Genomic DNA, 72,089 nt, shown 5'->3' with positions numbered 1-72,089 from the left:
CCAATAGGAAAAGGGTAAGAGTGATTGCCGATGAGAGGCGCACTCTAACTGGGACATTCAAGGGACTAGTTGGCTAAGCATGGGCACCCAAGTGTGAATGGGGTGAGCTCAAATAAAAGCCAACTAAACCTAAAATTCACTCATTCTCTCATTTGTGCAATAGAAGAGTGCTCATGCATCATCTCCATCTCCATCTTCTTCTTCTTCACCTCCTTGTGTGTGTGTGTATGTGTGAGAGAGAGAGAGAGAGCGCAATCGAGTATTGCGGCGGCACGATGGTTGTGAATCGGTTGAGTGCAACGTAGCGGCATCTCCTTCTTCTTTGCGACGAGGAATCCTCCACGGCAGGAGCATAGAGCGGTGAGTGACACACCATTGCCCTCTTTTGAGCTTACTAGTTAAGCTAGTTGTGTGCTTGGAGCCGTCTATGGCTCGCACACAGTGTTAGGCAAGGCCCTTGCTTCGATAGTGCGGCAAGGAGCGCACATTTTTGGCACCGCCGGGGAATCGCCCTGCACTAAGCCCAAGAGGCACTTTGTGCTTCTCCTATGAGTTGTTTGTAGTAGGAAAGAAGAGGAAGAGGAAGAGGAATGAGTTGTTTTTCTGCAAGTTGTTAATTTCTGTGTTGTCTGCAAGTTCTGTGATTTCTGCATAATGTTGTGTTTTCTGTTTGCACGCAGTCTTTGCACAATTAGTAGTCGTTAGCTTGTTTGCAGTGAATGAATAAGTAGGAAGGTAGTTAGCAATTTTTGCTTGCACACAGTCTGTACATAGTTTTCTATCAAGGTTTGCCTGCACACAAGTCTTTGCACAGTAAGGTATTGAGAGAGGAAGTAGGTGGACAGTTAGCTCACTGTCAGTAAGCAGTTAACAGATTAGTTAGTGGTTAGCAGCAGTGTTAGTAAGTAGATAAGGTAGTGAGCTGTCTGTGAGCTGTGAGCTGTTGACAGAGAGGTTAGGTAGGTGTTGACAGTGTGTGTGGCCAAGAAAGGGTGACCTAAACCGCGCGCGGTCGTCGCCTAAAAAAATTCTTTGAAAAAAAATAAAAAAAATAAAAAAAATAAATAAATAAATAAATAAATAAATAAATAAAAAATATATATATATATATATATGTATATATATTTATATTTATATTTATTTAAGCGTGAGTGACTGGGGGGCTACACTAAAATTCTGATCGAGATCGGGATCACAAGCCCAAGCCCATGCCTCAGTCCTCAGTCTTATGATATAAACTAGACTCACTCTTATATATATACCCTACCCCCTCAAGAGGGAATGAGAGCATGTGGGGCAAGTCCTCCACTCTCCTCCCTTCTCTTCCCACTTGCACCCTTAGACTTTCTAATTTGGGCCTAGTTCCCTACTAGAAATTGACGGTTTTAGGGAGTACGAGGGCATAAAGTGACCAAACGGAGGGCTGTAAAGCACGGCACGTCCCTCTGACCAAGACGCTTGTTTTGAGCTATCATACGTTCTATTCTATAGCTGGGTCAAAAAAAAAGGACCAAAAAATTAAAAAATAAAAAAAATTTAAGAAAAGACTTGGGTTGCAAAACACCTAAAAATACTAGGTGAGCAGCCTTCACGGGCACTCACAGACACTTCTAGGGGATCCAAGTCATATGAACCTACGCTCTGGACAAGTGTTAGAGCACGAGCATATTGGTAGTGCCTCCATTTACGCGGGCACCCATTATTCCTCCACCCTAGGTTCTGGACCTTCGGTCGGGACTCAAGGTAGCGCGACCCAAGATCCTCATATCGCGTCTAGTGATTCTTCCTCTGACTACAAAGTCATGGAGGGGTATCCTACACCAAACCCTGATAGTTCAATTCAAGACATGCATGCCATGGGCCCACGGCCCGGGTCCAGCGTGTTTAGCCACTTAAAAGAGACCCTTAGTAGAGCTACTCGCTCCGAACATGCGGTTAATGAAATAAATGAAGGGAGTGGGGAAGTAAATTCGTCATTCATGCCTAAAATAGACCCTATGCTTCTTGAGAGTGTGCATGTGAATGTTCCATCCAATGCACCTCCTGATCCTTTAGGACTATCTCCCTCTAAGGTTTTACTACCCGATGGTAGGAGTCTTGCCGAAGTACAAGAGATCGAACGCTATATGCAAGCAACAAGGGAGAGGGAAATTGAGAACCTACGAAGGCTAGAACAAAGTCGAGCCCTGAAAGCAAAGGATCCTATGACAACAATCATGCCAGCCGAGCAACCGAGTGCTCCCAAGGTAGCAGTCACGGAGGGGCAAGCGATTGGGAGAAATAATGCTTCCACTTCGAGGGAAACCTCTAGCATGCCAGGCCTAGATGGGATATTCCTAAACAAAAATTGGGAGTATGACCTACAAGCAGAAGCTTTAACTGATCGGTACACATGACACACCTATCATGTGGGTTGGTTAGATGTTCTACAATCCACATCGGGTGCTACTAGCATAGATGAGCAACAACAGAAAGTTTGTGATGTCCTCCATAGGATTGTCGAGTTAGAAAGACAGAACACAGGGATCAACATGCCTTCAACAGGCCTAATGAGATTCTTGGATACGGGAAAGGCCAACCAACCAACCCTATCACAAATGGAGACTCCCTCAGTGAGCCCCATTGATCCTCCATATGTTGTTTCGCCAGGGGCCTCAATACAATCTGAGCCCACAAGTGGCAGCTTTACGTTCCCAGATCTAGCTCATCTTTCTCTTAATGACACTACGGCTACCATGCATATCCCAGTGGTGAGCATGACAAGAAATACACCATGGAGTTCATTTGTTAACCCTGCGTCGATGCCTAGTAGCACAGTGCCCCCAACTATACCTACATGTATGTATCAATCATGTGCACCTGTCGTACCTCAGCCTCATGTAGCTCCTACACCTCCGATTATTCCAAGAGCTTACAATCCACAATGGAATTATCCAAGCTCTTATACAAGTGGAGCCATGCCATTTAATAATAACATGCCATATCAGGCACCCCCTATGCCTAGGGCCACGCCTGTAAACTTTGGACCACCGTCTGGTACACCACCATACGAAATATGGGACCCAAGAGCCGCGCGTATGCCAAGGCTTAGGCCAACTCCCATCTCACATGTGGTTCCAGGAGCACATACACCCATTATACCTGCTCAAATAGGAGATTTGGCAGCATTTGCTCAAACTATCGGTCGCTCTATTGCAGAAAACATGCGTAGTGCACCTGATAGAGAGCCTAGGAGCAAGACAGTTCAAGTAGCTAAGCTCACACAGAAATTCAGTGGAGATGGAGATGCTAGAAATCATATCGAAGTCTTTGAACATGTGTGCAATTCCTTGGAAGAGCACAATGAGCTACATAAGTGTAAGGCTTTGAGTTTGACCCTAAGCGGAAATGCTGGAGATTGGTATAGAACCTTAAGAGTAGAAGAGAAAACGATCTACTGTACTCTTAGGAGACTGTTCTTAAAAGAATACATACGAGAGGGAGTACTTTGGGGTGTAGCCTCTCAACTCCAAAAATCCCAACGAGAAGAAGGTGAATCCGTGAGAGACTTCATTAGTCACCTAAAGAATTTGAATTCTCGATGCAATCCAAACGAGCGATTCAACAACAACCAATTGCTCGATAGATTCATTAGGGGACTACGACATGAAAGTATCTATAATGGCCTAGTCATTAGAGGTATCACTACTTGGAAGCAGTCACCATGAATGCAATCCAATTGGAGGATAATTTAATGATTGCAGGAGAAAGAGTGTCTGCCGAATCGAAGTCTAGTAGCTCGCAAGCATCAGGGCATGAGCCAATGAAGATAAATCCAATCTTGAAAGATCAAAGGATATCTGAGATGACTTTGGAAGATCTCACCAAGGCCATCCAAGAAAGCCTTAGGGGTAATCGTGCTCCACAGAACACTCATATGTATCCAAGAAGGGAGCAACAATGGTGCTCAATTTTCTTGGGCCCACATACTACGAGTGAATGCCCTACTTTCAGAGTAAAGTTTAACGGGACTAGTAACGCGTGTGTTAGGTATGGCCATCAAGCGAAGGATTGCCTAATGCTTAAACGCATCATGGAAAATAGACCGCCTATAGCTTGGGCACACTCACCTCAAGTTCCTGCATTGATGCCTACCCCACCCATGGAGCAATAGTTTCCATTACAGCACATGGTCCCTAGAACCCAAAATGTGGTCCAAACCACACCGTTGCCACCTCCAGTGCTAGGACTACAACCCCCTCATCCAAGAGTTACACCTATGAACCAAATAGGTTGCGAGTCATCTAGTACTTATGTAGATTGCGAAGAGGACATAGACTCTAGTATCACCTATGGAGTTGACATGCTTGAGGAGTGTCCCATGTACTATATGGAAGACCATTGGGGACAAATCAAACTGGTATATCAAGCTACTGCGCTAGCAGCAAGAGGCCAAAACATTAATAGTTTTGCCAGGAGACCACCTCTTCAGTGCTACGAATGTGGTGGACCACATCGAGTAGCTGAGTGCCCCATTAGAATGCAAAAGAATGCCGCACTAATGCAAACAAGTCAAGGGAGTGCATTGGCAATGCCAATACTCACTTGTAATCGTTGTGGCATAGATCATTTGATCGCACAGTGTCCTAACAATCCAAAAGCACCGAAAATCACACCATTGAACATAATAGAGATTGTTGATGGGACACCACCAACTATAAACATAGCACTAGTGAATGCACTCACATGGTCAATGCTTCAAAAGAAAAATTACATCCTCGAAGAGAGAGATGCTGCATCCATTGGCCGAGCGAGAAAGAAGAAAACACGAAGAAAGAAATCCCTTAATGCTTCTAGCTCAACACCTAGTTCAAAGACTAACATAGGGACAGGAGAGGATCCCGTGTATATGAATGACCCTGAGGATGACTCAGATTCGATAGAGACCACGGAGACCAAAACTATTACTACAAAGGAAAAAGCCAGTGAGGAGGATCACGAGGGGGAATTACGACGAACACCAAAATAGTATTCAAAGTTAAACCACCCAGTTGCGAACTCCCAAGATAAGCCACGAGAGACAAAAAATGAGGATTGCAAGAGAAAGATTGGAACCTATCCAAACCCAACAGTGGAAATTGAATGAGTCCAACAACTGAGGGGTTTGGTGGAAGAAACTCAACGAACATTAGAACCTGAACCCAAACATATCCAGATGTCGGACACAATGTTTCCCACACAAGTTCAACCTCACAAGAACTACAGGCCGTTAGATATACCCAGTATCATTCGGGAAGAGAGTGAGGGTAGGACATCTGAAAGTGGACACACACCTTTCCTACTAGAGAGAATGTTTGGTGAGGGAATGCCCGACCCCCTTGAGGAAGTGGATATTCCATCTTCACCATTCTCTTGTCAGGGTCCTACGTCCCACAAGATGCCATTAAATGTTGCCAAATTGATGGATTTCATGTCTTCAGAAGTTAGAACCACCATCATGTCCAAACTATATAAAGACCCCGAGCTTGTCTCAGCTCTTCGAGCCTTCCTCAATGGAGAATTACAGGCCGGATTACCACAGTTTGCACATATGAACAAACCTGACTTGGTAATGAATGATGAGGAACATTTAGCACCACCATCTGACCTAGCGGGACATGAATCTGTAATTGAAGTACCCGTTAACAAGTTGGGGCAATACTTTGAAGGTGATGAATCTAATGCTACTCTACCAATCACTACTAAAGGATTAATTGTAAAGGGGGTCCTTGACGGTGGTGCAGGAGTCAGCATGGTGACAAAGAGTTGTTGGGAGTCTATGGGGCGACCTCACCTTGAAGCCACAAGCGTAGTGGTAAAAATGGCTAATGGATCTATTGTTACGCCTATTGGAATGCTAAAGGATCTCAGATCAAGGTCTTGGGACACAAGGTAAGTCAGACTTTCATTGTTATGGATTTTTCCAAGCATCCTATGTCATTTGAGATGATCTTAGGGCGTCCATTCATGAGGGAAACAAAAATGGTGCATGACTGGTCCAAAAACCACGTCTACTTACAGTTCCAAGACTCTGTCATTCGAGTTGATCTTTTAAGTGGTCGAACGCATCCTCTAGGAAATAAATTCATCATTGATAATCGATTAGACACAAAAATTCACTCAGCTCCATTACAGTATTGTTACACGTGTAACGAAGACACGGATATTGGGGAGAACTCTCCTTATATGGATATCCTACCCGGAATGGCTGAGTCAGACAATGTCGATTGGGTATACCTAGCGGCAACTATAGATACATGGGGAGCTAGAGAAACAACCTGGGTAACACTAGATGGGGAAGAGATACCACACATTGCACCAATAAACATGTTAGGTGTAGCGCATGTAACATCCGATGTTAAGAAAGAGGCACACCTACCTAAGAGTGAAACCGATGATTCCTCAAAGGCTTCAGGCCAATACACATCAGAAACGGAATCTCAGGGAGAAATGGATTCAGAACCTGAGGAAACATCGAGTGAGCCAAGTATAGAAACTCAACACTCAAGGCCTAGTATGACCATCTATGGTAATTTATATGAGAGTGAAGAAGATACAAGCGAAGACCTATCGAGCGAGTCGAGTTCAAACATTTACCAAAATCAAAACCTTAACAAGAAACAAAGGTCATATAAGAGACGAAGATATCGAGCAAATGTGAGAGATAGGATAAACAAGGAAAGATCTACTGCAGAATGGCTTAGCTATCTAGGGGCATGTGATGCTCATCGAAAGCTAGTAGACAATTGGGGTGAACATCTCCAGAGTGTCATGTGGTGCAGCCCGCGACCCATTGACCTCACTCAATTGGAGGTTACAAAGCCGAAATTGAGTCGAACTATAAGAAGACGTCAAAACCGAGAGTTAGCACAACAACAAAAGGAGGCAGAACTAAAAGAAAGGTCTGCGTCAGAACAAGAGCCTGTTGACTTACATACGGCTCCTGAAAATTTTAAATCTTATACCACGGGGGAGCGAAAGGTTGTGTATGCCAAAGCCCAACGAATACCTACCAATGGAAGCAGTGGAGTCTATGATGGTCCAGCGGTAGTTAAAGAGATAGAATTAGCAGAACCAGGTGAGGAGTCTAAACTAGTCTTTATTGCTCAAGACCTTACCGAAACTGAAGAGGCTGTACTTAAGGAGCTCCTCAAGGAATACAAGGATATCTTTGCTTGGACATATCATGACATGAAGGGCGTTCCACCTTCTGTGGTGCAACATACAATTCCCATGATCAACACTGCTAAACCCGTCCAGCAACGACCATATCCAATGAATCCTAAATACGCCAAAATTGTACAAGAGGAGATTGAAAAACTTATCCAATGTGGATTCATATACCCTATTGAGCACTCAGAATGGGTTTCTCCAATAGGCATTGTGCCAAAAAAGAATGGGAAACTAAGAGTGTGCGTGGACCTCAAGAAAGTTAATGCAACTACTAGGATAGATCATTATCCCTTGCCATATTCAGAACATGTGCTTGAAAGAGTTGCAGGCAAGGAAGCTAATAGCTTTTTAGATGGGTACTCTGGTTACAATCAAATCACAATTGCATTAGAGGACCAAAACTGCTTTTATCACAGAGTTTGGAGTGTTTGCATTTCGTGTTATGGCTTTTGGCTTAACAAATGCCCCTGCTACATTCCAACACTTAATAAACACTGCGTTCAAAGAATTTCTAAGGGAGTTTTGTGAAGCTTTCCTAGACGACCTTTGTGTTTATTCTTCTTGGGAGAAGCATTTGTTATATCTACGAAAAATATTTGAAAGGTGCAGATTTTATCGCATCTCATTGAACCCTTTCAAATGCCAATTTTGGGTTGAGCATGGAGTCATTCTAGGGCATATAGTGTCCAAGAACGGGATATCCACAGATGAGAGTAAGATTAAAGCCATTGCCGATTTTCCACCACCTACGAACTATAAAGGAGTTCAAAGATTTATGGGCCATGTTGGTTATTATCGAAGGTTTATTTTAAACTTTGTCGAGATAGCGCGTCCATTGTACAAGCTTCTTATCGAGTTTCACTGGACGAAAGAATGTCATCAATCTTATGAGTTATTAAAGAAGGCCCTAACAAGTGATCCAATCCTGCGAACACCTGATTGGAATGTACCTTTTCATGTGCATATTGATGCATCAAATTTTTCTATTGGGTGTGTTCTAACTCAACCAGGAGAACATAAATTGGACTACCCTATTAGCTTTGCAAGTCGCCAATTAAATGATGCCAAGATGAACTACACTACTACAGAGCGCGAAGGTCTAGCTATGATTTACGCAGTAAAGAAATTTTGCTATTACCTTCTTGCTACCAAGTTTGTGTTTTATGTTTATCATCAAGCATTGCTATATTTGGTAAACAAGCCGTGCTCCACAGGTCGAATTACATGATGGTTGTTAATTCTTCTTGAGTTTGACTTCACCGTTGTTGTGAGGCCTGGGAGGAAACATGTCATGGCGGATCATTTATCTCGTATCCCTAATGGTGAAGCTCCTACGGGGGTTGATGATGAATTGCCTGATACTCCTTTGTTCATTGTTGAGACAATGCCTGAATGGAGTGAAAAGATTGTTAACTTCTTAGTTAATGGTTTTCCACCCAAAGAGTTGCGAAAAGATATAGCTCGAAAATTAATCAAGGAATGCGAACCCTATTTCTTACTGGCTGGAACTCTCTATAAGAGAGGAAAAGATGATGTTCTTAGATGATGTGCCCGCGAGGATGAGTATTTATATATTCTACAAGAGGCACACATGGGCGTAGCTGGTGGTCACTTTTCAGGAAAGTTGACTGCCCGAAAGATCTTACAGTCAGGCTATTGGTGGCCCACTCTGTTTAAGGATGCATCACTTTTTGCAAAGGGATGTGATGAATGCCAACGCTTCAAGAAGCCACAAAGAAGTGATAGGATGCCTCTACATCCCATCAAGGTAACCCAACCATTTGAAAAGTGGGGCTTAGACTTTGTAGGACCGATTAGTCCGGCTGCACGTAACACGCAATCACGATATATCATTGTGGCTACCAACTATGTAACCAAATGGGGTGAAGCAAAAGCAACGCGAGAGGCAGATGCAAAAACAACAGCTAAGTTCCTCTTTGAGAACATTATCACACGTTTTGGATGCCCCTTTGAACTTGTGAGTGACAATGGAACTCATTTTATAAATGAAGTAATAAAAGAACTCACATCAAACTTCATGATATCTCACCACAAGTCTACACCCTATTATCCCCAAGCAAATGGACAAGCTGAGAGTACCAACAAAACTCTCATCTCCATTTTGACAACGACAGTCGAGGCTCATCGCACTGATTGGGACCTAAAGCTTACATCAGCTTTATGGGCTTATCGTACTGCATATAAAGTTTCTATTAATTGCACACCGTTTAAGATGGTGTATGTCCAAGAAGCAGTTATGCCATGGGAGTTTGTCATTCCTAGTCTTCGAGTAGCTTCTCAAGAAGGTTGGGATGGTAACCCTTAGTGGAGCGATTATATATCCTGGAAAGGCTAGATGAAGAGAGGCAATTAGCTGTGCGAAATGCTCTAGTGGAGAAGGATAGGAGAAAGAAGTGGTTTGATAGCCATTTAAAGGATAAAGACATCAAGGTTGGTGATAAAGTTCTTATGTATGGGGTACGTAATGAAAAGAAGAAATTGAAATACGCTGGTAAGGGACCATATCGAGTATGTGAAATTACCCCGCAAGGTACCATTCGTGTGGAGACTCTAGATGGAGTTGAAACCATTGGATTCCTTAATGGGAGTAAATTCAAAAGATATTATGATCCTCTAAGCCAGGAAGAGTTGCAAGCCATCCATCAAAAGAAGGCTGCCAAGGAACAAGCAGAGCTTTAAAAAATCCAAGCAAGAGTTGAGGCTCGAGAACGACAACAACATCTTAGACGCCAACGAGAGGCTAATCTGGGAATCACGCAAGCATTTTTCGAGGACACAGATGATGACTCATTAGAATCTGAGCCACCCCTACGATACCCAATTGAGCTAAGTAGCCCCTATGGGAAAGCACTATACAATGCCTTATTAGATACGGGAGCTAAACACAATTTGTTTTCCTATGGAGTTTGGTGTCAATTAGGGAAACCGACCCTATCCCCGAGTACGATGCAAGTCAAGGGCATTAATAAAAAGAAAACTGCTATTCTTGGAGTCCTTCAGACCCCTGTTGTCTATGAAAATGGAAGCATAGTGCAGAGGTTTCTAGTCATGCCCGCGGGAGCTATGGAAGGCAACGTAAACCTGGGATGCACGTGGATGTTGGCAACCAAATGCACTATTGATTGGGATACTGGTAGTGTCACGAAGCGACAACCGACTCTTACCCCTATCATTCAAGCAAAGTCACCTACGTTGCAAACTCTAGCAAAGTTGAAGGATAGCCAACATTCACAAGCCAAGGTGGTTAACTCGTCTTTGCCAGCTACCCATGAACCTAGCACTTCAACACTTGTAGTTGCAACAAGCAGTAATATTGCAAGTACTCAACCTGCACGACCTAAGAGTACATATCAATGGGTCCCCAAGGCCTTACTTCCAACTACCTCGACCCTCCCATCCATTCCAAGAAAAAATTTCCCTGGAAAACCAAGAGCACGCCCTAGGAGAGTCAAGACCAAATCACGATGGATTCCAAAACAACTATTAGAAGCCCAAGGCTACTATGATGGAAATGAGCAAATTTGGGTACCTAAACGTAAAATGTGTCCTTCCCTATCGACAACAAACCCATATGAGTCAAACAGTGTAACGCTAAAGCCAATGGCAGACCGTGGGAAGGGAAAGATCACAGAATGCTACACACCTAGTCCAGAGCTAGTTTGGGCTCCAAGGCAAAACCAATTTATTCCACCTAGCTCAGGAAGGGGGGAGTTCCATGAAGCTTCTAGCTCCTCATGTAATACATCCATAGAGGTAAAAGCTTCTACACAGCCTCCATCTATAGTAGTGGACCTCCATGAAGCTACAAAAAAATCCACACTTCCCAGTGTTCAAGAATCACCTGATGAACCACTTCAAGTTCGATCTTGGGAGAGTACCTTACCACCCTTGCAACTTGACGAGGCACCTAGGGTAATAGAAAACTACTGGCAAAAATCCTCACCTATTACCAACTGGAACAATTGGTTTCAAAGGGTGACGACATCATTTCAAACGGTATGATCTACCCAAGGAAGGGGGGAGTGTTTGTGGACATCCATCATTCACTTGCTTCCCTCTCAACCTTTCTCCCTGACCTCTTAATCTCCCATCTTAGGGAATGTATATATAAAGCCTTATACTCACAAAAACAAGATAAAAAAGTAAAAGAGCAAGAGCCATAACACAAATCATAAAAACAAATTAGGCACAAGAACACGACCCTTGTAATATTTGCACTCTAACCATCATCTATTTGCGTGTACAGATATGGCTAGTACGCTAGAGTCATCCACTCCTGCCTTGGGTGAGAGGTACCCTCGTTACTTTTCACAAATATTTCACATGGTATTTCCAGTGCTTGCATGTGAATGGGATTTGATAGGTACGCTAGCATGTGAGAGGAATTTTGAGGAGTTAAAATGGCTGATACGTCTCTTGACCACGTCTGATCCATACTTAGTAGAGAGAGTTTCTCCCATTGCACAAGCCTACCCTTTTGACTGTTAAGTATGGAGCCTTGATTTACCCTTGTAATTTTCTGTGGTAAAAACGCACATTTGTAAGGCCCCCATTATGAGGAGAAGCCATCGTGCGTGAAGGAAAATCACTCACCGGAAACCAAAATTTTCACGGACAAGAAATAGGGGCAACTTTAGAAGCCTTGGGGGCGGAGGCCCCCGAGACTTTTTTTCGCCGGAATCTTATGGCCGGACGACGGCCGGAAAGTGGTCGGAAAACAACCGGTCGGTTGGCCGGTGGCCGGTAGTCAATGGCCGATGGCCGGTGGTCGGAAGTCAATGGCCGGTGGCCGATGGCCGAATTCAAAAGCGGACTTGTCTTCTCAAGGGTGGCCACACATGGGCGGATTGGAGGGTCCGATTTAGACTTATTCGCACAAGGGCGGCTACACATGGCTGTCTCTCATAAGAGAGGGCAGCCCTTTTGGCCTATAAAAGGAGGCCATTTCTACACACATTTCATAGTGTGAAGTTGATGCAACAAGGTGAGTGTGAGGTGGTGAGAGTGAAGCAAAGCGGGAGCTCCATTAAGGGTATAATCCCTTTGTAAACTACTTCTTGTTTTGAAGTACTAAAGCCATTGAGTGGCTGCTTTCCCGTGGACGTAGCCCACATTGGGTGAACCACAAATATCGTGTGTACTCTCTCTCTCTCTCTCTACTCTATAATCTCGTGTATGTAAATCTGTCTCACTCCATTAAGTAATCTACTCAATTATCTATTTAGCTACGTCTTATTTCCTAACAACTGGTATCAGAGCAAGGTTTGCTCGTAGCTAAATTATCTCAAGGAAAGGATTCCTTGAATTGAGTGGGAGTTATGGCGGAGGAAGGGAAGCTCAAGATTGAGAAGTTCAACGGCAAAAACTACCAACATTGGAAGATGCAGATTGAAGACTATCTCTACCAAAAGGACCTCTATTTGCCACTAAGCGGTCTTGCGAAGAAGCCCGCAACAATGGCAGATGAAGCATGGATTGTCCTTGATCGAAAGGCACTGGGAACAATCCGGTTAAGGTTGGCGTCAACGGTGGCCTTCAATGTTTCGGAGATGAAGACCACGGAGGACTTGATGAAGTCACTTGACGACTTTTACGAGAAACCATCGGCATCCAATAAGGTATTTCTTATGAAGCGCTTGTTCAATCTAAAGATGGCAGAGAATGGTTCAGTTGCAGAACACCTAAATGACTTTAACACAAACATAAGTCAACTTCGATCAGTGAAAATCAATTTCGATGACGAAGTGTGAGCTCTCCTTATACTATCATCTCTACCGGATAGTTGGGACAGCCTTGTGATGGCTGTAAGTAATTCTATCTCTGGCACAAATACTCTTAAGTTTGATGATGTTGTGGGTGTTCTCCTACGCAAGGAAATGCGAAGGAGAAGCACAGGAGAATCATCAAGTGCTGCACTATCAGTGGAAACAAGAGGAAGGCTTAAGGAGAGGTTCAAAAACCAAAAGGGTCGTGATCGCTCAAGGCGGAGCAAGTCACGCACAAAGTCAGTTCTTGAATGTTGGAACTGCGGCAAGAAAGGCCACGTCAAGAAGGATTGTTGGTCCAAGAAGAAGAAGGAGACAGAGTCTCAAGACAACAAGCCAACATCGGAGGCCAATGTGGCAGGTAAAGTAGAGCAAGATGCTCTAATTCTCTCATTAGACAATGTGTCTAATTCCTGGATAGTAGATTCCGGGGCTTCATTCCATGCGACACCACACAAGAAACATTTCCAAGACTACACCAAAGGTAATTTTGGGTATGTATACTTGGGAGATGATGAAGCTTGTGAGATTGTCGGCAAGGTACAGTTTCTGTCAAAAATGCTAACAGAAATGAATGGAAGCTTAAAGATGTTAGGCATGTTCCTTCTCTTCATAAAAATTTGATCTCTACAGGACAATTGGACGATGAAGGTCACAACATTGCATTCGGAAACAAACGGTGGAAGATCTCAAAGGGATCTTTGGTGGTTGCCAAGGGTGAAAAAGTCGATACACTTTACTTGTGTACTGTTAGCACGCAACCTTCAACTTCTGCAACTACAGAAGTTGACAGTACGATATGGCACTACCGACTTGGGCATATGAGTGCCAAAGGAATGCAAATCCTTCAAACAAGGAAGCTTCTACCAGGTTTGAAAGAAGTGGACTTAGAGTTCTGTGAAGATTGTGTTTATGGTAAAGAAAAGAGGGTAAAATTTCAAAAATCAGGAAATGAAAGAAAAAATAAAAAACTTGAGTTGGTTCATTCTGATGTTTGGGGTCCTACAAGTACACCATCACTTGGTGGCTCATTGTACTATGTAACATTCATAGACGATGTGACTAGAAAAACATGGGTTTATGTCATGAAGAATAAATCTAATGTATTTTCCATATTTCAAAGGTGGAAAGCCTTTGTGGAGAATGAAACAGGTACCAAGGTTAAATGCCTCAGATCTGACAATGGAGGCGAATATTGCAGCCAAGATTTTGAAAGCTTTTGTGCTAGCAATGGCATTCGGAGGCAAAGGACAACCCCAAGGACACCTCAACAAAATGGGATTTCGGAAAGGATGAACAGGACAATCATGGAACGAGCACGAAGCATGCGGCTACATGCAGGCCTACCGCTTGAGCTTTGGGCGGAAGCTGTAAGTACGTCTGTGTACTTAATCAATCGGTCACCCTCAACGGCATTGGATGGGGGAGTTCTAGAAGAGCCATGGACAGGTAAACCGGTGAATTATGCATTTCTCAAAGTGTTTGGGTGTGAGGCTTTCATGCACATAGATAGAAGCCTAAGATCAAAGTTAGATGCAAAGTCCAAAAAGTGTTTCTTCATTGGCTATGGAGAAGGAGACTTTGGGTATCGCCTATGGAATCCTGAAGATGGTAAAATCTTAAGGAGTAGGGATGTAATTTTTAACGAACAAAATATGTACAAAGATTACTTGGAAAGAAAACAAACAAAAGAAACAGGTGATGAGTACATGGAGCTTGAGGACGGTGAAGACTCAAGGACTGCAAACGGTGACAATGTGCAACAACGTCAACCAAATGAGGAGCCTCAACCTATTCCCCGAAGATCTACAAGAGCAAGTAGACCTCCAGAAAGGTTTGTTCCTTCCTTCAACCATCTCTTGATCTCAGATTCTGGAGAGCCGGAATCATACGAAGAAGCTATGCAACATGAATCCAAAGAAGAATGGACGAAGAGCATGCAAGTGGAGATGGACTCACTACATCACAACCAAACATGGGAGTTGGTTGAGTTGCCTAAAGGTAAGCGGGCACTTCAAAACAAATGGGTGTACAAGCTAAAGGAAGAAGAAGGTGGGAAGAAAAGGTACAAGTCTAGGCTTGTGGTAAAAGGTTTTTCTCAAAAGAAAGGTATTGACTTCAATGAAATATTTTCTCCTGTTATAAAAATGAACTCAATTAGGCTTGTCTTAAGCCTTGTGGCTGCTCATGATCTAAATCTCGAGCAAATGGATGTAAATACGGCATTCCCTCACGGTGACTTAGAGGAGGAAATCTACATGCTTCAACCAAAGGGGTATGAAGTAAAAGGTAAGGAGAAAATAGTTTGCAGATTAAAGAAGAGCTTGTATGGTTTAAAGCAAGCATCAAGACAATGGTACTAGAAGTTTGATTGATGGATGTTGGATCATGGATTCACAAGATGCAACTCGGATCACTGCGTCTACACGGAGAATTTGGGAGATGGGAAATTCATCATCCCAATGTTGTATGTTGATGACATGTTGATTGCAAGTGCTAACATGCAGAACATCAAAGACCTAAAAGAGGAGCTGTACAAATCTTTTTCAATGAAAGATTTAGGTGCTGCAAAGAGGATACTTGGTATGAAAATATCAAGGGACAGGACAAAGAAGACAATAAAGCTATTTCAAGAAGATTACATCAAGAAGGTACTAGAAAGGTTTGCAATGCAAAATGCAAAACCAGTTTCTACACCTTTGGTTGGTCATTTTAAACTAACGAAGGATATGTATCCAAAGACACAAGAGGAGATACCCTATATGTCTAAAGTTCCATATGCTGCAGTGGTAGGTTCTCTAATGTATGCTATGGTCTGGACAAGGCCAGACATTGCACATGCAGTGGTAGTTGTGAGTAGGTTCATGGACAACCCAGGTAAAGAGCATTGGCAAGCTGTGAAGTGGATACTTAGGTATCTAAAAGGGACAACAACAAATGCTTTGTATTTTGGAGGAACTGATATTTTTCTAGAAGGGTATGCTGATGCAGATATGGCAGGTGACAAAGATACTCGAAGGATCACTACTGGCTATGTGTTCACGGTTGGAGGCACAACAATAAGCTGGGCTTCAAAGCTGTAGAAAGTGGTTTCACTTTCTACCACGGAAGCAGAGTATGTAGCAATGACGGAGGCAAGCAAAGAAATTCTGTGGCTTCACAGATTCTTAGAGGAGCTTGGATTCAAGACAATTGTGTCTTGTACAGTGGTTGCCAAAGCGCTATCCATCTTGCGAAGAACTCAGCCTTTCATTCAAGGACAAAGCACATTGAGGTGAGATATCACTTCATACGCACTCTTTTGGAAGAGGGACAACTAAAGCTAGGAAAGGTGCATACAAGTGAAAATCCTGCAGACATGTTTACAAAGGTGGTCAACAAGGAGAAGTTGAGCTTTTGCTCATCTTCAATCGGCATTCAAGGATAAGAAGCCAGAATGGAAAGCAGTCACAGGTTTGGTTTGGATATCAGTCTCCAAGTGGGAGATTGTTAAGTATGGAGCCTTGATTTACCCTTGTAATTTTCTGTGGTAAAAGCGCACATTTGTAAGGCCCCCATTATGAGGAGAAGCCATCGTGCATGAAGGAAAATCATTCACCGGAAACCAAAATTTTCACGGACAAGAATCAGGGGCAATTATGGCCGGACGGCGGCCGGAAAGTGGTCAGAAAACAACCAGTCGGTTGGCCGGTGGCCGGTAGTCAATGGCCGATGGCCGGTGGTCGGAAGTCAATGGCCGGTGGCCGATGGTCGGAAGTCAATGGCCGGTGGCCGGTGGCCGAATTCAAAAGCGGACTTGTCTTCTCAAGGGCGGCCACACATGGGCGGATTGGAGGGTCCAATTTGGACTTATTCGCACAAGGGCGGCTACACATGGCTGTCTCTCATAAGAGAGGGCAGCCCTTTTGGCCTATAAAAGGAGGCCATTTCTACACACATTTCATAGTGTGAAGTTGATGCAACAAGGTGAGTGTGAGGTGGTGAGAGTGAAGCAAGGCGGGAGCTCCATTAAGGGTATAATCCCTTTGTAAACTACTTCTTGTTTTGAAGTACTAAAGCCATTGAGTGGCTGCTGTCCCGTGGACGTAGCCCACATTGGGTGAACCACGTATATCGTGTGTACTCTCTCTCTCTCTCTCTCTCTCTCTCTCTCTCTCTCTCTACTCTATAATCTCGTGTATATAAATCTGTCTCTCTCCATTAAGTAATCTACTCAATTATCTATTTAGCTACGTCTTATTTCCTAACATTGACTAAGATGACTATAGGCGTCTAGTGACCTTCTTAGTAAACATGGGCACCTATGATGAAGAAGAAAATTTACAGGACTACACGGATGGCACATATGGTCTCATGGATGATGACTTTGTTTATCTCGACGACGAGAATAGGGGTTTAGCCTTAGGGTTTCCCCCCAACCTCTACAATATCCTATTCCCTTGACTCTCTAGGGGAGTGCAAATAATTAGGTTAGGGTTCCTTATGTTTTTTGTTGTGTTCAATAAGTGTTGGTACCTTTTCCCACTAATGTGCCTCCTGGAGGTATTCCTTTTGTTTCCTTGTGTGTACAGGAGCGTGTTGCTATTGATAGGATTTGGACCTTCATGGAATCTTTATCTCGACTCACTCTTCAAATCAAGCGCGACCATCGACACAAACGGGTGTTTCTTGTCCATTAGCATTGCCCCTTATCTTTTTTGGATCTATGATTGTCTGCTTTAATTGTGATTGGTAGGATAATATCCAACACATTTGCTTAGTAACAAACATTTAATTCAATGTAATTTTTTGTCATAATCACTTGTCTAGGTTTAAAAATCAAGCAGTCCAACTAAGCTAGTTTGACCAAGTTAGGTGTTAGAGATCTTCTCTTAATACCATGGGGAATGCCTTCCTAATAATCAATGGTTACTTAGGTTCTTAATCCGATTTAGGCAGCATTGTGTGAAATGTACTAGGGCTTTCTAGTGGGCTTGACCCTATTGAACTTTAGCTTAAGTATTATAAAGGGAGTTTACTAGTGTGATGAGCCTGGGCAGGTGTATCAGTGTTATATGACCCCCCAAAGTTACAAAATTAAAATGCTGAAAATGAACAAACAAAAAATCAAAGTGCCACACTGTAAAATCTTAAGCTGGAAGAGAAATCTCAGCTTGATTTGGTACTTCACTCATATGTATTGCCTATGGTACTAGAGCCCTAGAGGTTCCCAATGTGGGCGCTTTTCCTTGGAAAGCAAAAAACCCAAGGCATACAAAATAAGCACACACATCAAATTGAATCACTGTGAAAAGACTTTGGGGGGTCAAAGAAAAAGTAATCAGTCAGGCGATGATTTCATGAGAAATTCCTTTTATGGTAGCTTAACTACAAGGTCTTCTAGATATAGCCTCTAGTCAGCCCTCGAACATGAATACTTGGCTCTCGCGATTAAACAACTTAATTGACCATAGAAAATTAAGAAGCTTACCCATGGTATTAATATTCAATCTCTAGTGCCTTTCGACCGTCAAATTAGCGACCCCAGACTTTTTTAATTTCTTACCTTTACATCTGTTTATGCATTTGATTACATTGCAATTTAATGTTCATTGCTGACAAATTGTTTGAAATTCTTTTACCAATCAATTTGTCTACCTAAAACTGCATATGCTTTTTAATCACTTATGAGAATGCAATTACTGTGCCAATGTTGTTTGATTTTGCAGTGACTGAGACATTCATCTCAAATGCTCTTCCACCTTGACGAACGAGCTTCAACTCAATAGCTTCCGAGGACGGAATCTACATCAGGAAGGGGGGCATGTTAACCCTCACGGCTCACGGACACCCCATCACCTACGACGGACGTGTATTATGTATTTGGTAGAGTCAGGTACCGGGCTTGTCGGACCAATAGGAAAAGGGTAAGAGTGATCGCCGATGAGAGGTGCACTCTAACTAGGACATTCAAGGGATTAGTTGGCTAAGCATGGGCGCCCAACTGTGAATGGGGTGAGCTCATATAAAAGCCAACTAAACCTAAAATTCACTCATTCTCTCATTTGTGCAATAGAAGAGTGCTCTTGCTCCATCTTCTTCTTCTTCACCTGCTTGTGTGTGTGTGTATGTGTGTGTGAGAGAGAGAGAGAGTGCGCGATCGAGCATTGCGGCGGCACGATGGCGGTGAAGCGGTTGAGCGCGACGTAGCGGCGTCTCCTTCTTCTTTGCGGCGAGGAATCCTCCATGGCAGAAGCATAGAGCGGTGAGTGACACACCATTTCCCTCTTTTGAGCTTACTTGTTAAGCTAGTTGTGTGCTTGGAGCCGTCTATGGCTCGCACACAATGTTAGGCAAGGCCCTTGCTTCGACAGTGCGGCAAGGAGCGCACATAGAGCCTGATTCTAAATCTTGGACCTTGGAATTTAGAATTGTGGATTTAAGATTAATGCATGAGAGGCAAAAAACTCAATCTAGCACCCAAATTTCAATTATATTACAAAATGAAGTCTTGAGTTTCCAATAATTATTGAAACATTTTCAAATGGCTTGGGATCTGCCAGAAGAAATTCAGCGGATTGTTTGTGAGAGGATGGAGTCTGCTACGCTAGAGCAAAGGCTCGCGATGCTGGAACATTTTCGAGAACTCTTTTTCCCAAAAACAAGTGAAGATCCCACTGAGGAATGGAAGACTACCACATCAAATGAAGTAACCCGAGTATTGATGTTTGGCCATAAGTACCTTCTAGATAACTTACATCTGGCCATGATCAAAGAAAAGCTAGAACTAGGACCCAAGAGATACTGCATTCTCAAGAGTTTTGCAGCAAACTTTGAGAGCAAACTTTTACTCGTCCTCTCCTGTTTACCTCGTGAAAATATTTGTATCTACCCAAAGCCACTAAAATTAAAGGGACCTTTTCTGCATTCGCCCTAGAAGGAAACCAGGGAAGCAATTTGTAAGCAGTCCCATATTTCATGGAAGGATCATAAGGTTCTATTTGACTACCTAGATTATGACAAGACAGAGTAGCACGGAATATCCACTTCTTGGATTTTTGTAACCCAATATTTATTCTATGAATCAAAGAGAGATTATCTTTTGAATCATACTGTCTACTGTCTCTGGTGTGATCCTAAGTGAGATTTTTTTTTTCTTTTTTATTTGAAAGTCTCGTCTGATAGCGATTGCCTTGAATACCACAAGTCAATAGTCTAATATGGAAGGATTAGAATGGTAAAGTTGTGAACGTTGAATAATTAAATATTATGAACCGGCGCTAAGCATGAGATATAATGTTGCTCATAGAATTAAATCATGCCTCCTAGAAGAGCTGCTCCCAGAGGAAGAGGAACTCCCCCTCCCCCTGCAGATCAAGCTTTTCCCGTAGCGAAAATGGAGGCTATTCCAAAAGAAGATTTTGGGAGAGACAAAGACCTAAAGTCACTACTCAAGTCGGTCCAACCTAGAGCTTTTTCAGGAGAAGGCCCAAACGTCGAAAAAGGGCTAGAAGAATGTATCATCTCCATGGAGGACTATTTTGATCTGGCTAAGTATAATCATCTCGCCTAGAGCATCATGGGTAGATCCAAGTTAACAGGATCAACAAAGTTATGGTGGAAGTTAAATTGCTAGTCAAGAGGCGTGGCAGAAGGTACCCAGAGTTGGGAAGAATTGCAGCACCACCTGAAGGAGCGATATTGGCCCTTGAATTACTCAACCACAAAGATGAATGATTTTTTAGCCTGTACTCGGAGAGGAAGATCTATTGAGATCTATTATGAAGACTTTGTCAGACTCTCCAGATATGCCCCTCCAATCAGCGAAGAGTAGAAACTCAGCTGCTTCATCTTCGGTTTGGAAGGCAAGCTCGCAGATGAAGTAGAGGCTCTACGCCCTGCAAATCTAGAAAATGCACTAATACGGACTAAGCCCAAACTATCAGCCTCCTCAAAAGCAATAATTAGCAAGGAGAGCAAAAGTGGGATCTACCCCATCATTTTGAACCATCTTACAGGCCACCAAAGTTCCAGAATATGAACCAATCTAGAAATCAGCCTACCGTTCAACCTGTTCGAGTAAACGCCCTTCCTGTAACTCAGGGCAAAAGAAAAATTCAATGTTTTGAGTGCCATGAATGGGGACACAAGAATACAGATTGTCCCCGGAGAAGTAGAAATCTTGGCCCTCATTACCAAAACCAGGGACCTAAAGGCAACCAGCTGCTAATAGAAATCAAGCAAGGAACCCTAGGAACTCAGGGCCAGTTATTCAGCGTCCCAACCCACCTCCTTCAAGGGTTACATCCAACCATGTGACTATCACGGATGACGTGGAGGAGTAGGCACAGATCTATGTAGCCCAGGACCCACGTGGTAAGAATAAGCAATTTTCTATACTAGAAGCACAAGGGGATTACTAGGGTAAAGCCTTAGTTTTTTTAATTGACTCTGGTAGTTCGCATTCATTCATCTCCCCTGCCACTATCAAGCGTCTACATTTAGAACCTCAACCTACGGGTAAGAATCTAAGAGTCTCATTAGCTAGCGGGGCAACCTTATCTTGCAAAGAGCAGATTGTAGAACTCCTTTTCCAATTAGAAGGTCATTCCACTAGCCAGAAGCTTAGAGTCCTTAAGATGGGGAAATTCCAGGGAATCTTGGGGATGGAGTGGTTAAGTCTGAATAAGGTTGATATCCATTGTAGCCAAGGAACGATATCCTTCCTTTCAGCTAGTAAGGAACGGGTACAAATCCACGGGAGAAGAGGAAAAGCCCCACTAAGGGTAGTTAAGGCCAAGCAGTTAATGAAAGGGTTATGAAAAGGATTGCCTCTCTACGTCGTGAAGTTAAACAAACCTGAGGAAGAGCCAAAAAAGCAAGAACCAGAATGGTTGAGTGAATACCAAGATGTATTTCCTGAGGAGCTAATAGACCTTCCTCCAACCAGAGGGCTAGTACATGATATTACCTTAGTTCTCGGAGCCCAACCCATTGCCAAGTCACCCTACAAGATGTCTCTTTCGGAAGGTTTAGAGCTGAAGGATCAACTGACTCAACTCCTTGAACAGGGATTTATCAGGCCAAGTGTTTCTTCTTGGGGTGCCCCAATCTTATTTCAAAAGAAGAAGGATGGAACCTTCAGACTCTGTATTACAAGATTACAGAGGATTAAATCAGTGCACCATCAAAAATAAGTACCCCCTACCACGAATAGAGGAACTTTTTGATCGCCTCAGAGGAGCTCAATATTTTTCAAAGATAGATCTCAAGTCAGGCTACTATCAAGCGCGAATTCAAGAAGAAGACATCCCGAAGACCGCCTTCAACACCAGGTTTGGGCATTATGAATTCATAGTAATGCCTTTTGGCTTAACTAATGCCCCTGCTACCTTCAATTGACTCATGATGGATCTCTTTCGAAAAGGATTAGACGGTTTTGTTCTTGTCTTCTTTGATGATATTTTGGTCTACTCCAAAACCAGAGAAGAGCATGAACAACATCTACGTCAAGTCCTGGAGATCTTGAGAGAAGCTAAACTCTATGCCAAGCATAGTAAATGCTCATTCTTTGTGGAAAAAGTAGCCTATCTTGGCTTCATTGTATCCAGGGATGGCATATCCCCAGATCCAGCTAAGGTGGAAGCAGTGGTCAAATGGCCTATTCCCAAAAACGTTACGAAAGTCAGAGGATTTCTTGGTCTTACAGGGTGGTGTAGAATTTTTATCCAAGAATATGCCCTTATCTCAAGACCTCTCATTGAACTTACCAAGCTAGATGAACCCTTTACCTGGACATATAAGAGAGATGCTACCTTCAATAAACTCAAAGACCTCTTGGCTAGTGATCCTGTCCTCAAACTCCCTGATTTTGAGAAAGCTTAGTGATTGTGGAAGCTTGTGGCCAAAGAGTTGGAGGAATTTTACGGTAAGAAGGTCACCCAGTTGCCTATGAATCCCGTCAGCTTTGTGTACATGAGCAGAATTACCCCACTCATGATCTGGAACTTCTAGCTATGGTGCATGCTTTGAAGAAGTGGCGACACTACCTTCTAAGCCAGGTCTTTGAGCTCGTCACTGATCACAAGAGTCTCAAATGGATCTTCACACAGTCTGAACTCAACATGAGGCAGCGAAGATGGGTTGAAGTTCTTCGGGAATTCAATTTCAAAATCAAGTTTCGACCTGGCAAAAAAAATCAAGCTGCCGATGCCTTAAGCAGAAGAGTATCAACCCTGGCTATTTCACTCCCTTAGCTCTTCTTTACCCGAGGAAGTTCAACAAGAAATTCAAGTAGACCCTTATTTTAGACCTCTTCTGCAAGAGATTCAAGCTCAAAACTCGAGGGAGCATTTTGCTGACTATACCCTAGAAGATGGTCTTCTTTACTTCAAACAACGAATGCGCATTTCCACCAGTTTGCACACCCAGATTTTAAAGGAAGCCCACGATAACCCATTGGCAGCTCATCCGGGGTACCATAATTTGTTTGCTACCCTCCAAAGGAATTTTTACTGGCCTAAGATGAAGAAGGACATCCTGGATTATGTTTTCAAATGCCTTACTTTCCAGAAGACCAAAGCAGATGGCGTCAAGCTACCTGGTAAGCTTCAACCCCTAGATATTCCTCAGATGAAGTGGGAATGTCTGAGTATGGACTTTGTCACTGGTCTTCCAAAGACAACTGGAAGCTATGATTCTATTTTTGTCGTAGTAGATAAGCTCACTAAGGTGGCTCATCTAATTCCAGTCAAGCAGACATCCACCGCCATCGACATAGCCCAAGTATTTGTCAAAGAGGTAGTAAGTTTACATGGAATCCCTGCAAGAATCATCAGTGATCGGGATGCCAAATTTACTTCTAAGTTTTGGCAAGCCATGTTTCGATCTCTGGGTACCCAATTTAATCTCAGCTCAGCATATCATCCGAAAACTGATGGTCAAATTGAGCGAGTGAATCAAGTCATTGAAGATATTCTTCGAGCATACTGCAACCAACAGCTCCAACAATGGATCAAGTTTCTGCCCCTAGTTGAGTTTGCTTATAACTCTTCTCACCATCGCAGCGTCGGAATGTCACCCTTTAAAGCCTTGTATGGTCAGGAATGTTTAGTCCCTCTTCGATTAGCCAACCCAACTCTTCATGTTCCTGCCGCTAAGTCTACCTTGGAGAGATGGATCATCAACTTCTAGTCATTGGAGACAACCTGAAGAGGGTTAGTGATAGACAGAAGAGCTATGTTGATCTTCACCACTCCGCTAGAAGCTTTAGCAAAGGTGAACAAGTTTTTCTCATAGTCAAACCCAAACGCAGTTCCTTAAAGCTAGGGAAATTTCGTAAGCTTGCATTCAGATATTGTGGGCCTTTTGGAATCCTTAGAAAGATACGAGAACAAACCTACAAGTTAGCCTTACCGCTGTCGTGCAGCTCCGCTCCCATGCTAAGAAATATGCCAAGAAGATGTAGATCAAGCTTATTGAAAGCCTACTTGATTAATGGTCAGTGATGAGGGCTTGTTAACAGGCCAAGCTTAATTATTATTGTATGCTAGATGCGGCTTTAAAGGGCCAACTGATGCCTTAATGATGCCAAAAAGGAGTATACTTAGAGTGAGCACAGATGGGATATTATGACCTAAAACTGCAGAGCTTGAAGTGCTCTACCGGCCTGTCTTTACGGCTCGTCGATTGGAGCTACGGTGAAGAAGTTATGGTAGTTTAAAGTTCAAGTCGATTGCAGATCCATACCGGATTGGGCAACTGCACCTGAGGTAACAGAATTGAAATGAATGCACGAGCCTGAAGTGCTCACTTTGTGGAGTGCATCGGTCTTTTCAGATCAGTGATTGGAGTTTCGGTCGCCAAGATATTGGCCGTTAAAGATTCACCGGGGGTCGGTTCCGATCGGCTCGGTTGGCGTCTTAGCTGGGAGTTTTGAGCTTCATCCGGGTTCTGGAAAATTGTAGAATAAGTGCTCGAGGAATATATTGTTCAGAATTGAATCCCTTGCAATGCATTGGTAGCTAATGCTCCAGTTGAATTGAATTCCATGCCCGGCTAAAACATGATGTGCTTAATAGAGCTTTGGCCGATACATGTGCCAAACAGGGAGATTCATATTAATTTACAGTAATGCTAAAAACGTTTGGAGCCGAATGTCAAGCTTAACATTACCTGGATGATATGCATGCCAACTGTGATGCCGTTACGAAAGCACAAAAAGTGCTTGAAGAGCTTCGTGTTCGGAATGTAATCTCTTGGAATGCATTGACTGTGGGATATACTTACCTGGGCAGGGCCAATATGTATGCCCAAATGTGGTGCCCTTTCAGAAGCCAACGGCATGGCTGCCCGCCCACATGAGCCATAAGCGGTCATTATCTCATCAAAGCCCGCCCATAATATACTATGGCTGCCCAAAGAAGCCAAATGAAAACGGTCCAAAGCTAAATTGTTAAGGGTCGCCCACCTTGTAAACTGAGGGGCTTAAGTGTGGAAGCAAAGGGAAAAAGAAATAAAAATGGGGGATGGCGCAAGCAGCCAAAGGGAAGGCGCGGGACAGGAGAAAAGAAGTCGTAGTGTCCACGAACCTGCAAAAACGAGCGCGTGGGTGAAGGGCAAAGTGTAGAACATCTCCTCGTGCAGTAGTTTGGTTCCCCAATCGCCGGATTTCATGTTGCTCAACCTTGCCGATTGCCACATCATCAACCCCACTCCCACGCCACTCAGTCACGGCGTCGTGGCTATGTGGTGGGGTAAAAAAACAAGAGGGCTATTATAAGGAAAGGGCTATCAACGATGAGGCGTTGTAGTTGTTCGAAGAAGCAAAAGGAGAATAGGTCAAGGGAAGAGCGAAAGGAAGGCAAGAAGAGGAGAGGGCTCGGAGCTAGGAGCCAGTTGGCAAAGCTCTTTCTCTCTCCGTCTCGAGCTTGAAAAGGAAGGCAAGAAGGGGAGAGGACTTGGAGATAGGAGCCGATTGGCAAGCTCTTTCTCTCTCCATCTTGAGCTTGAACATGAAGGAAAAGTTCTTTCTCTCTCCCTCTCGAGCTTTAAGAGAAGGCAAGCAAGTAGTGTTCTTTCTCTCTCACTCTCATGCTCGGCAACAGGTTCGAAAAGAGTTTTGTCGAGGCAAGCAAGCGAAGCTTGAGCAAGAGGGTAAGCTTGTCGAGGCAAGCAAGCAAAGAGAAGCTTGTCGAGGTTAAATCGAGCAAGCAAGGCGTGAAGTGATTAGAGCAAATCAAGGTCGAGAAGAGTTTTCGAGGCTTGAGCAAGCCAAGGCTTGGTCGAATTGAGGTCGAAGCGAGTAAGCTTGAGAAGGCGATCTTGGCCTGGAACCAAAGCAAGAGAAGTAAGCAGGAGGAAGTTACAACTGGAGAATGGCAATTCAGCCGGTCCAAAGCATTGATGATCGAGGCAGTGAAGTGAATTGAAGACTGCAGAATCCATGGGACAATCGAAGCAAATAAAGTGACATGAGGGAGTTTCCATAACCGTCATCAGATAGAGATTGAATTAACATTCTTTTAAGTTTGGTGTCGTTAACGGCCCGGTTAATTTTGTAAAGCGGGAGTTTAAACTCCTAGTTAGCAGGTGATCCAAGTGACGGCGCTATTAACAGCCCGCCTTGGCTAAGGATTAACTTGTACTCAAGCGTTAATCAATTAATTGATGATTACGATCATTGCCAGAGTCAGTTGCATCAGTTGTTCCTGTTCTCTCTCTTTCACACATCCCACAGCCAGAGGCCCGGCGCCTGCCCGGCTCACGTAGCGAACACATATCTCCGACACCGCCTCACATGCGCATTCATAATGTTTTTCATGTCAGCCTCCTTAAGAAATATGTTTCTGACCCTCTACATGTTTTGAATCATGATGACACCATTCTCGTCAATCAGGAAGAATTTCAAATGGAACCAGAACAAGATCTGGAAACTAAAGAGAAGCAACTGCGGCACAGGACAATTCGAGAAGTACTAATCAAGTGGAAGGGCTACCCTGTTGAAGATGCTTCCTGGGAGGACTGGGACCAACTAATTATCCAATTTCCAAGTTTTGGAGGATGAGCCCATGTAATTCATCTTTTGGAATCAAATCAATATCTCCCTTTTTGTTCAAACCCTTGATCATATTTTGGTTGGTTCTTCGGAACAACTTAGAATTATTTTTCACGATATAGATGACACTTTTGATGTAATTTTTATGCGGATGTAATCAATCGTCATATTTATGGAATTCAAGTATCTCTAGTCAGTCAATTCTTTAGAGATTCAAATTGTCCATGGTGTTTTACAAGTTTAATTGTTATGATACGTGAAATATCTGATTACCAAGTGAAAGCTGAGACAGTAAGCTATAGACAAAAGAGAAAAAAAAAGGATGGAGGAAATAAAAATTGGATACACATGGGAGGAGATATTGTAAGATTTAATTGAAAGATCATTATGAAATCCTTTAACTATTAAGAACATGGTATCAGCTGGATGATATTAATAGTGAAATAAGTCAACGCTCAAAACAAAAAAAAAAGTTAAAGTCTAGGTAAGAATGGTAAGATTTTTACAAAGCGAATTGAGGCTAGATAGAGAGCGAAGAAGTCAAGAAATGATCTTTAGACCTCACAAGAGAAACACAATCCGGTCACACCAAAGGAAAAATACCTAGTTGAGTAAGATCACACTCAGTAATTAAAGTAATCCCGAGTCATTAAGACTTCTTTATTATTAAGACTTTTGAGTCAGCGCTAAAAATAGAAGAGAAGTGTATTATTCAAGGTCTATACCAACTTCACTATCCTTTAATCTAAATAGCCTAAAGTTACCGACCATCTTCAATCATAACTTGACCAAAGATGGAGTTTGTCTACTCTCTAAAGCATGTCCCGAACTGGGGACGGCTCCTTCTTTTTGTTGGGGAGTTTGTAAGGTCCCTCCCTAAACCCTAGAGCCATTCGAAACTTTTTCAGCCTAGAAAATAACTTAGAAAAAGCAAGACCAATAAAGAAGCCATGTGGACAACGAGACTTTACTCCAGAATGAAAAGACAAGGATATTTCAGATAAGAAATTACGTCATCCCTATATTTTTACTTTAAGATTAAGGTTATTTTATACTTCTTTGTCAAAAAGCCGCGTGGGAACTGATCTAGATCGAGAACTAGGAGAAAAAGGGACTAACTTAATTGAAAGGTAAACTTAAGTGATAAGAACTAAGAAGAAAATTGGGGTCCAATAGCATTTGAGAAGGGAAATGGGGTCCAATAGCATTTGAGAAGAGAATTTGGGGTCCAATAGGAATTGAGAAGAGAATTGGGATCCAATAGGAATTGACAAGAGAAATTGGGGTCCAATAGGAATTGAGAAGAGAATTACACCCACCCATTTCCTATATAAGCACCACCTCTCCTTTGTATTTTGGGAAGACTTATATTGCTAAGATACTTGCATACTTGCCATGTTCAAGACTATGCTTAAGTAACTCAAGGTTTCCATTAAACCTTGCTCTTGCTCTCTCCCTCTCTTGAAGGACAAACCCTCAACTCTCTTCCTCTCTTGAAGGCCAAACCCATGAGGGTTTTGTGAAGAAGCTCCTCCCTCCTTCCTCTTCACCATAAATCCCTTTCTTTATTCCTTGAGCCTCACATCTCTTCAAGAAGGACTTCAACTCCACTTCCCTCTTGTTTAGAGGAGGTAATATTCATTTATAGTAGGATTAATTAATCCATGTGTTTCAATACTAGGAAGGTTTATGTGCATCATTTTAGGTTTAAGCTTTAATGGAAACCTTGCAATTACAGTTAAGTGATAAGAGTATCTATGCATCATAAAGTTAAGCTTCAAAGGTAGATTTGCACTCGTAAGCTAAACTTTAATGGTAACTTTGCACTTAGATGTAAGCTTTAGTGATTACCTTGCATTTTTAGGTTTTAAGCTTTAATGAAAACCTTACAATTAGGGTTAAGTGATAAGAGTATTTACGCATCATAAAGTTAAGCTTCAAAGGTAGATTTGCACTCCTAAGCTAAGCTTTAATGGTAACTCTGCACTTAGATGTAAGCTTTAGTGATTGCCTTGCATTTTTAGGTTTTAAGCTTTAATGGAAACCTTGCAATTAGGGTTAAGTGATAAGAGTATCTATGCATCATAAAGTTAAGCTTCAAAGGTAGATTTGCACTCGTAAGCTAAGCTTTAATGGTAACTTTGCACTTAGATGTAAGCTTTAGTGATTACCTTGCATTTTTAGGTTTTAAGCTTTAATGAAAACCTTGCAATTAGGGTCAAGTGATAAGAGTATCTACTATTCATCATAAAGTTAAGCTTCAAAGGTAGATTTGATCTCGTAAGCTCAGCTTTAATGGTAACTTTGCACTTAGGTGTAAGCTTTAGTGACTACCTTGCATCTTTAGGTTCAAGCTTTAATGGAAACTTCGCAAATAGGTTAAGTGCTAAGAGTATCTATACATCATTAAGTTAAGTTTCAAAGGTAGATTTGCACTCTTAAGCTAAACATTAATGGTAACTTTGCACTTAGGTGTAAACCTTAGTGACTACCTTGTATTTTAGGTTTAAGCTTTAATGGAAAGCTCGAAAACTCATAAATTATAGGATGACCTTCTAGCTTCCTAAAAATGGAAAGCTAGGTACCATAAGAAAAGAGTAGTTGTCTAAGCTCGATAGAAGTAGTTCAATTTTTGGTATTGAAGAGTATTTCTAAAGTTTTCAATTTCAAGTTTGTTTGCAAATACGGGATGGGGGAGATAGGGGATAACTTCGCAGAATTGATCTCCGTGTTGTTTGAACTGAAAACTCTACAAGATTCCATGGAGATGCCCCATGGATGGCAAAGGATTGCAAAAACCTGGGAATCGACAAAAACGGGGATTGAACTTAAAAAGTTGGCATTTCCAAAGAGACATTAACCATCAAATGCCTATGGAAAAAACTAGCTTGTATTTTCTAAATAAACTTGGCTGGTAGATAATCAATGAAAGTAGGAATTAAGGTTGATAAATGAAGGAACCTGGAAATTACCAACTAGGAGTCAAAAGGAATCTCGAGAGGTGATAGGGATAGCCCATTCCAAAACATAGATTTAACTAGGAGTTTTGAAGATTGTCTGGAAATGACCGGGAACCAAGATAGATCTTCTTGGGGTCAACTTGATTGAAAGGCCGGCCCATTGAGAGGATTCTCTTGGGGAACTTGTCGGAGATTGGCCCTTTTCGGTTAGGGCAATGTAATCGGCAAGTTGTTATACATAGGTCATTCATGCCCGAGGGATAAGGGATGAATGGGTTTGTTTTTTTTTTTCCCGGCCGAGTGAAGTACTTGCGGTATCTTATTGAAAATCGGCCATAATCCGGGTATGGCCTGATGCCAATGGTTGGATGAGAAGGTTATACTCAGGGAGGATGATGTGAATTTAATTAAGGAAATTTGTTCGACATGGTTTCTTAAAAAGGAACTGGAAAGGCTAGGAATATAGGGGCTTGCTTGTGCATCTATCACCAGATGGTGCTATACCTCTCGAAATAAAATACTTAGGAAGGAATGATTAAATTACTTGATGAGCTTTTCCCAAACACTTAATTCTGGGAAATATTGTGAAGGTGATACCACTTTGATGGCTTGTAACCGATTATCTTGGCCTGAATGGGGAGGTAAGATGAATTGGTTGAAACTAAATGTGTTGCATGATTAGTTAGGAAACTAGTTACAAGCTAATTATAGCAGATAAAGGAAAGAAAATGAATTAAAAGTTTCTAAATAAAGATCTCGTAAGAGCAACCAAATGAATTTCCCTCAACGAGGGTATGCAACATATTGCATGCTACTTGTTGTTTGATGATGTCTGATAGACTACTGTCTTTCTGATTTTGTAGTAGTTAAGTACTACCTCGGGAAGGGATTTTCATGAAATGGTTCGGTGGGTGGGCAGATCCGGAGGGTCAGATGGCCGAATGCTGATTTATAAATTTTATGTTAAACGCTAGGACTACGTGGGATAAAAATGGGTGATCGAGGACCAGCGAGACCAGGTAGGATTGCAAGATCCCTCTTCTTAGGGAAAAGTGATAACTGTCATGCTTGCTTGTCAGGAAAAAGGGGTTATCACCATGAACCAAGGGAGAACAAGAAAGCAAGAGCAGATCCTCAAGTTAAAGATCAAGAGAATCAAAACTAAGGACCATGATTTTGGGTGCGGAAATCTGTCAAGGACAAATTGATTATGAGAATTGGATAGAATCATTGAATGAAGGGATGTACTCCCTTGGGTTGGCATTCGAGATAGGTCGGAGTCCTATCTGAATGTCGGTCCCAAGTGGGAGGGATACCTGCAGATAGATCTACGTCACTCTCTGGAACTGTGTGGAGGACTGAGGGAGGTGTGTAGGGTCGAGTCTGGGTATGGCCCTCACAAGTTTGGTCTCAATATGTGACAAGGGAACATGGATCGCGATCCATGTACCTTTGTGTCAGATGGTAATGAAACTTAGCACACAGCTTCCCCTTGGTCTCTTGATCTATGCTATATGGTTTTTGTGTGATTTGGATCACTTTAGGTCAAGCAAAATTCAATCCCTAGGTTTGTTTTAGGGTTTTCACCTTGAGCTATTTTTTGCTCTTTTGACCCACTTTTTTATCTTTTTTGACAATGATACTTTGGGGACTTTTGTTTACAGTGGTCTCTGCTACAGGCTAGAAAAGTTATTTTCCAAAAATTCCTCAGGGGTACATGGATCGCGATCCATGTTCCACCAATTTTGGACTTGATCTTCGGTGTGCTGATAGCTTAAGGTCTTTGTAGCTTGCTCCACAAAGAATTTCTAGATTTGGATCAATTTTGCCCATCCAAAATTGACTATTATTAGCTCGCTATTTACATGCCCTAGCCAATATAATGATCCACACATTGACATTTTTTTGGGATTACTACAAGTGTAGTCAAGTGCTACGATACAAGGATCTAACATCAAGGCTAAACTCCATCGTTGAAATGGCTTTGTCCTTGAGTGCTCTTTCTGCCTCTGCTTGGATAGACTCTTCCTTGATATGGATCCTTTAAGTCCTTTTCTTTTTGCAAACTCCTTATGATAGAAGTAACCTTTCTATATAGGAAGCTTCATCATAAATAATGTATGTGTGATGTGGGTAAGCCATACTCAGAGTAGTCATCATACAAGGAGAGGTTATCAAAGATGCTTTGTCAAAGGTTAAAGCCTGTTTTCAACACTAAAAATTTGGTGCTTGATGTATGGGCTCACACATACTCTTTTTCATCCTCAAACAAGTAGTAAGGACCCATTTTGAATTTAACACTCATAATAAGAGATCATAATTTACAATGTTTAGCAATGAGACATAATCCTTGTTTCAACGTTACTAGAGCCATTAGCATATGAGTAGTCATGCTTATATGTGCCTCTTAGAGAAGAGGGAGTATATCGTTGCATATATATATTGCTCACATATAAGCACATATATTGCTCACAAAGAATATGGAGTGAACCCCTATTGCTTCAACATCTATTTACTTACACACTAGCGACCCATATCACCTCACACCTCACATGCATGCCATAACAAGAAAATGTAAGTTAGAATTCCATAACGTAGAGCTAGATTTACAACAGAAATGGTCAAAAATAGATGAGATTATTGAAATGTCAAAATTTGGGCTAGACCCAATTCTTGGGCTCAAACAATTAATTCATGTGCACAATTAATTTGGGCTAGATCCGCACATTTGGATTTTGCAAACCATAAATTGGGTGTCCTCAAAGAATCCTTTTATGTAAAGAAAAATTGTCATAATAACTAATATCTAATTCTCCTAAATGATTTTCTCATGTTAAACTGATCATTTAATATGGGAAAGTACCAGGGGAGAAAAAGCTAGAATATTGGTTAACTGGCAGACCGGCCACAGTAGGGATCCGAAGGAGGGAAAATAGGGATCCAAAGGGGGGGGCATCTGAAAAAGAGCAATGTGCAACAATGGGCTTCAAAGACCCTAAGGTTCAACCCATTAAGACTTCCAAAATGCTAAGGTTCCAATTTTCAATGTAAAGTCCAATGCTCAAACCTTAGGGATATTGGATGCTTTGTAAGTGTACAAAAAAGTCTTCCTAGATCCCTACATAGGAGGGGGCGAGCCCTTTTAGTAGGGGATGAGAGAGAAAAATAAAAACACACACACACACACTCACAGGCTCCCTTTACACAAAGGGAATAAGGGACACATGTCAGCTCCCTAGCCCAGTTTCCCCCAAGTGTACTCAAATATTATTGGATGGCCATAGAGGTGGACCAATGAAAATTAGGCTAGAGTAAATCTAGTTTAATTCATTTATAAACACTTGATAAAAGAACCAATAAGAATTAAGCTCTCTAGAAGACTATTGGATAGTCTCCCAAGGGGTCCAACGAGCATTCAGCAGCCCAATAGCTTGCCTGCTTCTTATTGGCCAGAGGACAAAGGGGTCCAATGAGAGTTTAGTTGCATTATTTAATTACCTAAAGCTCTCACAAAAGGGGAAAGGGGGACACATGTCACAAGGCTATCACTTATGCTTCTTAATTATGATTGGCTAAGCTTTGCAGGGTCCAATGGGGTGCCAGCATGAGTAATTTGGAAGAGGGGTCCACCAAGATGAGAGAGAGGGCTGATTTGTGAAGGCTATATCACACACACACTCAGACAATCTCATGTGTGAAGCAAGAAGACTCTCTCTCTCCTTCTCAAGCTTTAATGGAAAGCTCATCATCTACTCTAAGCTTGTGAGAAGGGAGGCCTACACCAACAACTCTTGGCTTTGTGATGCAAATCCAACCAAGAGCCAAGCTTCATTGCATGCTCATCTCCTCTACCATGCTAATTACTAAGCTATGCTAAAATTTTATGAGCGATTATGTGAGGAGATATACTTCTTTCTCGTAAGACTACTCCTTCTTCCTCTCAATCTACTCTCATACCCCGCTAGCTCTCACCATCTTCGAAGGTGTGTGAGGTTTTGGGTCTGAGACCGTGAGGGAATTGATGTTGTGTTTTATAAGTGTTTGCTTAGTACTTGAAGTTTCCATCTTCATTGCACTAGCTAGTTATTGAAGGAACACAACGAATTGTATTGTAAAATGTCTCCCTTGATGGGGGAAACCTATAATACAAAGCCTTTTGGAGGGGGGACCGGCTCCATGTAAATCCGGTCCTCAACTGTTGTCAATAGCTTAATTTCTCTCTCTTTTGAAGTATTATTTATGCCTATCTAGCTAGGTGTTATGCTTTTTGTTTCTCTCTCCATCCAAGCACTGTTGCTATGCTCATTAGGAATCTATTCTAATGAAATGCTCACTATGTTTATGCTACTTTTCACTACACACAAGTTACTAAGCCATTAAATGTTACAAAATCGATGGGAAGGCATGGCGGAATTATACTTCACACCTTTCGTGCACAAATTGGTACCTTGGAGTGGTGCATCCATGCATAACTTTAGAGATTAAACAAGTATGTATGTCTAACATCATCTTGTTACCATCTATACTCTTTATTAAATAGCTTGAGAAAATGCTAAAAGCTCAACACTCCCATGTGTCGCACATTGTGACACTCACTCGCTTCCAAAAAATAGAAAAGCTTTCACTCGTAGAGTAAGATTAGACAAAATGAAAAGCCTTGTGGCAATGTAAAGTCAAAATAATTTCTACTCTCTATATTAAACAAGTGAAAGGGTCATGGTGGCTTTCTAAAATAACAAGAAAATGATAAAATCATTAGGTTGAGTTTACCTAGATTATATAAAATAAAGCATTGTTCAAAAATATCTCTTGTATTAAGGGATTGAGGTGGCTTTCTAAACTAACAAGAAAATGATAAAATCATTAGTTTGAGTTTACCTAGATTATATAAGATAAAGCATTGTTCAAGAATATCTCTTGTATTAAGGGATTGAGTTTCCTTCTTGCAAAGAAGCAAACCGAAAATAATAGTCGAATTAAGGGACCGAGTTTCCTCCTTGCAAAGAAGCAAACCGAAAATGATAGTCTAATTTTTGAATTTGCAAGATTTTTGAACTAAGTTCTCACATATTTCACCATTTTTTTCCCCTTTACCATGGTTTGCTCATTTAGTGTGTGTGTGTGTGTGTGTATATATGTATATATATATTTATTTATATATGTATATGTATATATATGTATGTATGTATATATATATATATATATATATATATATACATATATATATATATATATATACATATATATGTATATACATATATATGTATATATATATATATATATATATATATGTATATACATATATATATATGTATATATATATATATATATATGTATGTATGTGTGTATATATGTATATGTATAGAATTTACTAGAATTATGCAAGGTGAAGCTTCACTTTAGCATTCTAAAAGAATAGAATGCAAGTGAAGTCAAGCCGTGTAAGGATGTAAAATGAAAGGTGAAATAGAAAGATTCATTTAATATTTTAAAATAGAAATAACATTTAAGGTAAGTCTCCATCGTGGCACTCAAAACAATGAAAGTATGCTAACCCAACTCAACACTAAGGCTTCTTTTAGAAAGCCAAAAATATCCTTTTGTGTATAGGCATATGTTCACCTTGAGAATTTTAGAGTTTCCATATTCATTCTTTCTTAGAATTTTCTTCGTCTTGCTTCCCGCTATGTAGCTATGTAGGTGCTCCCAAATTTAGAAATCCATGGGCAAATCACAACTTTCTTCTTGCTTTCTATACATGGTGCTATCTGTGGGCACTATGGCTCGGAGTTTTCATGAGAGAGTTGTCGCAATCTTGTGTGCGTGTGCGAGAGAGAGAGAGAGAGAGAGAGAGAGAGAGAGAGAGAGAGAGAGAGAGAGATTTTAGCATTGTAGGAAATGAAAACCCTTGTGAAAATCTCGATGTTGTGCAACTTTGCGTTTACACGAGGAAAATATGCCAATGTCTGGGAAAAGATGTGTCCTAGCAAAATTCAAGACAACCGGTTGAAAAAGTTACAAAGGAAAATTTCTTCCTATTTAAGCAAGCAAATGCTTAAAAGTATTTGTGTATGGGATGAAGGGTTTTCTAGAACTTTGGGTTTGAGTACCCCTTTTGGACATCGAAAGCCAAAAACAAGGGGGGTTGGTATTTATTTTGGACAAAACAATGGGCATAGAAAGTTGGGTTGATGAAAAGGATGAAAGAAAGTGACAACAGTGAGAAGGAGATTTGGATGTCTTTTGGGCACCATATTCGTTACCTTGAGCATAAATACATTGACCGCCCAATAACTTAGGGCTTGGCTTTGGGCTCTAGAACAAATAATGGCCAGCCACTATTAACTAAGCTTTGGGTAGTATGAAAAGGGAGCTTAAAACACTCACGAGCAGTGAGAGGAAATGATGAAGGAAGCCGCCAGAGCCTGAAAAGTTTTCACTGCCATATATGGTCGTCAAACAACATTGAGCAAGAAAGAAAAAATCACCCAGAGGTAAGGGCAATCTATCTCATCATGGCTTACAACAATTTTGGATCAAGCTAAAAGTTGGCGGCCACATCATGATGGGCTTTCACACGTGATGCTTTTGAAATAAAATGCTGAGATGGAGGTTTTCTTAATGGATGTCTTTGGTTAAACATGGGAGGTTAGTTAGGGGTATAAATAAGGAAGCTTTCCATCCAGTTAGGGTCATTATTCAAGAGCGTTGGGAAAGCAAGATCTCGTGCATTCATTTGGAAGAAAAGACAAGTCGAATAGATCGGAAAGGAAAGAAGAAGTGTAGAAGGGAAGAAGAGCCATGAGGAGAAAGGCATCTAGTGAAGGGAATCCAAGGGTGGAAGCATCAAATGGGGAAGGAGAGCAAGGACATTTATGAATGCAATGTTCGAAAGAGAATGAGAGCAAGGAAACTTATGAAGGCATTTAGTTGGGGAGACTTAGAGTTGAAACTCTCAAGTAAGGACAATTTGAGTAGGGATCACCAGAGAAGGGTGTTCAAGAGAAGGGGGATTTAGATGGACATTCGATAGAAGGCATCCAAGAGGTTCAATGCTGAAGTGATTTGTAGGTATAGTTTTAGAATTTGTACACAGAGAAAAAGTATGAAGCTTTTTAGATTTAAATCAAATAATTAGGGTTAAATATTTTGTACTAATTTGAATTTAATAAAAGTGCATTGTTGTTAGGGTCTTAAATGTGCACTTTTTTTTTTATCAGTGTGTGTACTTTTGACCGATTTCTCTCACAACTCACATAGCCAGAGGCCAAGGTCCTATCCAGCTAAAGTAATAAAACTTCTTCACGCGAGATTCTTCTCTGCCATTTGGTGAACCCGATGGAAAATAGTCAGAACATAACCAGAAGAGAGATATGGTTGGGGCAGAGATCTTATCGATGATGGACAAATTTATTACTTTTCTTCAACAACAGCAAAAATCTTACTTGGGTGAGATGATGCGTAGTATTTTGGTTGGAGAAAACAACAAAACAAAAAGTCCAAAAGCACTAGCCATGATACTATTGTAGAAGCACTATATGCAATATATGTAGAGATAGTTGGAGATCACATGTGTGTCATTAGCATCTACTGACACACAAGGTCAAAGTGCACTTACCCAATGTGCAAGGTAAACATTCCAAATATTGCCCAAGTGCTTGGCACTCAAAATTGCATACATGGAGCCTGGGGGTGAGTTCACTATATTCGGCTTAAATCTACTTGCCATGAGATTAGTTAGTCAAGAGTCTAACATGATCATTTTCTTCACATAAACCAATGCTAAGAAAAGTTCTTGTCTGCTTGCACTTGACAAAGAACTATCTGATGGTTTTCAGTTGCTCCAGAACACAGCCATGGATGGCGTCCCTCCTTGCAAAATGGATGTTGCACCAATAGTGGTTGAGGAGAACCATAGCAAGGCTACTATTGTGTATGACTCCAACAAGCTCTCAACCCACAATCAGGAAGGTAAAAAAAAACATTGATGTAATGTTTCATTTTGTTGAACCAGCTCTCTAGTGTTTTACCCTAAACCTTGTTGTGATCCCAGAATCAGAAACTACAGATAAAGTGGAGGACCTTGAGATTCAACCAATAGTGGTTGAGGAGAACCATGGCAAGGCTACCATTGTAGATGACTCTAGAAATCTCTCAACTAAAAACCAGGAAGGTAAAAAAAGACATTGATGTAGTGTTTCATTTTATTGGACCAACTTCCTATTGTTTTATCCTAAACCTTGTTGTGATCCGAGAATCAAGAACTACGGATAAAGTGGAGGACCCCAAGGATGCGGGACATTATGGGTGATTGCAAAAACACTAAAGAAGAAGAGTAAGTGACATCTGGAGGAAGGAGTGCACCCTCTAGATCCAAAGAAAAGTACTAACCACAACCCCCCCAAAACCCATGGACATAAGAAACTTTAAGTTCCCTAAGCTATTTGTGCTATTTACTTTTTATGAATACAAGATATATTTTTTGTCTCATGGTGTCGATCTCCACTTCAATTTACTGGGTGGTTTTTTAGGCACTGTAGTAAAGTACAAGTCATTGGTGATGTTGGGCACCGACAGTGTAGTGAAGAAGACTTGGTGCATTTTAACTGGGAGACACCTCGAGTAGTTCAGTTTCATGTCCCTCACCACTACAAGAGCTTACCTTTTTCCCAGCGTTCTTTATTTTGATACTTTTTATGGGAGCCGGTAGTATCGACAGACTATGATAAATTTTAGGAAGTGAAATGATGCCTCATGATGTGCGCTAGTATTATCAACATAAAGAATAGAACACTGGTAGTATCGGCATTAGAAAACAATACAAAAACATGGCAGCAACATCTAAGGGTGTCAAAGTCCTTGCAGTGTCGATACTACCGGCAAACAATACAGTCACCGAAATCAATGATGTCCGTACAACAACATGTCAGCAGAATCTTAGAGTGCCAAAGTACTTACAACGCCGATAGTAGCCATGTACACTACGACCGCCGAAACTACTGGCATCCAAGCTTAGTGGTCAAAGATTCTTTGAATCATGACTTGGATGGGGTTACCCTTTCATGATGACTTTCATTCCTTTTATATATATGTTGAGTTGACTTGTATAATAATAAAAATGAGTATTTATAGGAATTTTAATACATATTGTAAAGACATATGTATGCCTACCTCACTATATAAAGAAACCTCTATTTCTAATTTTCCATCTTTAACTTTTTATATACACGATGGCTATCGACAACGGCTCCCTTGCGATGACGACGCTCGTGGTATTTTTCATCATAGGCGAGGTGATCGTGTCTTGCGTGATCCATTCTTGGTTGGTGTCCCGACACCAGGATCCTGCTATTGTGGAAGTGGCACCACTCCCTCTCCCTTTTCCACACGAGCCCCCCCCTCGACGCCCCCGTGTCTAATGGGGGCGCCCTCTCCAGCCCTCTCTCCTCCTCTCCCTCTCTCTTCACTGCTAATTATCTACCCTATGTATGGCTAGCGCATGCCATACTTGCACATTTTGTAACTTTTCCTAAAACGTGATCTTTAATGGTATCATAGTTTGTTTCCTTTGCCTTAATTCTGTGCAAGGTGCATAGTTTAGACGGATGGGCACCACTCTAGGTGCCCACCCCTCCAAACTATGCAACCTCTGGTAGTGCCGATAGTTTTGGCGATGTGAACCATAACGAGCGTTGGTACTATCGGCGCTATTGTTTTTTAAGGACCACCGGTAGTAGCGACATATAAGGATTCTATAAAATTTTAGCTAGTGCCGATATTACCAGCACTGATTAGTTTTTTTTTTTAATTTTAGCAATAATACATCATATGGTCCCACCTTAAAACCACTTTTTGTAATTTGGAATTACCTCTGATACTACTCTCCGTTTGTAATGTAACTACCCTAGGGTTCCCCTTGGTACTTGCCTACTCATATGTACCTTGATATTATATGACGTTAATATGGCTAGCATGATTAGAAGTGAAAGGAGACAAAGCACAAGTGACATAGTAGAAGACAAGCATACCACCAAGTTTGGAATTGAGTGCTCACTAAAGAATCCCTTGGCCTTGGATGTGGCCTTGGAAGTTCACCATACATCACCCACCTTGCTACTTAACTCTACCCGAAGGACCTCCACGTTTCCATGATACTCATCTAGGTTTATTTACTCGCCAGATTCTTAGAGCTTATTTACTTAAGTGTGTGTCTGTGAGAGAGTGGGGGAGGAGGGGGGGGGGGGGGGGGGGGGGGGGGAGGGAGGGAGGGAGGGAGGGTTACAAGCTTACCACATTCAAATATTATTAGAGTGATGTCACCAGCAAATTATAATAGGTATGGAGTGTTGAATTTACCTAGAATAACATGGTATATTCTCCCTGGTACTTGTGTACACAGATGTACCTTGATATTATACAACGTTATATGTATAGCATGATTAGAACTGAAAGGAGACAAAGGGCAAGGGACGTAGTAGAACACAACTAGACCACCAAGTTTGGAATTGGGTGCTCTTGATAGAACCCCTTGGCTCTGGACATTCACCAATTCATCACCCACCCTGCTACTTGAATCTACTAGAAGGACTTCCACTTTTCCATGATACTCGTCAAGGTTTATTTACGTGCCTGATTCTTAGAGCTTGTTTCCTTGTGTGAGAGTGTGTGTGTGTGTGTGTGTGTGTGTGTGTGTGTGTGTGTGTGTGTGTGTGTGTGTGTGTGTGTGTGTGTGTGTGTGTGTGTGTGTGTGTGTGAGAGAGAGAGAGAGAGAGAGAGAGAGAGAGAGGGAGGGAGGGGGGGAGGGAGACACGCTTCCACGTTTCAACAGTATTAGAGTGATGTCACCAACAAATTATAATAGGTATGCAGTGTTAAATTTGCCTAGTATATAATGGTATACATGCAAGGTATACAACTAATTTCATTAGCTAGTTACTGGCAAATTGCAAAAAAGGAACTTTGTCATCACTGCTTTGGTCATACTGCTTCCTCTATTATAAATCAAGTACACAAGCAATAGGAGCATTGGACAATTATACTATGTGTGCAAGATTTAAACACAACTACAATGAAAGCTATGATGTTTCAAGCATACCTGCTCTCATATCATCACGGTCTATGTCTAATACAATCTCCAAGTTCAATACTATTGTACTTTGAGATTAAATATGTCATCATATGCATCTGGTAGAGTTGAATCACTATCACCTTTGGATGTAGACCCGTGCTCCTCAAGCTCCTCATGGCTCCCACTTGCCGTGGGATTCTCCTCATCGCTAAAATGTGGGAACTCCTTGTCTTTTTGCATCTCCTCAAGTGAGTCTCTCTCCTCAAAGATGTGATTGAGGAGCCACCTCAACAACATACTTCCAATGTTGGTTCCCATAAACCGGATGATAAAAGACCTGGTAAGGTACACGTACCAATAATGAGTTTTAACTATATTTTGATCTAGACACTAGGTTGCCAAGGAAAGGCAACATACCTGATCACATTGATATGGATAAACAAGTGTATCCTCTTTGTTTGTCCACTTTTATCGGTTATCTATGGTTATAAAACCATTAGATCCTCTTTTCATGGAGGGCTGACGACAACCCATGCTCCGCTTGAAACCAAGTAATGTCAAAGAGGTATAGGTCGAATGACCCATAGGAGAAACACAAGATGGCAACAAGTGTACCATAATAAGTGTACCTTTCCATTATACCTGTGCCAGCCCTGACCTCCTCATCAAATGTCATTGAGACCCCCGATTCATGAGTGACATGCTTGTCATCAATCAATGCCATGCAGAAATGACGGCCTTTACTCCCATGGCACCATGTCTCTTGGCCTGCAAAGACAACCACGGAACTTAGAATACAACACAAGGTGCAATATACACATATTACTGTTAAATGTAATGGGCCATACATGCCAAAGACAACCATGTGTGTAAGCCGACTCCACCTCTGTCACAATCTCACCCAGACTCTGTGCATCCAAGATGGCAACCCCAATCATGGGTAGGACTATGTGCATCCAAGATGGCAACCCCAATCATGGGTAGGACTATGTGGCAATGAATGGTTGCTGAGACATGCCTCCTCATACAAAGACACCCATCTCTCCATCTTTGGGGCATTAGTGATGCAAAAGTTCATCACCTTCTCTCTAAATCTCTGTGTCATCCTGAATTTAGTGCCCTGAGCTTGGAGAACATCCCCCACGATCATCTCATCATCTATAGTACTCCATAGCAAAGGAAAATCTGAGTCTATACCCCCAAGATATTCTGAAATCCATACATAAGACTCCTATATAAGCCACCCCTCGGCCATACTACCCTCCTGTTTTGCCTTTTGACGGAAAAACCCTTTTAATGTCTTCATGAACCACTCCAAAAAGAACATCCACTGAGTATGGCGGTCCTTGCCAATGAAACCTCATCCACCAAATGGACTAAAGCATGCACCTGAATCGTCATGATGCTGGTAGGAAAGTGCTCCTCAATAAAACACACTGTCTCAATGGCCTCATATCGCATCTTATCAATTCTAGAAGGATCAATCTCCTTCCAAGAAATCCACCTAAGAGATAGGAAACACAAAAAATCCATTGTCCATAGCACCAGTAAGATGCTTCCATATAGCCACAACCACATTCTTAAAAACATGCATAGGGTCCAATAAATGATTGATGAGGAGATCCTCCTAATATGTCAAACCATAAAATACATCGAGGCTCTTCGTTCCATTAATTGACACCCCTCCAAGCCTCATGCCAATCACAGACCGTCATACACATAGGAATAGTTGAAATGTCTCTCATGGTCGCTTAGGGTGACCAATAGGGAGGTACTTTGTGTGACCCCCATATACCACCTTGCCCAATAGTGTACCTCTAACTGTGGTCCACACATGGGACATGCATGATATCCTGAAACTGAATAGTTGTTCACCTCAGCATAACCTTGGTAATCATGCATTGTCCACATCAAGATGGCCCTCATAGAGAATACATGGCGTCTTCCTTTACATGCCCTATCAACAACCATCACCCCTTTTGATAATTCATTTAGCTCCTCAATCAATGGCTGCATGTACACATTGAAGTTCTTCACCTTGTGCTTGCTGGGTATCAAAAGTGAGAGCAATAGATGACCCTTCTTAATGGCCAACCATGGAGGGGTATTGTAATTCACCAAATAACAGGCCATGAGCTCCAACTCATGGATAGCAGTCCAAATGGATTCACTCCATTTGCCACAAGACCAAACCTCATATTTTACGGTTGTCTTCTAAACATTGGCCATTTCTCATTTATGTGCTTCCATGCAGCACTATCATTTGCTACGCGGATTTTTCCATCTAACGATGCCTTGTTTGCATGCCAAGGTATAAGGTCTGCAATCCCTTTGCACCGAAACAACACGGGGAATAAGAGGGAAGTGCCTCAAAATCTTACATGGAACCTTTGTACCTTGTAAATCTTGACAAAGGCCGTAGAGCTTGACAGCAAGCTCATGTAGGCTTGTCGATAAGCTCTATGGCAAACACTTGTGGACCACTTGCCACACACCCGCAAGCCATACACCCGTGCAACTTGCCATAGAGCTTGCCCACAAGCTACATGAGCTTGTCGGCAAGCTCTACGGAAAATGACCTTGCCAAATAGCTTGCGCATGTGTGGCTATGGCATCTGTGAGCATTTTTTCAAAGAAAAAATGCTCGTGGACCTCTTGAAAAATGCCCAGGAGCCATACACCCACGCGGCTTGCCATAGAGCTTGCCAAAAAGCTCATGTAGGCTTGCCTATAGGATCTATGACAAACTGCATTGTTAAACGGCTCGCGGGTGTGTGGCTATGGCGTTCGCGAGCATTTTTCTTCCAAAAAAACGCTCGCGGACCTCTTGCCACACCCGCGATCCATACTGTTAAGTATGGAGCCTGATTTACCCTTGTAATTTTCTGTGGTAAAAGCGCACATTTGTAAGGCCCCCATTATGAGGAGAAGCCATCGTGCGTGAAGGAAAATCACTCACCGAAAACCAAAATTTTCACGGACAAGAATCAGGGGCAACTTTAAAGGCCTCGGGGGTGGAGGCCCCCGAGACTTTTTTTTTTCGCCGGAATATTATGGCCGGACGGCGGCCGGAAAGTGGTCGGAAAACAACCGGTCGGTTGGCCGGTGGCCGGTAGTCAATGGCCGGTGGCCGGTGGCCGGTGGTCAGAAGTCAATGGCCGGTGGCTGGTGGCCGAATTCAAAAGCGGACTTGTCTTCTCAAGGGCGGCCACACATGGGCGGATTGGAGGGTCCGATTTGGACTTACTCGCACAAGGGCGACTACACATGGCTGTCTCTCATAAGAGAGGGCAGCCCTTTTGGCCTATAAAAGGAGGCCATTTCTACACACATTTCATAGTGTGAAGTTGATGCAACAAGGTGAGTGTGAGGTGGTGAGAGTGAAGCAAGGCGGGAGCTCCATTAAGGGTATAATCCCTTTGTAAACTACTTCTTGTTTTGAAGTACTAAAGCCATTGAGTGGCTGCTTTCCCGTGGACGTAGCCCACATTGGGTGAACCACGTATATCGTGTGTACTCTCTCTCTCTCTCTCTCTCTCTCTCTCTCTCTCTCTCTCTCTCTCTCTCTACTCTATAATCTCGTGTATATAAATCTGTCTCTCTCCATTAAGTAATCTACTCAATTATCTATTTAGCTACGTCTTATTTCCTAACACATACACCCACGCGGCTTGCCATAGATCTTGTCGGCAAGCTCTATGGAAAAACGCATTGCCAAACGGCTCGTGGGTGTGTGGCTATGGTGTTCGAGAGCATTTTTTAAACAAAAAAATGCTCGCGGACCTCTTTCCAAATGCGCACTAGCCAAACACCCGTGGGGCTTTCCCTAGAGCTTGTTGATAAGCTATCTGACCTTTCTTGCAAGCTCTATGGCAAACTGCATTTCCAAACAGCTCATGAGTGTGTGGCTATGGCATCCGCGAGCATCTTTTCACCAAAAGAATGCTCCCGGACCTCTTGCCACACACCCACGAGCCATACACCCGGGTGGTTTGCCATAGAGCTTGCCGGAAAGCTCTATGGAAAACCGCATTGCCAAACGGCTTGCGGGTGTGTGGTTGTGGCATTCACGAGCGTTTTTTCAACGTAGAGGTTTCCGTCCTACGTAGAGGTTGAATATAAATTCATTTTTCAAGGGTTTAATTTGGGCAGGGACTTTTATGACCTTGATGAAGACGACTGGCGAAATCGATGCTTAGTCAATTTAAGATGTACCTCGGAGTTGCAATTAGCACCAAGATACTGCAAGATTGGTGCAAAGTGCCTGTGGAATCAAAAAAGATGGTGGGGATCACATCCATTAAAAGTAAGTGAAACTGTATTTCTACATGAAAGAGCGTGTAGAATTGTGGTTAATTGACAACAAGGCTCTTGCCAAAATGTCTATGCTTTAATAGGTTTCCAATGCCCCCAGAAAAAATGTGCAGTGGGCATTCGAGAAGATAGGCAAGATCCAGCACACTGAAAAAATCAACTCCGAGTGGCCGTGAGAGATGGAGCGGCAAAACCTACATGGCTGTCACCCCAAGATTGGTAGTTAGCCAATAAAGAGTTTAGAAAAATCCCAAATAAGTTCATACAGCAAATAGATGCGCGAAAGCTGGATGCGGGGATCACCTCTAGGCGGCTCGACTCTAGTGGCTAGGCAACTTTCGAGGCCCTTTGTGTAAGTATCCTTGATACTTTTGATGAATTTTCATCTCTAAAAGTATCCCGCATTGTCTAGCCTGTTTGGGTCACTTGTGTAATTATTTTTGCGAAAAGAGGCAGTGGGACGCATGCCTTCTCAAGTTGAGTGTGAAGAAGGCAGCAGACTTGGGTATTCCAGATACATGGAAAAGTTGCATCAACAAGGAACGTAGCTGAAAAAGGTCGACCCAAAGCATGTGGTAAAGAAACATCTTTTCTTGCTTACAATGCTAATGGATGGTAATCATTCTAAACGGTACTTATAATTATTGTAGGAACTGCATATAATTGTTGTAGACCTAGAGTTTGTCGGTTATTCGGTTCATGACATTCTAGATGCGATGTCCCTATTACAATGTGAATAACAAATTGGCTTGCAAATGTAATTTTTCACAAGCATTGGAGTAATTGATTTGAAGATGAAGATTTAAGTTAACTAAGACTGGTGTATGCAGAGTCCACCATTGGCAACGCAAACAGGTATCGGTGAAGAGTACGAGATATCTGAGGAGGACGATGAGGACTATGTGGGTGAGGAAGAGACACACATGGATGAAGGCAATGATGAGGATGATTGAGATAGCTCCTAGTTAGGTGTAGGCCTTGAGACAAGACTTCTAGTTAAAAACGTTTTTGATTTGGAAACTTGTATCCAATTATAGACCAAGTCTCATTGTATGATGTTTTGCTTATCATAAAGTTCTCATTCATTTCAATGCGTTTGATATTTGCAGTCATAAAGTTGTCTACGCTATTTTGAAATGATCAAAGTGAATCTATAGATAAAGTTGTGTTAGTGTTTTGAGATGATAAAAGTGAAATTAGTGCAAGTATGCCTGTACAATCTTTTTTTCATTTGTTTTGATAGGAATCTGTGGAGATACCTTTGTTTCAAGATATAAAGTAAAGCTAAAAGTAAATCTAAGTCTTTTAGTTTGAATAGGTAATCAGGTAGCCCTCCACGTGCATGTTTGACGTGCATGCTTGTAAGTAGAGAGGATCAATTATTCCAAAGAGGTCCTTGTATCTGTTTTCTAATCTTTATTCTTTTTTGACAATTGATATCCGTGTTTGAGTGCTTAGCATGTAATACTTCACAAAATACCTGCAGAACCTGCAAAACCAAGTCAAATTCTAGTTTTAGCATTTTGTATTGATAGACAATCAATGTTCTCAGAACCAAGGGTATTTTGGGTATTGGCATGACTACCTACGGTGCTAATACCAGCGTACATACCCGTGGACGATAGTTTTTATCTTCAAAAAACTTACACATGAAAACGCCGGTATAAACGCCACTATAGGCTATTTTTTTTGTAGTACACCTCAGTGAGGACAATAGGCCTACCTTGATCATTAATATTAATGATATGCTTCTTGTCACCGATGACAAGAATAAGGTACTAACCCTGCCTAATTTTGACATGCTGCACTTCAGGATTGTGAAACAAGACAGCTCTGTAAAGCACTATGTGGACAACTTTGTAGAATGGTTTGTTGTTGGGGTTAGCTAGACCATTGAAGTGTACGTTTGGAACACATGCAACACGAGAGACCTAGAATAGAGGTTAGAATTGTGCTTGCCTCAGTCCTAGGTAGGTTCTTCAATGGGTGCATTCCAAGAGGCATGTAGTAAAAGCTCATGTGATGTCAAGCATTCCGAACAGATGCTCGTTTTAAACTTGAGTACTTTTTGCAAAGAGTTTCCACAATTCAACAAGGGTAACACCCTCCTACTAGATGGAAAATATTTCAAGTGCTGCTTGAATGACAAAGACTCATATGCTATCTTGCCTTTTCTAGAGGACAAGACATAAGAGCAATGGAAAAAATTCTTACATCATGAAATTTTTCCATTTGTCTACGAATGGAAGATATCAAAAAATCAATTGGAGACAATCACTACATGTGCAATGGATGTAAGAAGAAAGCAAGAGCAGTCTTAGTTTGTTGAAATGGTGAGGAAAAACATGTCACGTGGGGGCAAAGTTTTGCCTCCAACACAATGTACAAAAACTTAAAATGGTTAAAAATGCTTAGCAAGTGGTTAAACCTGCCAAAAGTGGTTAACTTGATTCAAACCATCACCTACAAGTTGTTATAATCACTTTTAGGTTCGTGAAAGCAATAAAGCACTAAAAAGGAACTTATTAGCACTTGGAAAAGTTCTAGCGACCTCAAAGTGTTGAAAGTGGTGGAAGAAATTCACTTGAAGATAGCTTTTGAGGATGCTAGTACCACTTAGAAGTGGTTTTGCATGATTGACAGTGCTTTTTAACCATTTTCAAGCGGTTAAATCCACATCAGACTGGTTGGAACCATTTTTGGCTTTTAAAACCACTTGGAAGTGTTAAGAAGAACCTAAAAGCACTTGAAAAATTCAAGGCCATCTGAAAGTTGTTAAAAGTGGTCATTAAACTTCGTGGAAGTGGTAAGAATCTATATAAGCACTTGGAAAATTTCCAACCACCAATCATCAAACTTCTTGAAATTGGTGAGAACCTATATAAGCACTTTGGAAAGTTTCCAACCACCTGAAGGTAGTTGAAAGCAGTCATCAAACTACTCAAAAGTAGTGATAACATATATACGCACTTTCCTCGTTCCACATGAAGGTGGTTGAAAGCGGTCATCAAATTACTTGATAGTGGTACCTAAGAAGAACTATAAGCACTTGGCAAATTTCCAGCCACGTGAAAGGGTGTCCTCATTCTACTTAAAAGTGATTCAAACACCACAAAAATGTCTTGAGGTGGTATTTAAGAAAGGACTCCCACTCTTCCCGGCTCTCTTCGGACTCTACATCAATGAGATCTTAGAATACATCCTCTAGTGCCATGTGAATGGAGATGCCCTCACAAGTACTCCGTTACATGGTATGCTGATGACACTATCTTGATTCATGAGTCACAAGAGGGCTTGCAGGTCCACCTTGGTGCCCTCAATGATTTTTGCACAAAGAGAGGACTAAAAGTCAAGCTTGGGAAGACCAAGGTGATGCTCTTCCACACTTTCAAGGACATCCCAAGATCTTTTCTCACTAGCAGATGGTCAGGTAGAGGTGCTGGAGTCTTATGTATATTTGGGTGTCACCGTTGCTTGCCCATCAGGGTGCTTCACCATGGCAAAGGTGGCCAAAAACCGAGTCACACAAGGGTATGCAACCCGGGCCATGCTAGAGAAGAGGTGTCAATCAACACACTTCTAGGGTCCCAGCACCAAGGGGTTGCTCTTTGACACTATGGCCATACCATCTTTGATGTACGCGGTCGCAGTATGGGCCTCGATCTTGTTAGTTGCCTCTTGAATGCAAATTGAGAGACCAATGATATGTATGATCTCATGCTTGATCTGTAGCAAACCATCAATACCACATGATATTGTCAGAATAGAGCTAGCCACCCAACCCATGTTAATCATGGCACTTCTTTTAAACAGTCTATTTCATATAGAGGATCAGGGAGCTACCACTAGACAAGCTTACTTACGCATCTTTTGAGGCATCTAGATAACTAGCCAAATCAAGAGAGCAAGAATCCTAGTATTCAGAGGTCTTAGAGTGGTTTATAGCCCATGGGTTGGATGTGAAGAGATTGCCACCCTTCTAGTATGATTCAAACCTATGTTGCATTATACATTAAATGGAAAACATTTTATACGCGTTTATTGGGCGTATTATATGATGGGTCCAATTAAACGGGCGTATAATATGCTACCACATCAGTAAAATCAGCGTATCATTTAATTTCTATGTTTTTTGATCGTAAACATTTTCGTTCAAAAATCAATTTTGCATTGAAAGATTCCATGGGCATGATTTCCCAAATGTGTATAGTCCATTACACGGAGCAGATTTTTTATCGAAAAGGTTTTCGATCAAAAAACTAGAGAATTAAATGCTTATTCATGTATAATACAAAAATACAACACTGTTAACCCTCACGGCTCACGGACACCCTATCACCTACGACGGACGTTGTATTATTTACTTGGTAGAGTCATGTATCGGGCTTGTCGGTCCAATAGGAAAAGGGTAAGAGTGATCGACGATGAGAGGCGCACTCTAACTGGAACATTCAAGGGATTAGTTGGCTAAGCATGGGCACCCAAGTGTGAATGGGGCGCGCTCATATAAAAGTCAACTAAACCTAAAATTCACTTATTCTTTCATTTGTGCAATTGAAGAGTGCTCTTGCTCTATCTCCATCTTCTGCTTCTTCATCTCCTTGTGTGTGTGTGTGTATGTGTGAGAGAGCGAGAGAGGGAGAGAGAGGGAGTGTGTGTGCATCGAGCATTACGAAGGCACAACGGCGGCAAAGCGGTTGAGCGCGGCGTAGCGGCGTCTCCCTCTTCTTCGCGGCGAGGAATCCTCCACGACAGCAAGCGTAGAGCGGTGACTGACACACCATCGCCATCTTTGAGCTTACTAGTTTAGACTTGTTGTGTGCTTGGAGCCATTTGTGGCTCGCACACAGTGTATCGGCAAGTTCCTTGCATTGACACGTGCGACATACGCGCACATTTTTGGCGCTGTTGCTGGGGAATGCCATACACTAAGCTTGAATGGCACTCTGTGCTTCTTTTGTGGTGCAATTTCAATTGTAGGAAAGGTAAGGAAGCCGGGTGTGTGTGTTGAGAAGAAGGATTTTGTGTTACTACTGTGTATTTTTTTGTTAATGGAGTTTTCAAAGATACTGTGTTTTTTCTCTGTGTAAGGTGTTAGTATTAAGGTTGTTAGTTCTGTGTAATGTAATGTACAATAAGTAGGAAGTAGATCTGTGAGAGCTCATAGTGTGTTAGTGTGTAACAGTAGGTGTATTAGTTGGAAGTAGGTAGGTAGAGTGTGTGTGTGCTCTCGCGTAGGCCGCGGTGACCTTATCCTTTGGAAAATAAAATAAAAATAAAAATTTTAAAGGTAGGACCAGGATCAAGAATATCTCTCAGACCCAAGACCAAGCTCACGCTCAGCCTTAGGCATCTATCGCCTTTTAAAATTACAAATTTTAGCTTCACATGTAGGTAAAAAATCGACTTTTTTGAGGACCAACGGAGCTTCAGGTGACTGAACATTCTGCTGTAAAGCACACCGCGACCCTCTGAGTGATACGCCTATTTTGAGCTATCACAAATTTTATTAAAAAAAATCGATCATTAAAAAACATTAAAAACGTAAAAAACACGAGTGAAAACGGACGCCTAAAAAAGTAAGCGGTTAACCTTCGAGGTTATTCGCCGACGCTTAAAGGGTGCCAAAGGCACATGCATCTGCACTCTGGTCGTGTTCTAGAGACGGAGCAACTAGAGAGAATTTCGACTTACGCAAGCTCTCATTATCCACCTACCTTAGGTTCCGGGCCCTCGACGGGGACCCAAGGTAGTACAAACCAAGACCCGAACATAGCGGCTAATGACTCTTCCTCTGACTACGACATCATGGAGGGTTTCCCAATGCCTAATCTCGATAGCTCAAGCCAAGACATGCATGCCATGGGCCCGCAGTCCGGGCCGAGCGTGCTTAGCCGCCTGAAGGAAACCTTTAGTAGAGCCACTCGCTCCGAACATGGAGCTAATGATGTAAATGAGGGGAGTGGGGAAGTAAATTTTCCATTCGTGACCAATGTAGACCCTATACCCTTAGAGAATGTGCATGTGAATACTTCATTCACTGCACCTCCTAACTCTTCAGATTTATTTCCCTCCGAGGTTATACTACCCGATGGTAGAAGCCTTGCCGAAGTGCAAGAGGTTGAGAGGTATATCCTTGCAGCGAGACAAAAGGAAGTCGAGAGCTTACGCAAGGCGGAGCAATGACGAGAGTTAAAAGCGAAAGCCCCTATGTCAATATCCTTGCTAAGAGAGCAATCGAGTGCTCCTGACTTAGCAACCGCTAAGGGCCAACCCCTAGAAAGCAACATTGCATCTAGCTCAAAGAAAACCCCTAGCACCTCAATCCCAGATGGAGTGTTCTTAAATTAGAACTGGGAGTACGAACTACAAACGGAAATTCTGACCGACCTATACACAGGTCACACCTATCACGTGGGTTGGTTAGATGTCCTACAATCCACAATGGGTGCTACTAGTGTGGAGGATCCACAACAAAGAGTTTGTGAGGTCATTCATAGGGTGATTGAGTTAGAAAGACAGAACAAGGGGATCAACATGCCTTCAATGGGTCCCATGAGATTCTTGGATACAGGAAAGGCTAAACAAATGACCTTATCACAAATGGAGACTCCCTCGGTAAGTCTGATGGATCCTCCATATGTTGTTTCTCTAGGGGTCTCAGTGCAATTTGAGCCCACAAGTGATAGCTTTACCTTTCCAAGTCTAGCTCATCTTTCCCTTGATGACACCACGGCTAAAATGCCTACCCCAATGATGGGCATGCCAAGGAAGACTCCATGGACCTCATTTGTTAGTAAAGCACCGCTACATGGTAGCTCAATGCCCGCAACAGTACCTACAAGTGTGTACCAATCGTATACACCCATGGGTCCTCGTACTCATGTAGTCCCTACTCCTCCCATTATTTCAGCTACCTATGCTCCACAACCACAACACCCAAGCTCTTATTTACATGGGACTATACTGGCTAGCATTAGCATGTCATATCCGACGTCTGCTATACCTAGGGCCACCCATATGAACTATGGACCACCACATGGCACAAAATCGTACCCAACTTGGAAGCCAAGGGCTTCCTATGCGCCAAGGCACAACACATGGTCCCTAGGGCCCAAAATGTTGTCCAAACAACACCCTTACCACCTCCAGTGCTAGGACCGCAACCACTACATCCGAGAATCACTTCTGTGAATCAAGTGGGTTGTGAGTCATCTATTGCTTGTTTGGAAGGCTGTGAGGAAGATATAGATGGTAATATTGCCTATGGGATGGATGTGCTTGAAGAAAGTCCACAATACTACATGGAGGACTATTGGGGACAAGTCAAACCTGTATATCAAGTAGCTGCTCTTGCGGCAAGAGGCCAAAATATCAATTAAACTGCTAAGAGACCACCTCTTCAATGCTATGAGTGTGGAGGTCCACATCGTGTAGCCGAGTGTCCTATTAGGCTACAAAAGAAAGCCACACTAATGCAAACCAATCAAGCGAGCACGTCTACAATACCGATACTCATGTGTAATCGATGTGGCATAGATCATTTGATTGCCCGATGTCCAAATAATCCAAATGCACCGAAGATCACACCATTAAACTTGATTGCAGTTACCGAGGAGCCATCACAAAGTACACATGTGGGACCAGTAAACGTACTCACACGATCGATGCTCCAAAAACAAAATTATATTCTTGAGGAAAGAGACACGGCATCAATTTCCCAAACTCAGAAAAAGAAGAAAACACGAAGGAAGAGATCGGAAAAAGCAGCGAAGTCAGACCCCAGTTCAAAGACCAACATAGGGACTGGTGACGCTCCGTATATATGAATGACGCTGAAGAGGATTTTGATTCATGAGAAACCATGGAGACCAAAACAACCACTAAGATAGAAACCAACAAGGAAGATCTTCATGAGCCACAATGGCAGGGATTCAAGAAGAAGATAGGAACTTATTCAAACCCTACAGAGGAGATTGAACGAGTCAAGCAATTAAGGAGTTTGGTAGAAGATACCCAAAGGGATCTAGAACCAGCACCTAGGCAGATCCAAATTACAGACACCGTATTCCCTACGCAACATCAACCTCACCAAGTCCATAGACCCTTAGCCATACCTAGTGTTATCCAAGAAGAAAGTGACTTAAAGTCATGGGAAAGTGAGCGTACTCACTTCTTGATGGAAAGAATGTTTATAGAGGGACTACTTGATCCTATCGAAGAAATGGAGATCCCATCTTCCCCACGTCAAGGGACTGAAGTTCAAAAGGTGCCGTTAAACATTGCCAAATTGATGGATTTCCTGTCTTCAGAAGTTAGAACCACCATCATGTCCAAACTATATAAAGATCCTGAGCTAGTCTCAGCTCTTCGAGCCTTCCTCAATGGAGAACTGAAGTTTGGGCTACCACAATATGCACAGATGGATGGAGCTAGGGAGATGCCAATAGAGGAGGAACACTTAGATCCACAACCCAACCTAGATGAGAACCTTGTTATTGAAATATCTGTTAACAAGTTGGGACAATACTTTGAGGGTGATGAATCCAATGCGACCATACCAATCACTACTAAGGGATTAATTGTGGATGGAATCCTTGATGGTGGCGCTGGAGTTCGCATTGTGACTAAAAATTGCTGGGAAACTATGGGAAGACCTCACCTTGCGACAACAACCATTGTAGTGAAGATGGCCAATGGGTCTATTGTTAAACCTATTGGGATGCTAGAAGATCTCAAGATCAAGGTCTTTGGACATAAAATAAGGATTACCTTCATTGTTATGGATTTCTCCAAGCACACTATGGCATCGGAGATGATCTTAGGACGTCCTTTCATGAGGGAAGCAAAAATGGTGCATGACTGGTCTAAAAACCATGTCTACTTGCAGTTCCAAGATTCTATCATTCGAGTGGATCTTGTTACTGGTCGAGCACATCCTCTAGGAAACAGGTTTATGATTGATCATAGATCTGACACAACAGTTCACTCGGCCCCATTGCAGTATTGTTACACGTGTAAAGCGGACACTGATGTTGGGGAAGATTCTCCTTATATGGATGTACTTCCTGGGATGACTGAGTCAGATAATGTGGATTGGGTCCACCTAGCAGCAACCATAGACACTTGGGGTAATAGGGGGACGACATGGGTAACACCTGAGGGGGATGAAATGCCACCACTTGTACCCTTAAATATGCTAGAAGCAATGCATATAGCTTCTGATAACCTACAAGATGAAGGTTTGACTGGCATTGGAACCATTAGCGCCTCACAAGACTATAGCCCACACGATTTGGGGTCAGAATCATCAATTGAAATTGACTCTGAGGACGAAGAAACTGAGTTAAATCTTAGTGCAAATGTGGGGACAAACCATTCAGGGGCCAGTGGTACCCTAGATGACAATCTATCCAAGGGAGCAGAAGACAAAAGAAGCGATTCATCTAGTGACTCTTCACTGGAGATCTGTTGTAATCAAAAATTAGACAAGAAGAGTAAGAAATATAAGAGGCGACGATATCGAGCAAATGTGCATGCTAGAATAAATGAAAAGAAATCTACCGTAGAATGGGTTAATTATATAGGGGCATGTGATGCTCATCGAAAGTTGGTAGATAACTGGGGTGAATATCTTCAAAGCGTTATGTGGTGTAGTCCACAACCCATTGACATCGCACAACTAGACATAGAAGTCAAAGTTGAGCCGTACTGTAAGGACACGACAAAATTGGGAGTTAGCTCAACAACAAAAGGAATTGGAAGTGAAATCATAGTCCATAGAACAACAGGACCCCACAGACTTACACCCTGCACCTGAACATTTCAAATCCTATACCAGAGAGGAACGTAAGGTTGTGTATACAAAGGCTCAAAGAAAACCTATCGATGGGAGCAATGGAGTCTATGACGGTCCAGCGATAGTTAAGAAGCTAGCAGAACCAGGAGAAGAGTCCAAAGCTGTTTTCATTGCCCAAGATTTGACAGAGACTGAGGAGTGTGTACTTAAAGAACTTCTCAAGGAATTCAGGGATGTATTTTCCTAGACATATCATGATATGAAAGGTGTTCTACCTTCCGTGGTGCAACACACAATCCCCATGAATAGCATGGCTAAACCAGTTCAGCAACGACCCTACCCAATGAATTCTAAATATGAAAAAATCATTCAAGAAGAGATTGAAAAGCTTGTGGAATGCGGATTCATATACCCTATTCAGAATGGGTGTCACCAATAGTGATTGTGCCAAAAAAGAATGGGAAACTCAGAGTGTGCATGGATCTCAAGAAGGTCAATGCCGCTGTCAGGAGTTTTTTGGAGCAAGGGATTGCGCATATGTACATATACATACATGGTGCATCAAATAAAGAATTGCCCATTTTTCAGAGCCAGGTGGTTACATGGGGCCCACATGTGTACAGGTAGGACAGGGTGTACATAGTGCATCGATTTTCACTATTACCAGTACCACTGTGTTTTTTCTACAATAAGGAGAAGTTGGTTGCGCATAAAACTTCTCGAGGAAGCTATCCGCGGGCCGATGACATGAGGTAAGCAGGTGCGTCAAATGGCATCTAGTGGCGTCAGGAGGGCGAACGAGGTCAATATTTGCACGCGGATGAGGACGGACACAACGTGGGTGTTTTCTTGTGAGAGTTATGCAGAAAGGTCATCATTAGGACCACTTTTTGGGGCCACTTCACGTGGTTGCGAGACGCATTATTGAAAAGAAATGAGTGCCAGGTGTGCGGATGATGCAAAAAGGTGACAACTATGCACTGCGAGGTCAGTTTTTGGCCTATTCGGGGTCCATTTGAGGTCATCTAAAAGGCCAAGGGTGCCCAACTAATAAAGCTAAGTGTGGGAACTGAAAAAATAGAGAGAAGACCAGAAAAAACGTGGAGAAGAGAGGAGGAACAGCCGCAGCTGTGTTTTTGCTCATTTTGGAGCCTGTTTTGACCGTAAACTGCTCATCCGAGGTCGGATTTGAGCACTTTGACATTGTAGACTGGGGTTTTGGGCCGTTCCGGACGCGATGGCGCTGTCCATTTTGCCAAATTCCTCCCTCTTTTTCTGCTGTTTTGGCTGTGTAAGTTTCTCCTTTGAGCGAAGTTTCTGCTCCAGTTTGTGATTGTATCTGGTATCTTTTACCCATATTGTGTGAGCTGTTTGCCCCATTGGTGTTGGCCCAAGATCATTTGTATCTAAACATCAGAAATTTTCCTCTTTTGAGCTGAGTTTTTTGGGTGTGTGTGTGTGTGTGTGTGTGTCTGTGTGGAGTGGGCAAGTGGATAGTCTCTCTCCTCTCACTCCAGAGGTGTGTTCCCTGTCTCGGCCAGGTGTGTTGTGTAAGCCGAGTGGTGCCCCATAGTGTGTGTGTGTATCTTCCCAAGAGTGTGTGTCGGGTCGTTATAGAGGCGCTGTGTGTGTTTTCATCCCGCTCACATTCTTTTGGTGCCCCCACGGAGGATCTTCTTCGAGTACCTTCTGCTTCGAGCTTCGAGCTTCAAGATTCGGGATTACAGGTTGCAGGTTGCAGATTATAGGTTACAGGTTACAGGTACAAGTGATTCACACAGGTCTAGGTAGCTGGAGTACACTGATATACTAGCATTGGTGTCACTTACAGTTGTTGTGGGTATGCATCACTTCGCGCCTGTTTGAGCGCATTGTCTGTTGGATTGTACGTTACTTGTGGAAACTGCCATTGTACGCATTTGTGGAGCCATACTTGGTTTTATTTGGCAGTCCCAGCCATTTCTGAGACTTGGTCTAGAAGATAGTCATTTCTGAGACTTGACTATACGCGATTTGCATTAGCCTTCATGTGAGGGTCGATAGCGTGAGGTTTTTATTGAGATGGGGGATTCTCAAATGTAGAGATCCTTTCGGTGATACAGGTAGCTGGAGCACCCTTTTTGTGACCTCGCCATAGGCTATGTACTAGTGAGTCCTACTTGATGCTCGGGTTCTATTGTTGACAGTTTATGCATACATATACAGTCTATATTTTGGGTTCCTACTGCTCTATTTTTGGGGAAACTCTGCCAAATTTTTTCCAAGTTATGATGGCTGGTTTTTTGGTCTTTTGAGCCATTTATACTGTTATGCTGCTGAAATTTTGGCAAAATCAGAGGTTAAGTCAGGTGTGCCTTCTTGGGAGCTTCATGGTTGTCTTTAATGGATGATCAAAATGGCCCTCAATTCACTCCATTTCATTTAACTCAAAGAATCCAGATAAATGTTCATGTGTCCAGGAAGATTTTTTTCCAGCAGCGCATAGTCTTTATGTTCGGGCCAAGAAGATTACGAGAGATCTTGGAATGTCCTTTGCCTGTTGTAATTACGATGATCAACTATGAAAACTCATTTGATGTGCATGTGTTTGTCCTTATCTAAAGTTGAGCTCCATTGAAGTTTCTGGGGATTGGGTAGTCAAAAGTTTTGGGTTCTTGCACGTGTGTTCAAAGGGGTTCTCAAAGCATTGAAACTTGGGTAGCCATGGCTTTCTCTTATCCTGAGTTTCATGGAAGAAGTGATGAAGATGTGGAAGAATTTTTGGAAAAGATAGAGGTTGCCTGCATTAGCAACCACATTCATGACCCTGCGCAGATGTTACGCCTTCTCCAAATTTTTTTGAAGAGTGATGCACGAGTTTGGTCTAAAGCATTTGAAGAGGAGTTGCGTGTGGCTGATCCACCTGTAAGGTTGAGTTGAGACAATCTACGACATGGGTTGGAAGTGGAGTTTGTGAAGATAGAAGATCCTGACAAAGTGTGGCAAGAAGTACAGGCTTTGGTGCAAAAGGAAGGTGAGCCAGTAGATGCGTACATACATAAGTTTTCATTGGCATGGGAGCGAATGTGCAAGGCCTTAGCACCACAGGTACCCCCGCCTGACATGATGAAGAAGGACAGGTTCTTAGCTGGTCTTTGGGAGAATATACGTTGGAGAGTGGAGCTAAAGAAGCCTAGGACATATGAAGATGCACTAGAGGTAGCAAGGAACAAAGAGTGGGAGCTGAGGAAAATGAGCCAGTTAGGGGTGGAGTCTTTGCCAATGAGGTCTGAATTTCAGCCTATAGAGTCTTTACAAGGTCGCATGTCAGGGGTTCATCATGAACCAGTGGTTCCTGTTACTACTCAGGTTATGCCAGCAGTGGTCACTACATCGGTGCAAGATGATGGGCTAAGGCAAGACATGAGGCAAGTGGTAGATTTGATGAAGAATCTCAGCCTAAACATGCTAGGTCAAGTGGGAAATAATCGAGGTCGAGGGAGGTTTGCAAATCAGCCAGGAGGTGAAGAAAGGCCTAGGAATGGTGTTGGACAAAGCAATGGTAGGTTTTGGAGGCAGACGCCCACATGTTATAATTGTGGAGAGTTGGGTCACATCAGCCCGCAATGTGATAAGCCACCAAGGATGGGGGGAGACATGTATCCATTGCCAAGACAGGTGCTAACTAGGTCAAATGATTATGGCATCGAAATTAAGGGAGACGAAGTAACTAGTGGACTGACCCAGGAGGAAAAGGGAAAGACAAAAGTGCTAAGTGTAGTCACCTTGGAGAAGGCATCAAAGCTAGAGGATACATTAGTGATGCCTATTGGGAAGAGGACCACAGAGGATAAGGAAGGAAGAAGTGCCCCAGGTCCTAGTAAGAAGAAAGGAAAGAGCCATGAAGGCGAGGATGTCAAGGCCAAGAGGAAAAGGAGAGCTCGTCGAAAGTTTCATGTTTCAGATTTTCCACTAGGGGATGGGCAATTAAGCTATGACTTGAAGGAGGATCTGACGAGCAGGAAGGCAAATGTTACTTTTGGGCAGCTTGTAGAGATGGTGCCTAAGCTAAAGCGACAGTGGAAGAGGATGGTTAACCCAATGGAGAAAGAGCCAGAGAGAGGTTCAGTAAAGGTGTTGGCAATGGATGAGCTACCAGACATTTGTCCAATAGTAGATGTGTGGCATAAAAGGAAAAATTTGGTACAAGGTTATGTGGATGGCGGAGCCCAAATATGCATCATAACACACTCATGCGTTGAGAACATGGGTCTCACAGTGGCTGGGGTGTCAGGTTTTCGGATCAGATTGGCAAACCATCAAAAAGTAAAATGCTTGGGTGTTGTAAAGAGCTTAGAAGTGGAGGCATATGATGCAAAGGCAGTGGTTGATTTTCATGTGATGCCAGCAGGGTTGGGATCATATCCTATTATACTGGGCAGACCATGGTTACGTGCAGTGGGAGCTGTTCAAGATTGGCGACATGGTACGGTTAGCCTCTATGGAAAGATAGGTACCAAGAAGCTTTATAATATGGACACAAGGAAACGATTAGAGGAGATTTATGAAGATGAGGATGAGTCTAGTGATGAAGACTCTTCCACGGTGACAGATGAGGACAGTGATAGCACTACCAGCAGTGATGAGGATGCTGATGTTGCATTTCTTTTGATGGACAAAGAAATCCAAGGAGATTGGTTTAGTTGCATTTGCGAATGAGGCTGAAGATGAAAGTGAAGGGCCTTATGAAGTGATTGAAGGGCTGATGCAAACCAAGGTTGAGTTTTCAAAGAAGCACGAATTGATGACACAAATGATCAGTGGAGACCTCTCAGCTATGGAGAAGGATATATATTTGCACATGCTGGCTAGTTTTCCTGATTTTTTCATTACTTCATATGAAGAGATCAGAGGGTTCAAGGGCAAAGAGATGCATATAGAGCTGAAAGAAGGTGCTAAGCCAGTGCGGCAAAGGCTAAGAAGGATGGGTCAAGAGAAAATGGAAGCCTTGTGGGTAGAGGTGGACAAGTTATTGAAGGCAGGGTTCATAGTTCCAGTGGAGACCACAGAATGGGTGAGTCCAGTTGTAGTCAGTCCAAAGAAGGATGGGAAGTGGAGAATTTGTGTGGATTTTAAACCCTTAAACGCAGCCACTAAGAAGAACCCATATCCTCTTCCATTCATCGATCAGATCTTGGATTCAGTGGCAGGTTATGAGAGGTACAGTGTGTGTGATGGTTTTTCAGGCTATTTTCAATTGAAGATTGCTCTTAAAGACCGCACAAAGACAACTTTTATTACGCCATGGGGCTGCTATTGCTACACAGTATTGCCATTTGGGTTGTCAAATGGACCTTCCTTCTATCAAGAGAGAGCAAATTGGGTGTTGGAACCATTCATTGGTAGTTGTGTTAAAGCTTTTATGGATGACTTTTGTGTCTATAGCAGTAGGGTTGAACACCATGAGAAGCTGCAGATGGTATTGGCTCGATATGATGAATGTGGAGGACAACTAAATCCAAAGAAATGTCATCTAGCACAGCCAAGGGTGAAGTTATTGGGCCATATGGTGTCAGAAAATGGCATTGAGGCTGATCCAGATAAGGTTAAGTCTATTATTCTTCTTCCATCACCTACGAGTACGAAGCAATTGGAAACCTTTATACACAAAGTGAAGTACATGGCAAGGTTTATTCCATTGTCTTCTCAGATTCTTTATCCATTACAACAAGTGGCAAAGCATGATCCATTGCAATGGGATGACAAGTGTGAAGAAGTGTTTCAAGAGGTGAAAGAGGTGTTAGGGGGTTTGTCAGCCATGCAGGCTCCTGATTGGGAGAAAGTTTTTTATGTAAATCCCTCAGTAGGGGATGATGCCATTGGAGCCATGCTATTGCAAAAGGGGAAGGGCAACCATTATATGAGGCCAATGTATTGTGCAAGCCGAGTGAAGTTGGTAGCGGAGAGAAAGTTCTCGGAAGTAGAGCTAGTGATGGCCAGTGTAATATTTGCTTGTCGACGATTTCGTCATTACTTGCTACCACGGCCTTTTGTTTTCTTGACGAGTTATGCCTTTTTGCCACAGTTAATTAATGGTACTAACATGTCAAATGTGGTGAAGAAATGGGTAATTGAGCTGCAAGAGTTTGAGTTCTCCTTTCCAGTGGAAGATAGTACAAGGGCTACCCTAGCTGATTTGTTGACCTACAAGGAGAATCCCCTTATTGTTAAGGAAGAGGTGGTGAGAAAGGTAGTTGAAGAAGTGCCACAGATCAGCAATGCACATGTGTTGTTCTTTGATGGTTCATACAGAAAGAGCCATGATGCAGCTTCAGGGGGTATAGCACTTTATGATCCAGAGGGGAAGCTAGTATGCAAGAGAGGGTTCAAATTGGATGCTCATAGTAACAATGAGGCTGAATATGCTACTCTGGAAGCCGGATTACACATTTTTTTGAAGCATGGGGTTCGAAGGTTGAGCATAAAAGGTGATGCCTTGTTAGTGGTGAAGCAAGTGCTGGGTGTGTGGAAGAGCAAGAACACCTCATTGAAGGAAATGTGCTTCAGAATTAAAGGCCTGTTAAAAAAGCTCGAAGCATGGAGCATCAGACACATTGAATGTGCTCTAAATGGAGAGGCACATGAAGCAGCTCAAGGCATGATTGGGGAGCTATTTGTGTTGAGGACCACTTTACCTCTTTATCATGGCCGGGAAAGTTTGGCTCAAGAAGAGGAGTTTTTGCTAACAGGAATCATTCCAAAGGAGATTCAGAAGTCTAAGAAGTATGGCTTTGTGCGTAGAGCATACAGGTACAAATTGATTGGTGATGTCTTATACATGAAAGGGTCTGATCTCGTGTTGAGACGTGTACCTTGGCGGGAGGAGCTTTACAGAGTGTTGGAAGAGAATCATGAAGGCGCATGTGGTGGCCATTTTGCTCTAAAGATCACCTTGCATAAGATTTTTCAAGAGGGGTATGTATGGCCTAGTTTGCACAAGGATGTTCACCATTGGTGTAGGTCTTGCAATAGGTGTCAAGCATTTGGGAAGAGAGTGTTGAAGCCAGAGCTACGAAAAACCATTATGGCGTTTGATGTGTTTGAAAAGTGGGGGATTGATGCAATAGGCCCGTTACCTATCACAAGCAGGGGCAAAAGCTATATCTTGACGGCAGTGGACCATCTCTCTAGATGGGCAGAGGCTATAGCAGTAAAACAGATCACTGCAAAGGATGTGGCAAAATTTGTGTATGATGAAATATGTTGCAAGTTTGGGGTGCCATTAGAGCTACTTTCAGATAAGGGGCCAGGATTTAGAGCTAAACTGCTAGACTTCTTATGCACAAAGATGAAGATTAGGCACCAGCATACCACTCCTTATTACCCGCAGTGTAATGGCTTAAATGAAAGATTCAATGGTGAGTTGGTACAAATTCTTTCTAAAGTGACAGAGCACCAAGGAAAGAATTGGGATTTGGAATTGCCTAGTGCATTATGGGCTTACCGTACTTCGGTGAAGACAGGTACAGGGTTTACTCCATTTCATTTGGTGAATGGAAAGGAAGCACTATTGCCTGTGGAGGTAGAGTTGCCTGCGGTCAAGATGTTAGAGAAGTTGCTTGGGCCGCCTAGTGATGCATTCAAAGAGAGGCTCTTGCAGTTACAAGAGGTCCAGTTGGATAGGATGAGCGCATTGGAGCATTATGAGCAGATGCAGGATAAGGCTTTGGCAAAGATAAATGAACAGGTCAAAAGTAAGGGTATCAAGAAACATGACTTGGTTTTGCGCTACAACAGTAAGCTGGACAACACCTTCCAAAAGAAGTTTCAAATTCAGTGGGAAGGCCCTTTCAAGGTAGTGGAGTGTTTTCCAAATGGCACATATCAGCTGGCTAACCTGGATGGTGTTCTACATAAGTCAAGGGTAAATGGATTGCGTCTTAAATTGTATCATGCTAGATTGATGATGGTGGAGCAAGATGAGCTGTCTGTGGATCAAGCAGTGTTGGTGAGGGATGAGGAGACCTGTGATGCGACGAGTCTCATATCTCTCTTTGGTGCTGCTAATCATGAATGATCTAGCAGGCTAGGGGATGGGCCAATTATGTCAGGAGTTTTTTGGAGCAAGGGATTGCGCATATGTACATATACATGCATGGTGCATCAAATAAAGAAATGCCCATTTTTCAGAGCCAGGTGGTTACGTGGGGCCCACATGTGTACAGGTAGGACAGGGTGTACATAGTGCATCGATTTTCACTATTACCAGTACCACTGTGTTTTTTCTACAATAAGGAGAAGTTGGTTGCGCATAAAACTTCTCGAGGAAGCTATCCGCGGGCTGACGACATGAGGTAAGCAGGTGCGTCAGATGGCATCTAGTGGCGTCAGGAGGGCGAACGAGGTCAATATTTCCACGCGGATGAGGACGGACACAACGTGGGTGTTTTCTTGTGAGAGTTATGCAGAAAGGTCATCATTAGGACCACTTTTTGGGGCCACTTCACGTGGTTGCGAGACGCATTATTGAAAAGAAATGAGTGCCAGGTGTGCGGATGATGCAAAAAGGTGACAACTATGCACTGCGAGGTCAGTTTTTGGCCTGTTCGGGGTCTGTAAGACAAGCATAGATAATTGTATCTGAGATCTGAGCATCTGGATTCAGCAATATATTAATGTCCACTTTTTCCAGAGCCATCTTTCTGGCTCCATCTATAAATGGTATCTCTGCAAGCAAACCATCCTTCATTGAAAGTATATATGTGTGTATGTATGTATATGTATAGAATTTACTAGAATTATGCAAGGTGAAGCTTCACTTTAGCATTCTAAAAGAATAGAATGCAAGTGAAGTCAAGCTGTGTAAGGATGTGAAATGAAAGGTAAAGAGAAAGATTCATTTAATATTTTAAAATAGAAATAACATTTAAGGTAAGTCTCCATTGTGGCACTGAAAACAATGAAAGTATGCTAACCCAACTCAACACTAAGGCTTCTTTTAGAAAGCCAAAAATATCCTTTTGTGTATAGGCATATGTTCACCTCGGGAATTTTAGAGTTTCCATAGTCATTCTTTCTTAGAATTTTCTTCGTCTTGCTTCCCACTATGTAGCTATGTAGGTGCTCAAAAATTTAGAAATCCATGGGAAAATCACAACTTCCTTCTTGCTTTCTATACATGGTGCTATCTGTGGGCACTATGGCTCGGAGTTTTCATGAGAGAGTTGTCGCAATCTTGTGTGTGTGTGCACGCGTGCACGCGTGCGCGAGAGAGAGAGAGAGAGAGAGAGAGAGAGAGAGAGAGATTTTAAATATCTAAAATGCAAAAGTGAAGGGTAACATTGTGGGAAATGAAAAGCCTTGTGAAAATCTCGATGTTGTGCAACTTCGCGTTTACACGAGGAAAATATGTGAATGTCTGGGAAAAGATGTGTCTTAGCAAAATTCAAGACAACCGGTTGAAAAAGTTACAAAGGAAAATTTGTTCCTATTAAGCAAGCAAATGCTTAAAAGTATTTGTGTATAGGATGAAGAGTTTTCTAGAACTTTGGGTTTGAGTACCCCTTTTGGACATCGAAAGCCAAAAATAAGGGGGGTTGGTATTTATTTTGGACACAACAATGGGCATAGAAAGTTGGGTTGATGAAAAGGATGAAAGAAAGTGACAACAGTGAGAAGGAGATTTGGATGTCTTTTGGGCACCATATTCGTTACCTTGAGCATAAATACATTGACCGCCCAATAACTTAGGGCAGAGATCTTATCAATGATGGACAAATTTATCGCTTTTCTTCAACAACAGAAAAAAATCTTACTTGGGTGAGATGATGCGTAGTATTTTGGTTGGAGAAAACAACAAAACAAAAAGTCCAAAAGCACTAGCCATGATACTATTGTAGAAGCACTATATGCAATATATGTAGAGATAGTCGGAGATCACATGTGTGTCATTAGCATCTACTAACACACAAGGTCAGTAGATGGTTTTCAGTTGTTCCAGGACACAGCCATGGATGACATCCCTCCTTGCAAAATGGATGTTGCACCAATAGTGGTTGAGGAGAACCATGGCAAGGCTACTATTGTGTATGACTCCAACAAGCTCTCAACCCACAATCAGGAAGGTAAAAAAAACATTGATGTAATGTTTCATCTTGTTGAACTAGCTTTCTAGTGTTTTACCCTAAACCTTGTTGTGATCCCAGAATCAGAAACTACAGATAAAGTGGAGGACCTTGAGATTCAACCAATAGTGGTTGAGGAGAACCATGGCAAGGCTACCAGTGTGGATGACTCTAGAAATCTCTCAATTGAAAACCAGGAAGGTAAAAAAAGACATTGATGTAGTGTTTCATTTTATTGGACCAACCTTCTATTGTTTTATCCTAAACCTTGTTGTGATCCGAGAATCAAAAACTATGGATAAAGTGGAGGACCCCAAGGATGTGGAGACATTATGGGTGATTGCAAAAACACTAAAGAAGAAGAGTAAGTGACAGCTGGAGGAAGGAGTGCACCCTCTAGATCCAAAGAAAAGTACTAACCACAACCCCCCCAAAACCCATGGACATAAGAAACTTTAAGTTCCCTGTGATATTTGTGCTATTTACTCTTTTTGAATATAAGATATATTTTTTGTCTCATGGTGTCGATCTCCATTTCAATTTACTGGGTGGTTTTTTAGGCACTGTAGTAAAGTACAAGTCATTGGTGATGTTGGGCACTGACAGTGCAGTGAAGAAGACTTGGTGCATTTTGAATGGGAGACACCTCGAGTAGTTCAGTTTCATGTCCCTCACCACTACAAGAGCTTAGCTTGTTCCCGGCGTTCTTTATTTTGATACTTTTGATGGGAACCGGTAGTATCAACAGACTATGATACATTTTAGGAAGTGAAATGATGCCTCATGACGTGCCCTGGTATGATCAGCATAAAGAATAGAACATTGGTAGTATCGGCATTAGAAAACAATACAAAAACATGGCAACAACATCTAAGGGTGTCAAAGTCCTTGAAGTGCCGATACTACCGGCAAACAATACAATCACCGAAATCAACGACGTCCGTACAAAAACTTGTCAGCAGAATCTAAGAGTGCCATATTACTTACAACGCCGATAGTAGCCACATACACTACGGCCCCAAAACTACCAACATCCAAGCTTAGTGGTCAAAGATTCTTTGCATCATGACTTGGATGGGGTTACCCTCTCATGATGACTTTCATTCCTTTTATATATATGTTGAGTTGACTTGTATAATAATAAAAATGAGTATTTATACAAATTTTAATACATATTGTAAAGACATATATATGCCTACCTCACTATATAAAGAAATCTCTATTTCTAATTTTCTATCTTTAACTTTTTATATACACGATGGCTATCAGCAACGGCTCCCTTGCGATGATGGTGCTCGTGGTACTTTTCATCATAGGTGAGGTGATCGTGTCTTGCGTGATCCGTTCTTGGCTGGTGTCCCGACACCAAGATCCTGCTATTGTGGAAGTGGCATCACTCCCTCTTCCTTTTCCATGCGAGGCCCCCCCTCAACGCCCCCGTGTCTAATGGGGGCGCTCTCTCTCTCCTCCTCTCCCGCCCTCTCTCTCTCTCTCTCTCTCTCTCTCTCTCTCTCTCTCTCTCTCTCTCTCTCTCCTTCTCCTCCTCTCCCTCTCTCTTCGGTGTTAATTATCTACCCTATGTATGGCTAGCGCATGCCATACTTGCACATTTTGTAACTTTTCCTAAAACGTGATCTTTAATGGTAGCATAGTTTGTTTCCTTTGCCTTAATTCTGTGCAAGGTGCATAGTTTAGACGGATGGGCACCACTCTAGGTGCCCACCCCTCCAAACTATGCAACCTCTGGTAGTGCCAATAGTTTTGGTGCTGTGAACCATAACGAGCGTTGGTACTATCGGCGCTATTGTTTTTTAAGGACTGCCGGTAGTAGCGACATATAAGGATTCTATAAAATTTTAGCTAGTGCCGATATTACCAGCACTGATTAGTTTTTTTTTTTTTTTTTTTAGCAATAAGACATCATATGGTCCCACCCTTAGAACCACTTTTTGTAATTTTGGAATTACCTCTAATAGTACTCTCCGTTTGTAATGTAACTACCCTTGGTACTTGCCTACTCAGATGCACCTTGATATTATATGACGTTAATATGGCTAGCATGATTAGAAGTGAAAGGAGACAAAGGACAAGGGACATAGTAGAAGACAACCCGACCACCAAGTTTGGAATTGAGTGCTCGGTAAAGAATCCCTTGGCCTTGGACGTGTCCTTGGACGTTCACCATACATCACCCACCTTGCTACTTAACTCTACCAAAAGGACCTCCACGTTTCCATGATACTCGTCTAGGTTTATTTACTCGCTGGATTCTTAGAGCTTATTTACTTAAGTGTGTGCATGTGAGAGAGAGAGAGGGGGGGGGGGAGGGAGGGTTACAAGCTTACCACATTCAAATATTATTAGAGTGATGTCACCAGCAAATTATAATAGGTATGGAGTGTTGAACTTACCTAGAATAACATGGTATATTCTCCCTGGTACTTGCCTACACAGATGTACCTTGATATTATATGACGTTAATATGTCTAGCATGATTAGAAGTGAAAGGAGACAAAGGGCAAGGGATGTAGTAGAACACAACCAGACCACCAAGTTTGGGATTGGGTGCTCCTGATAGAACCCCTTGGCTCTAGACGTTCACCAGTTCATCACCCACCTTGCTACTTGACTCTACTAGAAGGACTTCCACTTTGCCATGATACTCATCTAGGTTTATTTACGTGCCTGATTCTTAGTGCTTGTTTCCTTGTGTGTGTGTGTGTGTGTGTGTGTGTGTGTGTGTGTGTGTGTGTGTGTGTGTGTGTGTGTGTGTGTGTGTGTGTGTGTGTGTGTGTGTGTGTGTGTGTGTGTGTGTGTGTGTGTGTGTGAGAGAGAGAGAGAGAGAGAGAGAGAGAGAGAGAGAGAGATTGAGATTGATTGAATTATCGTCCACGGAGGTCATATATGACCCATGGGACCAAAAAGGAGCACTACAACAAATTCTTCTTAGAGTGGGACGTGATACATATCAGTTAAGGACTGAGGGTCCATCAAGAGGGTAAAGTAAATAAAAGAGAGAACAAAACCTAAGGGGGGTTCAGCTGAGGGGGTAGCCGGCTTAGGATTTCGAAATTCCAGGATGATCGCTTTGCCATTTCGGTAGACTGCCCATTTGCCTTGTTTACGTGCTTCATGCATCTTCTTGAGCTCACTTGCTTTACTCTTGAGTTGATTCGTGGTCAATTCTGTAGAAATCCAAAGCTTTTTTCCCTTGAGAAGTCGAGATTGGCATAATAGCTTCATACGCTCATCTTTGTCCTTAAAGGTGAGTATGCAATGTTCGGGTGGCACATGCCTATGTGTGTCGTTGATCCATGAAACAGTTTCGGGCTTGATGTAGACAGGTTGAAGAATGTCATTTAGCTTGGAGATTGCCTCCTCGAGGGTGTCCTCGATGGTGCACCACGGTGGGTGGAGCCCCCCAATCCTGACCTTGAGGCCGAGCGATTCTTGTAGTCGGCATTCATGTATGGCTGCCTGTATCTTGTTGTCGATCTTCTTATATGTTGCGTCGTGTGATTCTTTTTGTATTGTTTCCATGACAGTCTTGGTGAGTGAGGTTTGAACCTCTTGTGTTTTTGCAAGTAGAGTTTGGCTCTCTGCCTCCTTTGCGTCTTCGAGCTTGCGTAGACGTTCTTTGAGTTTCTCATTTTCCCCAATGAGTTCTTGAATCCCAGCCTCGAGGGCTGTGAACCTTGCTTCTTGGCGGGCGGCAGGGTCCTTCCTTGGTGCTGCAGCCACTGCTAGAAAACTCTTGCGTGCAGTGGGAGTGTCAAACGACGACATCGGTGCTAGTGATACTTTCTCTAGTTGGCAACTCTGTCGATCTGAGAGTGTGGTGGGCGGGATTATGAGCTTATTTTGATTTGAAAATAGGGGAAATGAAGCCTTAATCAAACTTCTGTTTGCAGGTCGGAAGGTCGTTTTGCTGGGGCCGAGCACAAAAGGCCACGGGACAGGGGCAGCCACTTGCTGCCGAAACTCCACGAGCAGGAGAGTGAGCAGCAACGTTGTGTAGACATGTAGTAGTGTTAGTGTGTATATGCGCTTCACCAGGGGCACTTTTCTCCCACTGGGTTTTTCCCCCTGGACATCCAGTGTGAAAGGACACCTTATCTCTTAGGGTTTCATATAAGCTTTGTTGCTCTGAGTTTGTATACTCTATTATTCCAATACAAAGAGACAGACTACAGAGATCTCGTACACAAGCTCTGTGTCTTCTCCTTCTCCATCTTCTTCCTACTCTGAGTTGCTGTCTTCCTTCTGTTTCCTGTTTCATCATCTTCAACAATTGGTATCAGAGCGAGGTGATTTCGAGAGCCTCTACTTGCGTTTTCGCGTCCGCGCGCGCAATCGCAGTTTTCAGGCAGTTTTCGGAAAATTTGCTCGTGGGAGCATCCTCGATGTTCCGGGAGTATTTTGATTAGGTGACCTGGGGTTTTACCCCCCTTTTGAAGCCGTTCGAGCCCTCAGAATTTTGTTCTGAGCAGCGTAGCAGAAGTTACTTTTCGGAGGCGTTTAGATCAAGAGGGTGTGCTTTTTGACAGATTTTCTTCAGGTAAACAGTTCTTTTGGGAAGCAGCTTGTCTTAGCTTTGTGCTGAGATTTTGTGTAGAGTTTTTCTTGGATTGGAGAGGAGATTTGTGAATCTCTTGGAGGTTCTTTTGCTCTCTTGTGTGCATCTATAGTATGGCTCAATCTACGGAGAAAGAGATTTTTGGTGCGTTTACATCTGAAGACAAATTGGATGGTACCAACTATTCTCTTTGGTCTTTTATGGCCAAAAATGTTTTGGTTGGTAAAGGATTGTGGGATTATGTATCTGGAGATGAAGTTCGTCCAGGTAGCATTGCACCTGCCACGCCTGGTCGTGGTGCAGCTGTTGGTGCAGGACCCTCACAAGTCACTCCAGAGCAAAAGAAATGGGATACTAAAGATGCACAGGCTATGGCTGTGATTGCCTTAACCATAAAGAGGACAATCACACCACATATCAGATCTTGCAGAACTTTTGAGGATGCTTGGAACACTCTGCAAGCTATGTTTGGAGGAAGAAACGCTGCCAGAATAGAGTTTTTGAAGAAACAACTTGACAAAATACAGATGGACGAAGGTGACAATATTGTCGAGCATCTTACAAAAATCAGGGATCTTAAAGAGCAATTGCTTAGCATTGATGAAGTGATTCCAGAGAAGGACTTGGTTTCCAAAACACTCAATTCACTACCACCATCTTATTTGACTTTTCAGACTTCTTTGACTCTGTCTTTGCGAGCTAATCCTGACCCTCTTCATTTTGAAGAGTTAGTGGCTTTGCTATTGCAGGAGGATCAATCACGTAAGAACAAGTCTTTACAGGTGGATGGTATGGATCATGCTCTTGTTGTACAGAACAAAAACAGGGGTAAAGAGAGTGCTCATCACTCCAAGTCTGGTGCAGGACAGTCTTCAGAGAAGTCTAAAGGTGATTCCGACAAGTCCAAGAAGAAAGGTAAATGTCACTACTGCAAGAAACCTGGTCACTACATTAGTGAGTGTAAAAAGCGAATTGCTAAAGAAAAGAAGAAAGAGTCAAGTTTGGTTGTTTCAGCTTCTGGTGATTCTTCTACAGCTAAAGAAGAGTCTGCAAACTTTGTGCAGGATTCTTATGCTTTTGTAGTATGTTCAGATTTTTCTGCTTACAGTGTTGACAAGACACAAATGATTTGGTACTTTGATCGTGGTGCATCTAGGCATATTACTTCAAGGAAGGATTTGTTTTGTTCATTGGATGCAGCTCCAGCAGGAAAGAAGGTGACATGTGCAAATAATGCTTCTTATCCAATCAAAGGCGTTGGTAAGATTTTGATTACCATTTCAGATGGTTCAGATTTATGCTTGCCAGATGTCTTATATGTTCCACGGATCAAGAAGAATTTGTTGTCTGTATCCTCTCTTGCAAAAAATGGTCTTCGGGTCATTTTTGAGGATGACAGATGTGTTTTACGAGATCGAGAGAATGGTTATTCTCTTATCACTACAGGTACGCTGGACAATGGACTATTTGTGCTAGATCGTTATGAAAAGCAGATTCAGGTATGTATTGCAGAAACAAAGACTCAGGCCATGCACGATGCTGAGTTGTGGCATGCTAGATTTGGGCATGTTGGTTATGGCAGTTTGATGACTTTACAACGTCATAATATGGTGCATGATTTGTCTTTATTGGAGATGCCACCAAGACATGTATGTGAAGGTTGCGTTCTTGGAAAGATGCACAGATTTGCATTTTCGCAGGATGGTTCAGTTAGAGCGACACGAAAGTTGCAGCTTGTACACAGTGATGTATGTGGTCCTATGAGGACGCCATCTATAGGAAACAGCCTTTATTTTGTGACCTTCATTGATGAATTTTCCAGGTTTTGTTGGGTGTATCCACTCAAAGCAAAGTCAGATGTGTTTGCAGTTTTTCAACATTATGTCGCCATGGTTGAAAATGAAACAGGTTGCAAAGTACAGACTCTTCGTACCGATTGAGGAGGTGAATACATGTCAGGTGCATTTAAGGATTTTTTGGGAAAGAAAGGCATTAAACACCAATGCACTATGCCATACACACCACAATAGAATGGTGTTGCAGAAAGGAAGAACAGGTCTTTAATGGAGACGGCTAGATGTATGCTCAAGGCTAAGAGTTTGCCTCATAAGCTATGGATGGAGGCAGTTGCTTGTGCAGCACATGTTTTGAACAGGTGTCCTACTCGTGCCTTGAAGACCATTACTGCATATGAAGCTTGGTATGACAAAAAACCTTCAGTCAGTTATCTTCGTGTTTTTGGTTGTCTTGCTTATGC

This window comes from Adiantum capillus-veneris, chromosome 8 (genome assembly GCF_014529385.1).
Source record: "Adiantum capillus-veneris isolate H3 chromosome 8, ASM1452938v2, whole genome shotgun sequence".
NCBI classification, from domain to species: Eukaryota; Viridiplantae; Streptophyta; class Polypodiopsida; order Polypodiales; family Pteridaceae; genus Adiantum; species Adiantum capillus-veneris.
Note: the sequence above shows the minus strand (reverse complement) of the source record.